General features: G+C 35.3%; 1 protein-coding gene across 1 annotated transcript; it reads right to left on the bottom strand.

The window, feature by feature from the left end:
• Positions 1-7365: 7365 nt before the first annotated feature.
• TMEM106B (transmembrane protein 106B) lies at positions 7366-34455 on the bottom strand. Its single transcript, XM_036098261.2, has 8 exons — positions 34175-34455; positions 30581-30802; positions 27304-27367; positions 19763-19922; positions 15520-15660; positions 15214-15263; positions 14194-14247; positions 7366-13255 (listed from the first exon to the last, which is right to left on the bottom strand). The coding sequence occupies exons 2-8, from the start codon at positions 30798-30800 to the stop codon at positions 13117-13119; spliced, it is 828 nt and encodes a 275-aa protein (XP_035954154.1). The 5' UTR covers positions 30801-30802; positions 34175-34455; the 3' UTR covers positions 7366-13116.
• Between the last annotated feature and the right edge of the window lie 26493 nt (positions 34456-60948).

The following is a 60948-nucleotide window of genomic DNA, read 5'->3' as shown; positions in this document are numbered from 1 at the left end:
GCTAAACATACTCCCCGATCTACCAATTAACGCACAGCAATGAAAAATAACTTATTATCGACACACACGGCATGCATGAGTCTGACAGACTTAATGTTGAGTGAAATAAGCCAGATGCAAAAGAATACTTGATGTATGACCCTACCGATGAGGTTAAAAACGTAACAAAACTAATGTAGTGATCAAGATCAGAGTATGCTGTGTGGGGTGGTGGGGTGGCGGGGGAGTCCTGGGGGTACGGGCACAATGGAATCTTCAGGGAGGTCTAGAATGTTCTATATCTTGATTAGGGTAGTGGTTAAATGGGTGACTCAATATGTAAAAACTTAAGCTGTGTATTTAAGATTTGAGCCCTTTATTTTGCGTAAGTTATACCTCAGTTTTTAAAAAGACACATTCTCCTTTCCCATGCAGATAAAATCAGTAAAATTGAAACCTTTCCCCCCCACACAATTTTTAGTGCTACTGCAGACAAAATGGAAACATTATCTTCAAAAGAGTACAAATTTTCCTTTAAAATTTAATCGCTAGTGTATTTTTTATAATATTAAGCTTCTTTTTAATTGTTCATGTTATAAAAAACCGAAGCAGCTCATTGCCAAGTATTTACAGAACCATCTACCCTAACGTTTTTGTCAAATACTGAGAACTGGGTGTGATACTAATCAGAGATTTAAAGCAAACATATTTTTAGGATTGAATAAAAGTTTCTGTTGGATATTGCCCCAAAAAAGAAAACACCTCTTTCAGCAGTCCCCTCATTGTCTAGTGAGGAGTTCTGAAATGAAGAACTAAGGACCATAAGTACCCAGTTAACTTTTTATATATAGTTTTCCTCAGGTTTGCACAATATTTGCTTAGTAACAGTCAGTCAATTCCAGTTAAACCAGTAAGCAATAATGTAACAAACCAAGAATCTAGAGATGTTGGGCAGGGGACTGTTTACCCTAATTTAACAGAAACATGACCCATGTATAACTTAAAATAGTGTAAACAGAAATATAGTCCACGTATGATATTAAGTAGCTTTTGGGGGCATTTTGTATTAATGATAGATCAGCCATTTGGGAGGATTATAACACAAATATACCGAGATTAGGAATCTGGCACCAACACTATTCAATTACAGGGCCTTGACTGAAGCTCTGGGTTTCAACTCCCTCATACATATAAAATGAAGGGTTATTTCTAAAGTTCTTCTATTGCCTAAGAGAAAGTTCCATAATAATTTTTAATACACTGTATCATGACTTTATATATTAATAGTTACTTACAAATGCAGACTTTATTAGGAATTTAATCATTTTTTTCCATTTTATATATAGATCAGTGCTTCACTAACTTTGAGAAAAAGAGAGTCATTTTGTTATGGGTGGCAGTGTAGTTGTAGGAAAACTTCAGAGCATGCACGAGATTCCTCCATTCTCTCTCCCTTTTCTTGCACTGTAGCATGAAAGTATTATAAAAATACTCCTCTGAATCAGCAATTTCCTCTCAGTCCTATACCAAAAGTAGTACCGAGTAAAGCCATGAACGCCCTGTTAGGTAATCAGGTCCAGCTGTCCAAACATAAAAGATACAATAAATAGGCCAACAAACTGTTAAATATTTTCTACCTTTGTAAAAACAAATACAGCTTTACAACAATTTTTTAAATGTGAGTAAAGGAACAGTAAGACGGATAGCATAATTTCAAAATTAATTTCATTTTTTGCCAAAAACACTGTGGGGCAAGGCAGCCTAGGCAGCGAAGGGGAAAATTTCTTGAAGGCTTAAAGGCTTCTCTTTATCCCGCCTAGTCCAGGCCTAGAATCCTCTGACCACTTGGTGATCCCAGGCTCTACCTCCTGGGCTCTTCCTTAAATCCTGCAAGAAGCCTAAGGCTGAAAGACCATGTTCTATTTGAGACTTTTCAGAGTTTTCTTTGTTTTGTTCTACAACTAAATGTAGCAATGGTAGGAATTGGTCGCGACCTGACTCCAGCTCCCTCCATTCTACCACCCACTCCTCCTCCCCATTCCTTCCCTCCCCAAGGGCACTTTGCACTTGGGCCTCCAGTGCCCAAAGGGCACCCTCACATTCAAGATTCATGGACATTCCTGCTAACAGCTGTCTCTTCACCCCTGGGGTGTAGGGATGTGTATAGTGGGCTGAAAAGTGGGCTCAGGGTTTGTGGAACAGACATATCCCGAGTCCTAAGTACCCATGGAATGGTCTAGAATGTGGGACATGGTCTCTGGATGCCCTTAGCCCTATAGGGAGTGACATGGTGAAGTACGGCTCCAGCAGCTCCTGGGGTAGAGACCTCTGTTATCCAAGTCTAAGAAATATACTGATCATAGTGCTACCAGAGGGACAGAATTTAGGACGTTCAACATGTAGAGCAGTTAACTATGTTCATTATTATTTTATTATTATTTTCCCTTTCCTTCTAGAAATTCCCTTTATCTTAAGGAAAGTGATGTCACCTAAGGGAAAGGCAAAAAGCAAGGATGGGAAGAGCAGTCTTCTCAACAGAATACTCTCAGGATTTTTTATTTTAAAAGATGATACTGAGAAAAATTAATCTTTCATTGGTGGAGAACACAGTATTACAGCAAAAGTTGTTGAAGAGATTGTTTGGGCCAATGTATTCTATCTTTAGCTACCTAAGTTTAAAGGAGGGAACTACTACAATCACAGTGGTGCATTTTGGAAAATATGATAAAGATATACAGGGATGTGAAACTTTTCTTAAAACCTAGGAACGTTAAAAGTACTATCATATTGTATAAGTAATGTTAGTGATGGAGGGGAGACTGGAAAGGAGGAATAGAAGATGTATAAAGTAAATGTATACAATTTCTATTACTTAATAAACAGAAAATTTCTTTATTTTAAAAAATATTAGCTGTCTCCTCCATTAAAAAATTAGTTCTTTCAACTTCTTTATAGTCATTTATATAGTGTCTATTCCAGATTTTCATTTTCCTACTTTACAGCCTAGGAATAGAGGTGCAATTAATGACTTGATTCTCTTTCACTAATATGAGTGTAATTATTTCATTGGAAATCACTACTGTGTATTATTTTGTACTTTATTTCTTCCATAACTTTGTTCATATATTAGCCTCATACAGTGCTTACCTTGTAAGATATTATAAGAAATTATCAGGAGAGATTTAATGCAGAAATAACTATGGTATATGATATCCCTACTTATTCATTTATGCTTATATAACTTCGGAGGTGCTCAAAGGGTTCCACAAATATTGAGTCATTAAAGCTTAGTACCCCTGTGAGGTGCACTTGGTTATTATCATTATAGCTTATTATTCCTACAGATCAAATTTCCCCCGGAATGCTGAATGGCTCTTGCAGAAAGTGTTGGCTTTTTAATATTCTGCATCTGAGAATCACATTTCTGGTTTATAAAATTAGCTCATTTTTCTTTGTCTCTTGTGAGTTACCAGCGGCCATCATCCACTTCAGGTAACATAGCAGAAATAGTGCTCACCCAGTTTCAGAAAGCCTTCTAGTTAAAAGAGCATTTTGTTTCCTATCAGGGCATTTTGTTTCCTATCAGAGATATGGATAAGAAGCAAAATACTTGAGGGATAAAAAGTGATCAGTGGGTGGTTTGCTTTCCCACACCACCAAGCAAGTCTCCAGTTTTCAGTGAACACGGACTGGGTATCCTACAAATTTAACTCAATTCTGACACTATCTACTTGAGGATAGCATCAGATCCCGCAGGTTAAAGCTTCAGTCCCACAACACTGCCCCCACTTCAGACACCAATTTCAAGTCCAGATTGTTGGCTGCACTTTGGACCCACTGGCTAAAACCTGGGGTTCCCGAGTGACCCCTTCCTTGAATTCAATAATTTGCTAAAATGGCTCAGAGAGCTCAGGGAAACCTTTACTTACGTTTACCGGTTTTTTATACAGGATACGGATGAGCGGCCTGATAAACTGGTACATTGGGTGAGATACAGAAGGTCCTCAGTACCGGTGCTTCCGTGCCCATGGAACTGAGATTTGCCACCCCCTCAGCATCTGGATGCCTTCACCAACCTGGAAGCTTTCCAAACCGTGTCATTTTGGGTATTTATGGAAGCTTCATTACACAAACATGACTGCTTACATCACTGGCCACTGGTAATTGAGCTCCATCTCTAGTCTCTGTCCGCTCCACAAAAATCTCCAACCTCTAACTCCCAGAGCCAGTTTCCTCGCAACCAGCCCCCATCCTAGGGGACTTTCCAAATACCACCTCATTAACATAAACTCAGGTGTGGTTGAAAGGGGCTTTGTTATAAATAACAGAAGGAACTTTCATCACTCTTACCACCTAAGAAATTCCAAGGGTTTTAGGACCTCAGTGCCGGGAATGCGATGAAGACCAAATCCATGACTTCTTGTTATAAATCACAATCACAGTAGGTGACATGAAAATTATTGGCAATTTAAATAGTATCAAAATACAGACTAAATGAATCACTGTGGTCTTTCGATCTTCTTCATACTGTAAAATTTTGTCAGTGCGACTTGAGGTAGATGTATACACAAAGGAGGAGCTGACTTTTTAATACAACAGCAATGTTTGGTCTCCTCTCTGCATCATGTCACAGGTGCCACCACTGAAGTCACCCACGGTCAAGTAATGACGAAACACCCACTCTGTATCTAAACAATGTTTTCCTGTTGACTATTACAAATAAAAGACCTTGAAAATATTAAAATGTTTAGATTCTGTAAAAATATAAATTGTGTTATTTGAAGATTTTCCTTCATTGACGAATATGTGAGCGGTATAGGTAAGTCACTGGATACTGCAGCAGTCAACAGAATAGACAAAAATCCCTGTTCTCATGTTTGCTACACTCTAGTATTGGTGAATCGTATCGTATTTTACATGGTGATTGGTGCTATGGAAAAAATAAAAGGCAAAGAAAGAAGAATGGGGGGATTCCACAGTTCCGGGGTGTTAAAAGCATCCCTGTGGTTTTGTATTGTTTTGTTTTTTTAACCAAGCATAGGCTTATAAAATAGCTAGTATTTTAGGAAGGAATGTGGTGTCTAAATGGGGTGTCTCTGGGTCAGATGGAGGGCCCCAAATGTGGGGCGACAATGAGGTGGAAGCCGGTGGGGTGGGGGCACAGCAAGTGAAAGAATTCACCCAAAGCTGAGCAAATAAGTTCACTGAACACACCGCCAAGGGGCAGTGGGCCCAAGCGAAGGAAAGGCTGTATGTAAGGAGGCAGTGGGTGGGGACTGTTTTTAAAGGGGGAGGGGGAGGCGGCATGGCAACAGATGGTATCTTCCCTTTTTTGGGAACTCTGTCTGGTTGTAAGCAGCCCACTGGTCAGTCAGGGCCTATGGATATTTCGAGGTTTTGAGGTGGGTCACCTGAGGGGCCAGTCTCTATTCAGCCAGGTAGTTGCTGTGGCCCTTTCTACATTCCATTGTTAGAGCCCATTTGCCCAAAAGCAGCCTCTACAAGGAAGATACTGGTTGAAGAAGGTGCTATTTTAAAGTGTGATAAATAATGTGAATATTCAAATAATGCAGCTTTAGAAAACTCCATATTGCTTAACCGAAAAAAACACAAAAAGTTATCATGGTAAGGACACAAAGTTAATACATAAACAAGTAGGGATGTAATTTTTAAAAAATTACAATTTATAATGTGAACAGATAACTTCTGGGATAAAAAGCTTTTACTCAAATTAGACCATTTCAGATATATGAAAGTTTACATTTGCGTAAACACTCTCTATAAAAAAAAAAATCTGACTTTAACCTTATTCTTAACTCTACCTAGAGGTTGTTATATATGCCTGGTATCTCCCATTTGTATTTGTTCTATACAGTAGACATAATTGCTCACAAATTATCAACAGGGCAGGAAACTCAGTTTTGTTTGGGAAGTGTACCTTTAAGAATTAAATTTATCTGAAGCAGATTATGGGATTAGGATTCTTTGTAGTTCTAGTCTCTTGTAATTTAAAAAAATGATATCAATATATTCTATTCATGAATCTGAAATTCATTAATTCATTATATAGTCACTTTAAGATGATACACACTGCCCAAAGTCTCAACCCTATTTTTTTTAATTCCTTTTGAAGACTAATCATTTGAAATGTATGTAATGGAAAATCTCTAATTAGAAAGTTAGGAATTCCATTTTCCCCCTTTATTGTCACTTTTAAAAAAGCTATTCATAAAATATAGTTAAGTATAAATTTAAGCTTGTATTTGCTCAGTTATTAAAAATGTTCTAGTCATACACAAAAGTTTTGTTAAGTTGCACTAAGTTATCACTAAAGAAGTGGCTGCACATTGGTTTCAGGGGCCACTGAGGAAGAAGAGTAGTCATGGACTGCACGTTTTCTGTTCCCAACTAAGTCGAAGTGATTATGTTCTGTCATATGGGGATTCTATGTCAAATGCTTAAAATTGCTTAAAAAATAAGTTTCACGACTAAAATAAAAAAATTCTGAAACCCACCGATCAAAGGAACAGAAATCTACCAGAAAAAAACTCATGAATTTGCTGGTGATTCTTCTTTCTCCTCTGAGAAACTGGCTAGGTAGAACACACCCAGCTAATAAATCATTATTTTTGGTTAAATCTCCTCTAATATCAGATCATGCTATTGTATAAGATTTTTTAAGTTGTTATTAAAACATTAACTGTAAGCTGGCAGAACATGTTTGAGTAAATATTAAAACAAAAGTTTAAAACAAGTTTTAAGTTCAGTTTGAAAACAAAACCAAAATCTTGTGATTGGACAATTCTTTTAACAATTTTAACACATTCAGAAAATAAGTCACCAAATGTTTGAGTGAATATGCAGGAAGAGAGGGAAAGTCGTGTGGGGCACTTGGGCTGAACACCGAAGAACAGATAAGATTGAGGATTAAGGAAATGGTCAAATAATTTTCACAGAAAAGGGGAACACAATGAGCAAAGCACGGAAAATGGAAGGAACTATTTCCAAGGAATGGCAAACATCTCAATTTGGCTGGGACACAGGTGAGGGGCAATGTCAGGAAAAAAGAAAATGAATTTAGGTGTGGACAAACAATGAAAGGTTCTCAACACCAACAGTAAGGAACTGGGCTGTTTTCAGTAAAATAATTAGGGAGTAAGAGCAATAGAGATTTCAAGTAGAGATTCCAGAGCTATTACAGAGGAAGAACAGAGAATATGACAACAGAATGAAAGCTAAGGGGATGAAAGAAAAATAAATCAAAGATGATGCAAAAGTGGAATTCAGGTAAGAACCGAAAGGACTTGAGAGCTTTCAGCTAAAGGACTTTCAATATCTACACTGATTTGTTTATGTCTAGGGAATTTTGAAAGTAAGACCAAGATATTTGACTGATACAAATTTTATTTTTCATGCTAAAATGTTTACAAATTTTATTTTGTCATACACAATTACAAGAGCAACAGTTACAAGTAATTAAAAAAATAGCATTTTGGGGCACTTCTATTCCTTTTACTAACATAAGCATGTTTTGTTACATGAACAGCAACAATAATTACAATTACAGAACTGCTCAACTTGGAAATTTAGTGTGTTATGATGGAGGCTAACACATGATTAGCAAAGAGTAAGTGCCCAAACATAGTCTTTCATTCTGTATTATTCTTTATTCCACAGTTAAAATCATGGATTGGACTCTACCCAGTAATGCCATCATTCAAATATGTGACCGATCAGATCAAGTAAGCAAGCATTTTAAATCCTTTTCCAAAATCTTACTTTAGTTCTACAAGGAAATATACAACAAAACACAAGGCATAGCTTGCTGATGTTTTACACCTAAAACAAACCATTACATAATGAAATTACGCATCTTTTGCAACTTCGCATTTGTTCCATCTCACACAATAATTAAAAGATGAACAGCACTGAGAATCACCTGACCACAGCTGACACAGTATCTCCCAGACTTCTAGTTCCTAAAATTCTGGGGGAAGTGGGAAGATTTGAACAGTAATAGTCTACATGGTAGTAATATTACCTCTTGGCCATTGGCCCAATACTAATCCTTTTTGTTTTTTAGTATACAAAATACGCTGAAAACATTTCTCTTAAACACATTTCAATTAATGTAATTAAACAGAAGGCAACAATTTCCTTCTAGAAGAGCTATTTAGCTATGAAAAACTTGCCAAATATTTGTTAAATTAATTCGTGGAGTATTTTTAGGGTCAATATAGATGTTTAATTTAGAGCCTGTGCTAAACATGTGTAAAAAGAACTACAAACATAATCACACTAGTTTTTTTAAAAAAATGGAAATTACCATTTTCATCCCTATAGTAATTTTATAAATATATCACTGGCTTTTATCCAAAGTAAGGATAAATTTCAAAAATCCACTGTGAAATTTACATTCTCATTAAGCACAAAAATACACAAATATTAGTTCTAATCAGAAATTTCAGCTAAGTGAAAATTTTTACTTTTAAATAGTAGATCTGGGATATAGAAGTAAAATTTTTGATCGAAGCACATCACAAATATATTGCTTTCATGTAAAAATAAATTTTTTTAAAGAAATAATGTTTAACAGTCTTTTAACCCCATCTTCTCAAACACATATATTTTCTTAAGTTTCAGATAAACATCTCATTTAAAATCTGATTTTACAAAAAAGAGAAATAAAACTTAATTATTCTTAGATGTATTTGAGCCAAGTAGTTACTGCTTCCAGATATTATGACCTAAAAAGCATGACACTATGGTAAGTAACCTGTGGTTTGCAACCTAATACCCTGAAATTCAATTCACACTGCTTACCAAAGAAGTCTGATGTGTATTTGTAAATTTAAAATTTTGTATCTTTTAAAAAGAAAAATACTGTATAACAGCTAAGTATGAATTTTAAAAACTTCAAATTCATTGGTAAACCATTTTTATCATACCAAAGATCTACAAAATAAAGTATCCTAATAGTATTTTTGAAAATACTATCAAAAACCTCAAAATCTTATATATTAAGTGCAACAACCAATAAAATTTTACAAACAAAACATTTTCAAAGGCTGGAAAGAAAATACGCTAATTGTAAGAGCAATGATGTTTGAGTCAATCAAGACATGTTTTGAATCTCAAATCTGCCCCTTCCAAGCTTATGCATATTTCTTCTCTAGAACTGGATCTCCTCAGATAAAAAATGGGGGGCATTGTCAGTATCTACTTTAGAGGGCTCTTCTGAGTAAGAATCAGATAACGCACATAAGAGATTACTACAGTATCTGACACATTAACAAATATTATTTGTTAATAATAACATTAACAGTGACTTTATACTAACAGTGACTTACTTTGGGGTCAAGCACCTAACAAACTATTTTCTTAAATAGAATCATTATAAAGAATTATTTAAGAATTTTTAAAAAATTGGTAATAGAAGACAGGTGGGGACATGCCCTGCAACAAAACACCCCCAGAATTATATTGCAATAATGATACTTTCATTGTGTTTTGGCAATCACTTTCCCTCCATGTTAACACTGTACTGGATATATCAATTCCAAACTACAATTCAGAAGATCTAAATTTTATTTTGTCATGAACTCTTAGAGCAAATAATGATCTCATTGGCCTAAACAAACAAAAAAGGCACAGAAAAACTGCTCACAAATAAAACCACAGTCATTTACATGTTATGTACTATAGTAAAGATGGTTATTTAGCAATTTCAAGCAATTTATCTGGTATCTAATATTTTCACACTGTTCTTATTTCAAATCTCAAATACATTAATCTCTACTAAATAGCCTACTCTGACAACCTATCAGCCATATCTTTATTGGAATGATCAAGGAGTATAAATTTTAACAGAAGAAATCAGCTATCGATTATGCTATACCAAAATATTGTACAAGTGCTCATTTTTCATTAGGAATATTTCAGGTACCAAGTTAAAGGTACCCAAATCTTAGTCCATCTGTATTATTTTGATTGTCACTATTAACTAAGTGAATGTTTTCTCTGAGTTTTAATCATACTAACCTGAGTCAACAGGGCTTCCTAATGGACTCTATTTTATTTACTTATTTTTTAAATGACAGAGCACATAGACAAGAAACTGAAAAACTAGATCTGGCCCCAATAAAACTATTTACTAAGTATGTGATCTTCCCCAAGTCCCTTCACTTCTCCATGCCTCTCCTTCCTCTTCTAAAAGACGAGGATCTTGCCACCCCTTTGTCTGACTCACAGGACCAGGGATATTATATAAGGAGAAATATATGAAAGAGCTCTAGAGAAGAGCATAGTGTTCCATACATAGAATATCAACACACAGAGACTTGTTATATAGTATTGGATTTGGTTAGAATGACCAGTCTATTAAAAGTGTAATTTAAGAGAAAATTATTCTTGAGAGTTTCAGAAAAAAAAATGTAACATCTTTACCGTATCCTTTGAATAAGATCTGAGAGCAGTTTTAAAAAATGTATCGATATCTACCCTATCCCTATATAAGAAAAAGTTCCCTGGGCAATGCTCATTCATTCTTCCCTGTGTCTGTGTTTAATGGCTATAATTCTGTTTCACCTGAATGTGTTTTGGTAATATTAATTTACAGCCTGCTCTGTCCCAGGCTTATTCTGGCGAGTTACTTAAACGTCTCTGAAAGCAGTCATAGGTGATCCTTTTTTCCTCTACTATTGGTTTTCATGTATTTTAAATTCTAGGTTTTTCTACCTTATACTTCATGGAAAGTAGGTAAAGAGTTTTTAGTTTAAAAAAAAGAAGAAAAAATATTCAAAACTAAGTCACTAAAAGCAAATGTTCCCTCACTTTGTCTCTTTAGCAGACTCTATGCATGCATTCTAAAAGGATACCAGAACCACAAATCAACAGAAAAATCCATTTAATTTACACTACATACTTTTCCAAGGTTAAAAGATTCAGAGCAGAAAAATAAATCAGGATTGATTTCTGAAGGAGGCATATCTGAAGGATGATTTTGAAAAAATGGTGATTTTGAAGTAAATGGGACATGAGGACAAGGAGAGAACAGAACAGAATATGATAAAGATTTTTCAAATATCTTATGATTTTACACAAAGAGTCACTGAAATACTCTTATCTCTAGGTAGACAGGTGACCGGTCAGGTGTACAGAAAGACCTGGAAGCCCTAAGATAAATGATTGTTAATTAAAGTCACAGGATTAGAAATTTTGAGGCAAAAGAGGATCCAGATAATACTCATTAAAAGATGTCAAAAGACAGAGAATGAAGGAAAATGAAATGAGAATGATTTGAAAAATAACAAATAGAATCAATATATGAGGGAAGTATGCAGTTTCATGGAAAATGGGAGTAGTCAAAAAACACAGCAGAAGAAAAACACATTAAGACTGGGTTTGACTAGTGAGTCTGTACAGATGTGATGGGGTGACTTTAATAGCAAAGATGGATGAGTTACCAATGGATTGAGGTAAGACAAGCAGTTAAAAAAAAAAAAGTTTGTGCATTCCACCCATTTAAAATGTTCACTCAGGAAAACGTGGAGAAAATGATATGAAAGCTAAGGGGGGACCTGAGTGTTTCAAGGCAGAAAAGAGGCTTCATTCGCTCCAAATAGTTAAACAAAGCTTGTGTGTTACAGCTGAGAGTCCGACTGATAAATAGTATGTTTCAGACCTAAGTTAGGCACTTTGGGGGAGGGGGAACCTGACTTCTGTCGCGAGGGAACAGAAAGAAATTAATCTTAAGCCACTTATTATTTATTTATTTTTTTTGGTATCACAGTCGGCCCCTACCCTCAGTGGAATTTATTAGAAGGTAATCAGCATTTGTCAAGTGAAAAGGCAAGAAGCCCGAACGGAAAATGGTATTGAAATATAAAACAAAAATAAAGCCAAGTGAAAAAGTCAATAATTTACACTTGAAAACAATTTTAAATAAAATCCAAACAAAAAAATTGAAAATTTTGAAATATAACTGCTAGAAGTATGGTATCCATGTGATGTGCAAAGTGATTAAATTTTTAAAAAGGATAATATAGGTTTTATTTTGATATAGCCACCATTATTTAATGACAAGATTTCTTGGATAACTTCTACCAAAGACATGATTTCCTCCTTAAAACAGGCATAAAATGGATGATGGGAGTGACTTGGGTACCTAGGAGTTGTGAAAAGTTGTCTCCACAACTTGTTAATAGGAAAAGCAACATTAAAAAAAAGTGGAGCATCAAAATACTTTATTTCAAAACTACTTTATGCCTAATCCCATATGTAACTGGAACCATATTCATATTCTGTAAGTTTCTGAATTTCATTTTTCCGGTTTTATTTTTATGAGCAACTTACTTCATTTTGAATCTGTACTTTGACATTTATTAAAGCTGTATAAAAGCCATGCACAGTTTATTTACAGTATTGTACATTAACTATGTTTGAAGACCACACACAAATTTCACAAAACTTACTTATATGGAAAGACATGTGAAACAGGGGGCTTTAAAAAATTTTAGGTACAGAATTTTGCAGATTATTTTGGTTTCTAGTGTTATGCAAGCATTAGCTTGAAATAAGACTGACAAAAACATGCAAATGAGTAGAATTTCAACAAATGAAAAACTACAAATGTTTTAGCTAAAAGCTAAAATATCTTGAAATACTACTATGTAGCAATGGGAATTTATAAAACAGAAAAAAAGGTTATTTTTTAAAAGTCATGAATAATAGGCTCTCAGTAATATTCTATAAAAACATTCAGAAATAAAGTTTCTCAAATTCTGTTCATCATCAAAATTGTTTCCAGTAGTGACTGAAGCTGTGAATTGTAAATAATTACTTATTGTCCAACATGGGAAGTCTCAATGTCCCCCTCTGGGGAGAGGGGGAGAAGGAAATCAATCGGCAAATTTAGATTCAAGTAAAAGATCCTGGTACAGATATCATGAACACAGAGGAGAGTGTTGCAATAATGTACAAGTCCACATACTTTTTAACTGTACCCCTAAAATGGAAGTGTAAACTTTAGGTTTGTTCAATTTAAGATTTCCTATCAGGAAGTAAGTACCTCATCCTTCAGAGTTCAGGAAAATTTTAATAGGGATTTCTTCTTCCCAGTGGCATCTGTTTTAGTTTTTACTGTTGTGGCTGAAGTACATTTAGATACTCAGACTGCCCCAACTGGTAAGTTGTGTTCCTTCCACAATCAACATATTGGTACCTCTCCTGGGATATCTGTTCAGAGTGCCCAAAGTATGTTGTTGTCACAGTAACTCTAAAAAAGAAAACAACAACAACATTAAAACTCAAATGGGGAGAAACATTCAACAGTTAAATATAAAGAAGTTTTCTAAAGTGAGAATACTTTTATATATCAAATTTTCTCCTGAGAGAGACTGATTAATGATAACTTAATATTGTGGACATGGGCCTCTTGGGGACTAGTTTAGCAAGCCCTACTCAAATAATTATATAAGACAAATATAATGTTTCCAGAACACTTATCATTAGACAAAAATATGTAAGTTCATTTCACTTTTAAAAGTAATTATATAGGGGCAGCTGGGTGGCTCAGTCGGTTGAGCGTCCAACTCTTGGTTTTGGCTCAGGTTATGATCTCAGGGTCGTGGGATTGAGCCCTCCATCCGGCTCCGTGCTCATCATGGAGTCTGCTTCAGATTCTTTCTACCTCCTGGCTCTCTCACTCTCTCACTCTCAAATAAATAAGTAAAATCTTAAAAAAAAAAAAAATCAATAGTTCTCTCATCATAGGGAAAGGGTTATTCAGATGTCAGCTAATGGCCCAAATACCAAACCTATCACCCAGGGGTCCCCCTACAATGTTTTAATGACTTTGAGTAACACCAAACTTTCAAACCAGTAACAGTACTTCTCATTACTTTTGAGGATTTTTTACCACAGGCAGCAGAAAACTGGATGCTGAGCTCTGTTCTCCTCTCTAGTCCAACCCCTTCCACTTTCCAGCATTCTTGTAAGATCCAGATTCACTGCTGAGTAGCCATCCTTCACTGCTTCTCTGAGCTCCCCATTTCCTCATTTGTAAAGTGGAATGGAATTTACTTATCTCATAGCACTTTTGTAGGGCTTAAAACCAATTGAACTGGTATCTGTAAAGGTGCTGTGTATGCTATAAGCCAATGTTATAAATCTAAAGTTTAACAAAGAAATATCTCAAAAAAGATTGATACTTACTGCATCATGAGTACTATGTTATGCACTTTGATGGATATCAGTGTACAGAAATCACTGTTAAAAAGAAAAAACAATGTGAATAAATGCAAGCTATGATATTATAAATTTAAAATCATTTAATTATGATTCCTCCCATGTTACAGCTAATAGAGATTCTATAAAGAAGATATAAAGTGGGGCACCTAGGTGGCTCAGTTGGTTAAGCATCTGATTTGATTTCAGCTCAGGTCATTATCTCAGGGTCCTGAGATGGAGCCCAGAGTCAGGCTCCCTGCTCAGGGGGGAGTCTGCTTGTCTCCCTCTCCCTCTTCCCCCACCCCAGCTTGTGCATGCGCTCTCTTCCTAAAATAAATAAATAAATCTAAAAAAGAAGATATAAGTAAGCATTTATTGACTGAACATTTTCTATAGCTCAAATAGTGATAAATATTTTCATGACTTTTTATTCTAGAAACAGACGTGCTCTACAGCAGTTGTAGAGTTGTTTAACACAGGCTACAAATTATTGTTACTTTTTATTCACCTTTTGAAATTTTAGTAAAGTCTGTTAGTTACTCAGAAAATCTACGTTAGCCTGATATCAAATGATAAAAATGTATCTTTTTTTTTTAACTTAACGAGTCAATAATCAGACCCAACTGAAAAGCTTCAGAACTTCAAACCAATAACAGTATTATAAATTACTAGCACTTTTAGTTTTCCTATACTAAAAAGTCAACACATAACTAAAATGTATGAGAATATGGTTCTCATAGTAAATAAAAGGTGACATGGTGTATCTGATCTTAATTCTGAAAAATAAATAAGTAAAAAGCAAATATTAAGTATATAGATACACATAATGTACATAAGTATGATGTATGTTGACAGGGGATAAGAGAAAAAGAAGATCAGAGAGAGGACACGAGTATTCCAAATGTGGTTTCTTGACTGCTAAGATTGCAGGTATTTCAAAAGATATCCATACGCTTTATTCTTCATACTTTATAATTTCATGAGAAAAAAAAAATCAAAACTTACTACATATAACTCATTTCCTCTGCTATGATAGTAGGTACTGTATAATCAATCTGAAAGGCAAAAAATGAAAATAAGCCAACTGGAAAAATGATCAAAGCATCAAGTATTTCAGACACCTTTCTCAATTTCAAAGAGTTTAGAAATCTTTCCCTTTGCAAGGTTGATTCTAAGACTTTCTCTTATACATGGAAGGGACACATGTCAAGGTCAAGTTTTTGAGGAAATCCTCCCCCTCCCTCAAGTTAATACAGTAGACAAAGTCAAGACTCATGAACTCCTCCGAAGTATTTCATGATGGAAGCTTACTTGTTTCATATCCAGGGGGCCAATATTGGTTATGTTGTTTAAGCGTGCCTTTCCGATAACTGTTTTTGAAAACTGAACTTGTGCAGTGATGTTTTCAACTTGAACAGAATAATAGTTATTGTTTGTTATATTTAGTGTGTTCTGCAAAAGAAAGAAGACAGAAAATGTGTAAGCATAACAAATATGTATTCAAAATTAATTTTAAAAAATGACTTCAAAAAAATAAAAAGACTTCAGCTGTGGCTATGATTCAGTTATTAGGAGGAAGAAAAGTATTGCCAAAAATAACACAGGACATTAAATGAACTGATTATTTGGCTTTATGAGGAGTACTATGTATGTAATATGCTGATAATAAACACACAATTAAAAAAATAGGCCCAGAAAATGTACATTATAGGAATATAGAAAAATCAATTTTAGAAAATGTATTTGTTATCTTAGCAAAAGTTCTATAAAAATAATTTTTAAATTTCATCTAAATTTTTGCTAAATGTTAATATATAGATGTCTGTGAAGTAAGCTACTTCCTATTCTATTAAATACAAAGATAACCAAAGAAATTGGTTATTTTAACTTATGTATAAGTATTTCCACTGGGTCACTTTGGAGAAGAAAGGGATAGATTCAAGTCTGTTGGAAAGAAATGGAGCTACATCGTTTCTATACTTAATAGCTGCGGCAACTTCTGCAATTCTAATTCACAACGATTATCTCAAATTATTTTAGAAAACGGCCAATGAAGAAAAAAATGTTAAATCAAGAAATAACAGATAATAAATAAAACATCTGAAGCAGTCATCATGAAAGAAAATCAATAGGAACTAAATGATAAACCTTAAAATATTCATAAGGCAGATTGCAATGGTTACCATCTATACAAAGAGTCCTTACAAATTGAAGAGAAAGATAGTCTTAAGAAAAAAAATAAAGCAAAACAAGAGCAAAGCAAATGAGTAAACAAATCAAAAGAGTACAAATATAAATAACCAAGAAACACTTAAAAATTCTCAAGTTCATGTGTAGTTGGGGAAAGTTGATTTTAGTACAAAAGGAATATTGCTTTATATTCATTAAACTAGTAAAACTTGTAGAAAGCAACAAATTCTATTCCTGGCAGGGATATAAGCAAAAGGGTCTATTTTTACATTCCTGGAAAACACGTGAAGCCTTCCGGCCATTCTGATAGGGTTCTAGCAATATCCATTAAAATAAAAATAATGTGTATCCTGTGACCTAGCAATCCTACTTGAGCATTTTATTCTAAAGAAATAACATTGGGATGCTAATGACAGTAGTGGCAAAAACAAAAAAAAGACTGAAAATAAAGCAAATGTCCATCTACAAAAATAATGACTGAACAGTATTAAATCATTACATGGGATATTATGCAGGCCATTAAAAAGAACAGATTAACTCTAAGCCGGAAAATTAGGAGATTTCTACAAGGTATTAACAAGTGAGAAAACCAAGATGCATAAAATATGTACAGAAGAGTATTCTTTTGAAAATAAATATTGAGAAAACTTAAACATGTGAACTTATAAATTAATACGAATATGGAGAAAGATGGAAAAATTCAACTATAGGGTAAGTGGAAAGAGAAGAGTCTCAGTAAAAAAGGATAAAAAAATATGCTAGCAATCAGTGATTTTATGATCACATTTATGCATTAATTTATAGTTATACAGAAAATTTTTAAAATTCCATAATGTAGTAAAAATAGCCTTTATCTAAATACATGAAAATTTTCATCTACTTAGCTCTTAATACCCATGTCAATTTAATTTCTAGATACTATAGGAAAGGGATTGTTAATTTGAGGTCAGTGGACCTTCCAATACAGGCCAAAGAACGGGATTCAGAAGAATCTGGGAATCTCTTGTACATGCAAAATAACATTGGTATGTGTCTTTCTCTGAAGTGCCCATAGCTTTCATTAGAATATTAAAGAGATCAATGATGCAAAACTGGTTGAAAACATACTTGTAAGAATTAGAAAAAGATGTACCAAGGATTAGAAAGATAACAAAGATTAACATTAAGACAGACAAAAAAAATAAGACAAATTTTAGTACTATCACAGACATTTTGTTGCTGAGAGCAGTGAGAATCCACTTAATTTGTAAGTCAAGAGCCCACAATCATAAGCTTTTAAGTAATGATGATTTTTTATCAAAGGCTTTAAATGATCTGTGATCTTTAGTTAGCAAGTTTCTGTTTAGGAATCTATCCTATAGAAATAACCTGAAATGGAAACAAAATTTAAGTATAAAGATGTTTTCTGAATACTTATAATAGCAAAATTAAACATCTATTAAGAAATGGTTGAGGGCGCCTGGGTGGCTCAGTTGGTTAAGCGACTGCCTTCGGCTCAGGTCATGATCCTGGAGTCCCGGGATCGAGTCCCACATCGGGCTCCCTGCTCAGCAGGGAGTCTGCTTCTCCCTCTGACCCTCCCCCCTCTCATGTGCTCTCTCTCTCCTCTCATCCTCTCTCAAATAAATAAATAAAATCTTTAAAAAAAAAAAAAAAGAAATGGTTGAGTAAATCGTAATACAGCCATATAAAAGACTACATGAGGGCACTTAATATGGGAAAATGTAATGAGATCTCACTTAAGGTAAAATGTACATGTGTATACACTTACACACGTGTGTATCCCTTACGTACATATGAAAATATTTGACTCTATTTGTGAATGTATGTGTGTATACAAATGTATATATGCATTATCAGCAAATATATGTATATGTTATAGGTCTAGGTAGAAGTAAAAATATACACAGTATTTTTCAAATGTATAATGATTAATTTAATATATTCATAAGCAGAAAGACAAATGTTACTAAAACAGAGTAAATAGTACGAATGCATATTACTCAATTTAAGAAACAAAAGAAATACTTTATAATTCCATTTTTCAAAATACTGATAGGAGAACCTAAGGAAAACTCAACCTCTTATCGCACGGTTATCCAGTCAAACTTAATATTTATCTTATATAATAATGCTGTTTCTTATTTATTGTTCAGTCTTTCTAAGTGTTAGTATCCCAAAAAATGGGAATTCCTGAGTAATTACTGAAAATAAAATATGATATTTACATCTAAACAAACTGATAATTAAAAGGGAACATCACATGACTTTTATTATACATTTATAATATTTGATACTAAAACAAGCTTTGGAGATTGGTCAAAAAAAATCTGGCCACTCTTTTAAACACTATTCAAAAGAAAAATATATTCCTCATTCCAGATGGCTGTTAAAGTAAGAAAATACTCAATAATTCTCCAGTCATATGAAATTGATTTACAATTAGCATTGTGTTGTTTTATGCACGTTTTTTCCATAGTTTAAGAAAAAAAAAAAAGCCCTTAGATTAACAACTTTTGGTGGTAAGCAATGAGAATAAATGGACCCATGGGAGTTCCTTTTTTCCTGTAATTAATGAGTAATTCCACTTTAACATACCATTCCCCTACACTCCTGTCCCTCCAAACCTCTCCCCTGAACTACAACTAGCTATCTCTACTTCCACCTCAAGCGTATGAACCACCTCCGCAAGGAAAACCAACTGAAGTCCAGTATCACTCTTCCACAAACCACTGCCACACAGATGCACCCTGAGGCCTGAAACCATACATAATTGCTAATGGCATGACCAATACATATTTTCCTTTTTAATAATTCAGTGGTTTGCAAACCATGCTTCTTTTCAAACAAAGGTTAACATGTAAACAGGCAGACCTTCTCTGAGGGTTTGTCTGTTATTTTCAGGAGTGGGAAGGCTGTAGAATACTTTTAAAAAGGACTGTCCAGGAAAACACTGCAGATATTTTCCCACATACTAATTTATAAGAGAAATCAAACAGTCACTTGTACTTTAAACACCATAAAGGAAGTCTGTTAAAATGGCAAAAAATTGTATTTCACCACATAAAAGGAAAAGAAAATGGTACATCTATCACATTTATAGAATCAACTATTTTAGCACTTTGCTACGAATTAGTTGGAGTCAAATGTTGAAAGTTAACAGACTGTAAATTTTTTTTTTTTTATGCCAGTACTTATTATTGGCCATTATCAGCAGAACCAGAAATGATAGAGAAGATCAATAGCAGACACACAGAAAGCAAACTGACCAGGGTCACATTTAATATTCTCTCAAAGGGACAAAGGTGTACTTAGTATCATAAAGGAATGGAGTCAAATATTTTTAATGTAAATTTGTACTTACCGTGATATTTAAATATACTGTACGCTTTTGAACATCATAACTGACGTATGCAGATTTTACGCCAATGTATTTCACGTCAATAGAGCGAGGGAAAAGGAAAAACACAGCCAATCCAGAAAGGAGCAGACAGACAAACACAGAAGCCATCACATACAGCTTTCTGAAAAGAAAAACGGGAGTATTGAAATACATGTGCATCAAAAATTACATAATGAAACATTCACAGAAGATATTTTCAACTTGAATTTTTCCCCAATATGCTAGCAGGAAAAGATGTATAATTTTACCAACCTTTTACATTATAAAAGTATTTAGTAGGGTTGGGTCTGGTCTATTACATGTTAAAATGTTCTCCTTAGAAGCTGTATGTACCTTTTTGGAGTCTGGGACTTCAGGGTTATTGCAGAACATTTACTACAGTGTTTCTTAAACCAGGCTGCGCACTAGAATTAACCAAGCTGGGGAACTTTATAAAAATGTGGATTTCAAGACTCCCTTCTGAATTCACTAAAGCAGTATTTTCACATGTGGGTTTTGCAATTTTATAATTCCCTAAAGTAACTGCTCATCAGAACCTGTGAAGCCCTTAAAAACATAATGACATAACCACATGCTTCATCAAGTCTCACCAAGACTTTAAGTCTCTCATCCCAAAGTACTTATGTACTCAGTTTTTAAAACAGTGTTTACATTAATCAACTCTGCTTTGATGATGTTGTTAAACTGTTTCTTTGAAATCAGGAAAGGGGACTTAGTATGCAGATATAAGACAAGAAAAAAATAAACTTTCCATGCCTTTGCTACTCTTCTAACTCCCCTTGAAATGTATCTCTTCTATCTCTTGCTCTTATTTCCAATCTCCAGAGATAAAAATTGCCTCTATCTACAAGTTTACCCTCAAAATTAGGGTTTCAAAATACAATTTTCCTGGTTTTTCCAACAAATAACTCTCAGCTCAAAGCCCACAGTACCTCTGTTTCTTTCTTTCTAGGTCTTGCATGTCACTTACTTTATCTTTTCCTTATGCTTTAGTCATTCAAAAAATTCTCATTTTATCCTTTCTTCCATTCTCTCTTCCCCACCAACTCCCAAATTCCTTAATAGATAATAAGCTTTGCATGCCCCACACCGCTATTTTCAAGTGACTCTTGAAAATGTTTCATAAATGTTTGAGTATTTTGTCTAAGAAATGAGAACAAAACAGTTTATTAAAAAACAAAATAAAACAAAGATTCACTACATCACTACTACTAGGCCCATACTGTTGTCTTGAGTGAACAAAGAAAGAAGTTCCACTCACTCACTAGATTTCTTCCCAACCTGAGTAGGGTGGTGATCACTACCGGATTACATGCCACATATTTAAGCACATGTTTATATACCTACCATATATCAAAACACCTAAAAAGGTATAAAAAAAAAAGAGTTCAAAATCATGATTAAAAAGAATCTGAATTTTGTTGATTTTATTATTTTAGTGTTGTTTTTATTTTTAATTACTTAACAGCTAGGTGAGCCCACCGTGATCTATTTAGGGCTTAGGGACTATAAATCAGCTCCAGTTGTTAATATATGATCAATGTTCCAAATTTACTCTGTACCCCAAGATTACGGCCGTAACAAATATATCTAATCTTACGATATATAAGATTCATTTTATGAATAATAAAGAAATATTTCACACAGTATTTCCTATCAATTGAAAAATTGGCTAGTTCACTGAAGAATACAGATCTCTATTACAAAATTTACCAGTAATAATTTTTCTTATGATTCTAGGGACAGTAACCGAATTCCAGGAGCTACAGTACTTTTAAAGGTTATGTGGCTTATTTGGAGTCAAGTTACATTTCTACTTCTGCCATTTCCTGCTTACAACACTTTTAGGCAATTTACTTTTTTCCTCGGGGCACCTGGGTGGCTCAGTCATTAAGCATCTGCCTTCGGCTCAGGTCGTGATCCCAGGGTCCTGGGATCGAGCCCCACATAGGGCTCCCGGCTCGGTGGGAGGCCTGCTTCTCCCTCTCCTACTCTCCCTGCTTGTGTTCCCTCTCTCGCTGTCTCTCTCTCTCTCTCTGTCAAAATAAATAAGTAAAATCTTAAAAAAAAAAAAATTTACTTTTTTCCTCCACTTTAAAATCTGCAGGTTTGTTTTGAGGATTGAATGATACAACTAAAGCATGTAGACAAAAACAATCAGTAAATATAATTTCCTAACTACCTTATCACAACTCCCCCAATTTACAAATAATCAGAGTTGTTTGTAAAATATTATAATTTTACTAAAACTTTGTTTTTTCATTGCATATCTGAAAGTCCCAAAAATTCTTAAAGGGCTTCCTATAGTTTTCAGATTTCTTCGCTTATTAACGATGTTAAGATCTGGACCTTATTATTTTTTCAAGCTTCATCTCTACCACCTTCCAACAGCATTGTTCACTTTAGGTATACATCTGACTGCCAGTCTGTTACTCTTGTCCTTGCACATGCTATTCCCTCCGTCTGAACTGCCCACCTCCACTTTCTGTTTTCTACTTTTCTAAGATTCAGCTAATGTTTCATCTTCTTTGGAACCTTCCTTAATTCCATAAAATAATTCCGATAGATACTACTCTGCTCTCATAGCACTCTGGAAATACCTCTAAAGGTGAGAGAGAGATATTGTAATCACTTGCTTACTTGTCTGTTTCCTCTACAAAATCGTAATTCCCTTTTACCAAAGATACCTTTGTTAAAGTTGTATCCCCAGGCCCTAACAGTGACTGAGCACCTAGGTGCCCTTCATAGTATTTCGTAAAATATGGAAAATATATTTTCTGTTCCCGCCCCGCACCTCTTTTTCAGGACCTTCAATTACGTATACAGAGGCCACCTGAATTTGTCCCATGTATCACTGATGGCCTGTTCATTTTTTTTCAATCTTTTTTCTCTTCGTATTTCATTTTGGATACTTACTATTGCTTTGTCTTCAAATTCATTCTTCTCTTCTTCTGAAGTGTCTAATCTGCTGTTAATCTCATCCCATGTAGTTTTCATCTGAGATGTTTAGTTTTCATTTTTAAATATGCTACTTGGATCTTTTTAAAACATCTTCCATGTCTAATCCTTAAATTCTACCTTCTTGAAAGTATGGGATATAGTTAAGATAACTATTTTAACTATCCTTGTCTAATGCTTTCATCTATGTCATTTATTGGTCTGTTTCTGTAAGTGATGTTTCTCCTCATTATAGGCTGTATTTTTTCATCCTCTTTCCGTGCTTGGTAATTTTTTTTTTTATTCAGAGAGAGAGACCGAGCACAAGCAGATGGAGAGGCAGAGGCAGAGCGAGAAGCAGACTTCCACTGAGCTGGGGGCCCGACGTGGGGCTCGATCCCAGGACGTGAAGATAGTGACCTGAGCCAAGGGCAGACACTTAACCATCTGAGCCACCCAGGTGCCCCTCCATGCTTGGTAATTTTTAACTGGATACCAGACATTATTTTACCATGTTGAGTGCTGGATATTTTAGTATTCCTACATATATTCTTTTTTTTTTTTTTTTTAAAGATTTTATTTATTTATTTGAGAGAGAGAGCGCACATGAGAGGGGGGAGGGTCAGAGGGAGAAGCAGACTCCCTGACGAGCAGGGAGCCCGATGCGGGACTCGATCCTGGGACTCCAGGATCATGACCTGAGCCGAAGGCAGTTGCTTAACCAACTGAGCCACCCAGGTGCCCCTAGTATTCCTACATATATTCTTGAGCTTTGTATTGGGATACAGTTGAGTTTCTTGAAAAAAATTTGAACCTTTCGAGGTTTGCTTTTAGGTTTTGTTAAGCATGCGCACTGCAGCTTTTAATCTACAGCTAATTTATTCTCTTACTTGGGAAGTAATCTGAGTACTCTCCACACAATTCCCTATGAATTATGAGATTTTCCACAGTGATTGGTAGAAACTATCCCTGGCCATAAATGGGCTGAGGACTGTTCCTTCTGTTCTGTTTTGCGAGGTTCTTCCTTCAGCCTCAGGTACTTTCCTCACACATATACACTGATCAGTACTCAGCTAAATAGGAGTACCCAGTGTAGCTCTCTACCCTCTGGTAGTCTGCCCTACTATCTCTGGAATTGGCCTCCTAGATTCCCAGTACCGTATATCTCCTCAGTTTAGGGGGACTGCTAAGCTCTGCCTGGGTTCTTTCCATTGTGCTGTGGTCTGCTATCTTTCCCTGGACAATACGGTGGTACAATCACAGGGCTTACCTCATTTGTTTTCCCTTTCTCAGATATCACTGTCCTGTACTGCCTGATGTCCACTACCTAAAAATATTGTTTATCTGTCCAGCTTTTTAGTTGTTTTAGAAGAATAAATCTAGTCCCTGTGGTGATTCCATCTTGGTTGGAAGTAAAGCATAAAATTCGATTTTGTACTTCTATCCCTTTGTTTTTATGCTAAGAATCTTATTCCCTAATGGCATGAGTATATACTTATCTGCTTTTCATGTAAGTTTCAAAATCATACTAATATGACTCCTAACAATGCAGCTATTGACTGCAGTTTAAACTTTTGTTGTAGCTGTCTTTGTCATTTAGAACACATCTTACTGGACACTGACAGTCAAAATGAAGTATTTTCAAGTCATGTAAAGTGACTCTTTCATCTGTGGTTATGCCACCAACTGGATATACAGCTGGAATCACTAGAATCATTTGTTTCAGTTTGTTTCAACTTTTAGGAATTGCTTTTTTTTCTTTTTACTTCTGATTTCATCTTTTAAGTTCTATTTTAAAAAAATGTACTTCTGAAGCCCAAACAATGTAAATATATATACACAGACATCTCAGTTACTTACCTATTCCCTCTTCAAAGTTCCCTCCCAAACTCTGAGCGTAATCATTTTATTAGTCTTTGGTTTATCAATCCACTGTTTCTCTCTCCTTCTCTGTATGCAAGTGTGTGTTTTCAGATAAAAACGTACTCTGGATATCAACTGTAGTAAAATACAGAGTTCTTCCTCATTCCGTTTTATCATCGTATAGATGTAGTGTAACGTAGTCTACCAGAACCTTATCACTGGCCATCTACATTATTTCTAGTCCTTTGCAATTACAGACACTGGCACAGTGGATAACTTACACAAAAGCCACTTACTGTATTTGACAATTATCCTTGGAAAAAATTTTCAAAGTAGAATTCCTGAGCCAAAGGGTAAATGTATATGTAATTTTTCTAGATAACGCCAAATACTTCTTCACTAACAAGGTATGAGTGTGCTCGTTTCACACAGTACTGCCAACAAATTCACTGTCAAAATTTGGAGTTCTGGCTAATCTGATAGATAAGAAATGGTATTTCAATGTTGTTTTAATCTGTTTTTCTCTTATGAGCAAGACTGAACATGTTCTCACATGTTTAAAGGGCATCTGTATTTCTTTCTTGTGGACTAGTCGTTCATAATATCTGTAATAATAATGTGCAGACATTACTTCCCAGTTTGCCATTTATATTCTGGCCTCAATTAAGGTCTTGTTTTCATCTTGTAAAAGTTAATCTAGGCTTTGTCAAATTAATTAATCTTTTCTGTCCTCACTGGATTCTGAATTATCTGTAGAAAAGTTTTTTCAGGGGCGCCTGGGTGGCTCAGTCGTTAAGTGTCTGCCTTCGGCTCAGGTCATGATCCCAGGGTCCTGGGATCGAGCCCCGCATCGGGCTCCCTGCCCAGTGGGAAGCCTGCTTCTCCCTCTTCCACTTTCCTTGTGTTCCCTCTCTCGCTGTCAAATAAATAAAATATTAAAAAAAAAAGTTTTTTCATCCTAGAATTTCATCCTAATTTCTTGAATATTCATAACCATCTACTACATATTTAATAATAAAGGGTCAGATCGACTTTTTCAAATCCTTTTCTTTCTACGAATATTTAAATATGCTGTTCTACTGGTTACTTGTATGGAGCACTGTGGTCAAGAAGCATGCCAATCTGATTTTCTGTCCCTTATAAATTAATTGATCCTTCTGCCTGGGGTTTTTCAAAAGATTTTCCTGTTTTCTTTTTTTTCTTCTTTACCTTCAAAGTCCAGTAACTTCACTAGGATGGGTAGAATGTTTTAAGATCATGGCATGTCTTTTCAATATGTAGGTTTCTATCCTGTTTTACCTCAGGGAAGTGTTCTTGAACTGAATGTTTAATATTTGTTCAGTTTGATTCCTGTAATTTTTCTTCAGTGGCTTCAAAATTACATGGGTGTTCAATTTTCTTTGCTTGTGTTTATCTTACTTTTCATTAATTTGTGTGTGTTTTCACTTCCTCCTTTGTAACTTCTATTTCCTTTGCCATACTTTCCATGGTATCTATTTGTACTTGTTCTTCCAGTCTTGTCTTCATTCCTGATACTAATTTTTTCTAATTCAGGAGTTCAGTCTCTTTTCATGTCCTCATGCTGTTTAGTCATCTCATTTCTGAGCTTTTCAATTTCTGACTCCTGCAGTTCTTTCATAGCTTCTAGTTTTAATTTCTTTAGAACATTTATAATATTGTTACAGTTTTCATGTTTTTCTGATATGCTTCTATGATCTATTAGCATTTTCAGTTCACTTTTTTTTCCACTGTCTTTGTATGATGCTTCATTGCAATACTTTTTTGTTGCTCATGTTTAAATGAAATGTTTTTGTACTTTTAATAGAAGCTTGCATTTTAGGTGATGAGGATAAGCCAGGGTGGCCTTCCTAGCTTCACTGCTCAAAACTCCACGTTCTATTGTAATACAAAATTGTCTTCTTTTTTTTTTAAGATGGCCTATATGTATATATACTTTTATAGTTCTCAGATTCTCTCTCTAGTTTTTGAACCTTTTCTTCCCTTTTCCCTATTCTTTCCCTGTACAAAATGGATTCAATCCCCAGCAGGCTTTTCCTTAGATGTCTGTCCTTTTACAACAAGAGTTTCTGGTGAGTATTCCTAAGGTCTTTGAAGGATCAAGGTGGTCTGGTTCCTTCTGATCTTAAGGCCCTGTAGTGGATCTCTGTGACCTTTTCTGCACTCTCTTCAAGGTACAGCACACCAAGAGGCCTCCCATTTTGACAGGTTATCCAGAAATATTTGCTGAAAGTGCTCTGAGTGGGATCCTCTTCTTTTGGGGTAGCAGAGCATTTGATTTGTGTATCAGGGCTGTCAGGACCTTAAGCAATTCTTTTTGTTTCCCTTCACAAATCCACACAGGTGCTACCATGTTTTGATCCTTGCTCCATTTTTATTCTGGGGTGAGTAGGAGAAGCTTAACACCCATTTTTGATGAACATGCTTCTCTGTTTCCTACTGCTATTCTAGGTTTGTCTGTTTTAGTAAATAGATTTGAGAAGATTCAGGTATTATGCTGCTTTGAAGACCTTACCCCAATCAGAAATCCTTTTTCTTTTTTTAAATGACACGAAGCATTGATGGCATAATTTAACAACCTGATAACTTTTATCATTTTAATAGAGTTTACTAGAGTGATTATATGTAATCTGAAAAGCAAAAAAATACCAAAAAAATTTGCTATTTTTCTTATCATCACTTACGTCCTTCTTGGCCTTAATCTCTGATCACTATATGGAATCAATGCCACCAGCTGGTTTTCTTGCCCTAAAAGTAAAAACAGGTTTAGAATTTTATTAACATAATCACTTAAAATATAGTGGCTTTCTATCAAAGTCTGGTTTAGAAGGACCAGAATACCATCTGGCTCTCATCTCATTCCTCTGGTAAACTGCTCAAAATCTTCAAAAATTATCTAGTAGACGCTGAGTTCCAAAACAAATAATGTATTTTTCATAGCTTGATGTCTAGGTATGAATACAAATAATACAAAGAATGAGAAAGAGTAATCTCTTTACTGAAAAAAATCTAAAAAGTCTCAGTTTTCAGAGGATCTGAATTTACCAAGACTTCTTTCAACTGCGTATTTTCTGTTTAGATTCTAACTTGGTTATCTGGGTAAGTGCAGAAGAAATATTGCTACCTTTGTGTCCTGAAATCCTCTACACTATACTCCTTGAAAACCAAAATCAACACATAACAAGTCTCACGCTTCAAGAGCCCATACAAAATGAGGCTTCCACAACTCACTCAGGCCACACACCATCTGTAGTAAGTCAATTTAAAATCCATCCTTTATTTCTTGGGTTGGGCTATATCCATAAGTTTAATGGATAAATAGATCTTTAATAAACCAATTTTTCAATCTTATCAGAACTTGGTTTTTTGTATTAACTCTTAAAGCACTATAGTCAAATTCTCTTTTAAAGCTTCCTATAATGCTTCCATTATTCCTCCCTGCCCCTTCTAAAACTCTCCCCTCATTTACACTACCTCCCCACACCCACAAGTAAATCTGTTATGTATATATGTCTCTCTCTGTATGTACATGTATCCTGTCTTGTTTGGTGGTATTCATTTGACTAAACTACAATCCTGCTTAAAAGCAACCTTTTAGCTACTACGCTGATATCCATACAGCTAAATGTGGATACAGAAAAACATGCAACTGTGCTCACTGGCCTCGTTTAGATCACTAAACTCAAGTGGCCTTTAATGATGTCAACCATCATACAATATTCCCTAGTTCACACACTCAATCTAAGTCTCCAAAATCACAATTTTATAACTTCACCTCTCACTTCAGATCTCCAATAGCTCCTTCCCTGTCCTCACTCTTAGCTCATGTGGCAAACAGAAAAGAATTTCCATAAGCTCCCACTACCACATCCACCCACCTATCTGTTTCTGTGTCCATATACTCTACTTCCCTATTACAAAGCATAAAACTGCAGATGCTCCTCTGTAAGAACAGCCTCCTGCACTTGTGCCCTACATCTAATAATTCCCCCATCTCCTACATTATCTGTTTTTTCTCTATGGATTATTCTCATCAGCATACATATTATTCACTCCATCTTAAAAAAAAAAAAAATCCCTTTCCTGACCTCACAGCCCCCTCCACCTACCATCTTTCTTCTTTATATATACAGTTAAAACTCCTCAAAAAACCTATTTTCTCACTATATAACTTCACTCATCCTATGCTCTCTTGATCCCACTCTGTACATGCTATACATGCTTATGCAACCTGCCAAGTTGTTCTTCTAAAGGTCTCCAGTGGTCTCCATGTACATCACCAAACCCAATGGTCAGTTCTCAGTCCTTACATTACCTGATCTGTCGGTAGCATCTAACAGGTCCTTACTCTCTCCTACTTGGTACACGTTCTACATTTATTTCCAGGACACCAGAGACTAGAATTTCCCCCTTCTACTCTAGCTGTTTTTTCACTGTCTTTGCTAAATCTTTCTCCTATCACTGACTTTGAAATGTCACAGTGCCCCAGGGTTCAACACTAGGGTGTGTTTTTTTTTTTATCCACACTGATAAGCTTGGTGCTCTCATCCAACTCAGTTTAAGTACCACCTATATTCTGATGACTCCAGCTGAGAGCTTGCACTTCAATTCCAGACACTTATTGTAACTACCTATTAAACATTTCCACTTAGATGCCAAATATGCATCCCAAGACTTACATCTCTAAAATAGAGGTCCTGATCTCTCCCTGGACATACACAGTCAAGCCTTCTTTTCTCCATCCTAATAAAGTGCTACTCCGTTCTTCCAGCTATTCAGACAAAAATACCTTCAGAGTCACTGTGATTTCCTACTAACCACAATCCACTTCTAGGCTCCCAAGAAAAGCCTATTGGCTATATCTCAAAAACATATCCAGATTGCTAAAATAGTCCTTTTTTTCCTCCTCTGAGCCTGAGGCACTAATCCCTTCACTTACAAAAATCCTTTCATTCTCTAACAGCTGCGTATCCCTGAAAAGATAAAACCATCACATTCAAAGGCCAACTCATAGATTAACTTCCCCAAACCAAGGCATTTCTTAGAAACTGGTATAAACTGGTATTATCTTCTATTGTCACTTTGTCCTTCCCTCAAGGTTTCCCCCGGGTTATCTACAACTTCAACTAAGCAGAAAATGAGAATAGCACAAAGTATTTTTATTATTTCTATTGTTCCCACTTCTACTGAAGTTTGTCCAGCCTACAAACAGCACATTAAGATTATCCCCTTCTAAATTTCCCTATGATATGCCACAAAGTGATTTTTCCCCCGATGGCCCATCTTCATTTACAATCCCTCTTCACGTAGTTCCTTTTAAGAATTAACTAATGAGGGCGGGCGCCTGGGTGGCTCAGTTGGTTGAGCGACTGCCTTCGGCTCAGGTCATGATCCCAGAGTCCTGGGATCGAGTCCCACATCGGGCTCCCCCTGCTCTGCGGGGAGCCTGCCTCTCCCTCTGCCTCTGCCTGACATTCCCCCTGCTTGTGCTCTCTCTCTCTGTCAAATTAATAAATAAAAATCTTAAAAAAAAAAAAAAAAAGAATTAACTAATGACTAGCTTCTTACTATTCTTTAGATAATGAATTAAAAATATTAGGTCACCAAATTACTTAAATTGTTCCCAATGACAAACATGTGATTATGACCTCTATTGATGCCAAATAGGTCTAAAAAATTTCAGTCAAGATACTGTGCATATCTGCTACTGCAGGTGGGAAAGAAAATACTAGAGGTAGACTGGTGGTTTTCATTACTGCTCTAGGAATATTAACATTTTTTTTTTAAAGTTTATATTTACTTCTTTGTGTCTCTTTAACTGAAGATAACTGATACATAGTTTTAACTTTAATTCTAAAAGACTTTTAAAACACAGAAGGTTGTGCTTAGATCTATGGGTTTTATATTATTTGTGTGAATGCCTGGAATTACTCTTTAAGGGAAAAACACAGTAACACATACCCCTAGGAATTCTTCCTGTTCCTTGACAAGTGGGACAAGTGACACTATCTCTTCCTGTAAATTCCACATATGGAAACTGAGAGACATCTCCACCTCTTCCATCTTCATTATGGACTTCATTATTAACCAGTCCATTCCTCATGTTTTCAGCTGATGTGACTCCATCATAAGCATCTTCTTTATTTGAATGCAAAGGCAAATGAGAAAAAGACTTTCCCATGTCTAAAGAAAAAGAAAAATCTTAGGTAAACTTAAGGAAAAAAGTATACTCAAGAACATTACGGGATTTTTTATACCAATCTAATATATAGAGCAAACTTCAAGGGAATATTCAAATTACTTTTTGATTAGAATGATATTTAATCAAAGTAATGTCTGAAACAAGGGAGCCAAGGGTCCAAAGTGTTTTTCTAACAAAATATTATAAAATGATGTATCAGACTTGTGATGAGAATGGACTTTCAAACATTAAAATATGACAGAAGTCTACACTTTCTTAGGGTTCTCTGAAAATAAAGTGGCCTTCACTTTTCTTAGAATATTCTTTTTTGTTTTATTCTATATTTAAACCAATTAGTGCTAAAGGCTAAAGTTGGTTTAGGCAGATTATGATCACCTATTACACCAGGTAAGTTTGAAAGAAGACTTCAACTACCTCCAGTTAGACATCAGTCTGTACTTTCTAACTGAATTCTTCTTTCCAGCTTATCTCTTAACTCAGGCAAAAGACCCTGAGGGCAAAGCATCCTGTGAAAGGAAGAGAACGAGGCAATAAGGGGTCAGCAGGACTGAAGCCAAGACAATGGTGGATCTGACCTTTACCGCACACTCGGATGTACCCATCCACCTTTGTGCCACATTTTCCTTATATAAACTCAGAAGTATTTTCCGCACTTTGGAGACAGTATTTTTGGGACCTCAGTTCCCTGTCTTCTCCATGTTGGCCTCACTGAAGTAAATTCCTTTCTTGTTTCACCACCACTCCTCTCTCTGCTTTTGGATTTTGTCAGTGGTAAGTGGCTGAACCTGGTCTGTTTCTGACTCCTGGAGCCAGGTTCCCTTGGACCCCTAAGCCCTGGTTACAAGTTCAAAGTAGTATGTTTCAGCCTGTTAAAATTCATGCCCCTTTGTGATAAATAAAATGCACAATCCTTCTCATTCTCCCCTACATTTCTAGCCTTAACATTTAAACATTTACAACAAAAACAACTCAAAAACCAAATCCTGCACATTTTTTTCATTCAACAGTTGGCAGAGTTAAAATTATGAAATTAATATTCCAAGATATTTAATATAATTCACCAATACAAAGCAGTAAAATTTATAACATTTAAAAATTCTAGTATGATAGGGCGCCTGGGTGGCTCAGTTGGTTAAGCGACTGCCTTCGGCTCAGGTCATGATCCTGGAGTCCCGGGATCGAGTCCCACATCGGACTCCCTGCTCGGCGGGGAGTCTGCTTCTCCCTCTGACCCTCCTCCCTCTCATGCTCTCTGTCTCTCGTTCTCTCTCTCTCAAATAAATAAATAAAATCTTTAAAAAAAAAAAAAAAAAAAGATTCTCTCTCTCTTAAAAAAAAAAAAAAAAAAAAATTCTAGTATGATAGTATCAAAAATAACATGGGTAAAATTTAAATTTATATTTAATATAAATTTAAAACCAAGTAAGAATAAGTAGTAGTAGTACCTACACATATACCATACCTATACCAAAATAACCTCTGCAGGTGGGGAATGAAATAGCACTGCAGCTGAGTCATAAATTTTAAGGATGAAAAGGAACTTAAAAGTCATATAATCCAATCTGCTGATAGTCTGTGGGAAAATTAATAAAGAGGGAAAGCAGAATTTAAAAATAACATTTCTTCTCTTCCTAAATTTGACCATATATCTTTATCAGTTCCTAAAAATGGATTATTATAGACATTCATACAAAGAGATAAGCACTTCTTTTAAAAATTCTCATTGAGGGGGGCGCCTGGGTGGCTCAGTTGGTTAAGCAACTGCCTTCGGCTCAGGTCATGATCCTGGAGTCCCAGGATCGAGTCCCACATCGGGCTCCCGGCTCGGCAGGAAGCCTGCTTCTCCCTTTCCCACTCCCCCTGCTTGTGTTCCCTCTCTCGCTGTCTCTCTCTCTGTCAAATAAATAAATAAAATCTTTAAAAAAAAAAAAAAAAAAATTCTCATTGAGGGACGCCTGGGTGGCTCAGTTGGGTAAGCGTCTGCCTTTGGCATAGGTCATGATCCCAGGGTCCCGGGATCAAGTCTGACATCAGGCTCCTTGCTCTGCGGGGAGCCTCCTGCTCCCCCTGCTTGTGCACTCATGCTATTTATTTTAATAAATGAAATCTTCAAAAAATTTAAAAAAAAAATTCTCAGTGATTTGTAAGGAAAACTGACAATAATTCAACTCACTATAGTATGAAGAAAAGTTCACTTTTTAATACTGGTATGCCATCCAAGTGTTGGGATCATTCAAACATAGTGTATACAGCAGGATAAAAAAAATTATACAACTAGTAGACAAATATAAAAGTGTAGAATGATGAAGATGCTTATTTTCACAATTTTACTATCAAAAAAATCTACATACACACTCTCCATAACTTCCACAAATGCATTATCTTCTCTTGGTTTGTCTAATGACATTAAATCCAAGCCAAACCAACATTTGCCAGTCACAGGTGGTTCGGGGTGAATTAACATCACTGTCCCTACACACTGACCTATGAGGAATATCAGTTGAACAGGGACTGGGGGCCTGAGTAGTGTGGCCACAGAAGCATCCTTTCTGGGATCTCAGTTAACACAGGAGTGTAGAGTGTAAAGTGCATCCCACTAGAATGCTTTGGTGGCGGGTGAGGGGAGGCACAGAAGGCAGGGTCAAGATCAAGTTGCTCTCAGTCTGGGCCTGTTTTCTATCCGTGTCTAACAGTTGTCTTGATGAGTCGGCCTCTGACAGGTGTTTGTTTCAGCGAGGCTAAATGACAAGCACCAGACTTTGTCAGGTACTTCGTATCCCACCCTCCCTACTGGATTTTCCTCACAGTGAAGAAATATTTAGCCACTTTTATTCCTGGAGACTCGCTGGTTTGTTTATGAAGAAGTGCTACGCCCCCTTCTCTTCCCTGTATTCAATGTTTTTATCACAATCTCTTACTGAAAACCCAACATGGATCTAAGACAGCAAGGAGAGATTTAAAAAAAAGTACAGCACTTCATCCAATTTAAATGGGTCATTATCTTCTGTGATAACGAAGGAAGCCGGCACCTTTCATAAGCTACATAAACAAAACTCAGCAGGCACACAGCCTACTCTGGAAAGTTTAAAGGTTAAGATCAAGGCAACCGTGTAAGAAAACTCAAGAACAGCAAAACCAGGGGCCAGCTGGCCACAGAAGGTGTGGGGCCTGGAATCAACCCTATGCTCCGGGCTTGGGCCAAAGCCTGGAGCCCCCTAGGCAGGAGGCTGGGCCCTGTATGAGGTGACAGAACACCGCCATCACCCAACCCTGAGCGTCTCCTCGGTCCCCGGGCTGGCCCGGCTCCCCTGCGGCCTCTGCTCCTCTACCTCCCCGTCCCTCTCGGCTCTTACCAGGGCGCCACCGTTCAGTTCCACTCCGAAAAAGGAACCGAGGGGCTGCGCGTCCGGGGTCGCTCACCGACACGCGGGGCGCTGCGCAGTCCCGAGCTGCTCCGGCGCGCACAGGCCGGAGGACAGGGTCACGGGGTCTGCAGTCCCGATCGCTGGGGCTGGAGCTACAGGCCTACAAGCGCCCGGGCTCCGCGCATTCAGAAGTGGGGGGGAAGGGCGGCAGAACGACGGCATCAGCTGAGGCCAGGCGCTGCTGCAACCTGCATCCGCACCTGCGCAGAACGTTTTCGTAGGAGGTGTAGGACCCAGGAGCGTGCACTACGCATGCGTCCTTTCTCTGCTTTGCTAAAGACCGGAAGCGCAGGAGCTGTGTTTATGCACTCTCTAGATTTTGTTACCTTGGTCTCCCAAGACTTAAAGGTAAAAGTCGGCCGCCCTAGCCTTGGAAAATTTAAAAATAATGGTACCACCTTTTTTTTTTCTCTCTCCTATCAGGCCTTTTCCTTTTGCAAAGGGGAAAAAAAAAACCTATCTGCCTCAACCCTCAGCTGAGCAGCCTTCTAGTTCACGCTTTAAAGAGTTGTCGCTCACACTCGCGACGCTGGGTAGTTGCGCGTTTGGCAGCCGAAAAGTCACATTATTTAAAATTTAGAAGCTCTTGCCTGGTAGAAAGAAACTAAGCGCGGTGGGAGCCCTGTTTGGGGGTTTTGTTTTGGTTTGGTTTTACTTGTTTTTGCACATGGGTCACCATCCTCCACCCAGGCCTGGCCCCTAATTCAGAGGTTACAGCAGTATGAAATTCCATCTCAAATTCCTGCAGAGAATTTAAAGTTTAATGAATGTTAGCTATTGTTACAATCACAGTCACAGTATACATATAACCAAGGAAGGAAGTAACAGTATTTTATTTCTCTTCTGGCAGGATCGGTGTGTTTGGCTGGTGGAATATGAAGATATGTAAAAGTAAGAAAAACAAGTCAACGTAATACACAAGTTAGTTATATCCACATGTGAGATAATAAGCCTTCTCACCCAATGTTGGCGAAAATGTAATCTCATGACTTTCTGACAATTAGGCAAAATTTTTGGCACACCTGGCTGGCTTAGTCGGAGCAGTGTGGGACTCTTGATCTCGGAGTCCTGAGTTCCAGTGCCACCTTGGGTGTAGAGATTACTAAAAATAAATAAACCTAAAAAAATGTATTAAATATTTTAATTTTCTCATCCTTTAGCCCAGCAATCTCGCCCTTCGGAATTTATCCTAAAGCTAATGAGAACGCTAAAAATATTTTTGTATGAAGTGTGTTCATTTAACCTAAATGTCCACATTGGGACGTTGATGAAATAATTTTCAGCCCCTCGTTTAGCCAAATCTTCCAAAGTGGGGGAAGAGGGGAGGGGATGGCATCTTCCACTAACATTGTTTGAATTTTCAAAATAAATAGCTTGGCTACAACAAATCAGAATCTTGGGGACCCCCCCCAGTGGAAAATAGAGATGCACAACAGTATTTTGTATACATTTTCAGAGGGTTCACAGATTTTTCTTTAAGTCTGTCCTTTAAGACCAGAGTAAAAATCCTGGCTGTAGAATAATTAAGGACTAATGTGGCAAGAAAATGGGTTATAAAACCCAATTAGATAAAGATGGCTATATTTAGACCTAAAGCAGTACAAAAATGGTGTTATATCTGCTAGCCATTATTTCTCCTTGTTTTCAAAAGTGGCTTTGGGAAGTGACAATTAGGAATCAGAGATACAGAGGCAGGATTCAATCCTATAGCAGTACTAGGTGACCCCACATTTCTTTTCAGAAAACTCTGAACAGATTCATCCTCTTTTTACAGTTTTAAAAATTTCCTCTGTCCAAAAAGTACTATCATTATTTTAACATTTAAAGGAATGGGTTTTAATTTTCATTTATGAAATGGGACACCCATGATTCTGGCTATAGGGGTTCTTCAGAGTTGCTTCAGTGGCCACCAAGGTGAGGAATGGTGGAAAGATGTCCAAGTAGATTTGGTGTTTATGGATTGTCATTGTAAACAATACAAATGCCCTAACCATGTAAGTAATCCTCTAATATAATACAGTGAATTTCATGTAAGAATGAATGAATAAAAATAAAATTACTTAAACATTTAAAGTTTTAGGTCTTAAAGGGAGCTCCTATATAGAACTCATCACTTCCACATCTAGTATTCCCTGACCTCAAAATGTTTTTAAAAATCTAGTTAGGGCCTGTAGTTAAATACAGTTGTTATTTTCTCATTGCATATTAAATCTGAAGTAGGAATTGGAAGAAGATGAGAAACTGAAAATACCTGAGCAGAGATTCCACATTGACTCCCTATGATGAAGGATAGTTGGAAGGCGGGTAGGCAAGGACAAGGGGCCCTCCTGCGCTAGGAGGAAACCACCCTTAAAAGGATTTTACACCACCCTGGTAGGAGCCCTCCACCCTTTCCCATGTGATTGACAGATGACAAAAACTTGATTGGATGACAGGCACAGGGAGGGTTAATCAGATTAAAAGGACCCACTAACAAGCCCATAAAAACCCCTAGACTTAGAAACTCTGGTTGCAACCCTCTCAGGTCTCCTCCCTCTTTGGGAGCTTTGTACTATCACTTTGCTATCGCTCAATAAACCTTGCTTTGCTATCCACCACTCTGATCTACCTCTTCATTCCTTGAAGTGGTGTGACCAAGAACCATGGGCACCGAAGAGAAAGTCCTGCAACACCTAATTCTCCAGTCTTCTAGAGTCACCCTTTACATTAATAGGTAAATGAAATAACCTGAACTTTCTGTAAGTAGAAAGAGGAGAAAGATGTAGGGGTCCTCGGAAAGAGAAGTCATTTTAGGCCCCCACCTATTTTATGTGATCTTACCGGCCTACTTGCCCTAATACACTTCTTACAGAACTTTCCAAAAGGTGTCAGAATTACAAATAAGAGCAAAAACCTCAGTAGTTAATGATTTTAAGGAAACAGTATGCAAAAACTAACATCTCTAACAAGCCAGGATATAGCCTAACCATATCAGAGATAATAAAATAGTGGTAAAACTCCCCAAAACTTCCTGTGCTCTTTCAAAAGTAAGTCAGGCCCTGCATTCCTTACCTGAGAAAAGGAACCCATGACACCATCCAGTTTATAACTGCTCTTGGAGAGGCCCATAGCCCCTTCTTATCCAACAGTTACCGCTGCTTCATTATATTAAAGTCTCCACCCTGGCAGGAGCGAAAGCTTTATTAACATAACATAGGTTTGTGTGTATAAGCCATTTTTCTAAGAATGCCTGTGCAATGTTACACCCACCTTACCTTCTGATGACAAAGCTCCTATTTCTGAATATTCATCCTCACCCTAAATAAAACAAACCCACTTACCCCACTCTGGGAATCACGGCTTTGGAAGTTATTCACAGTGATCTCCTTAGCTGCTGTAAAAAAAGTTTCCTTTGTGTGACAACTCCTCCTGGTGTAGTCTCTACTCACCAAGGAGAGAACTCATGTTAGTTCCATTATACCTCTTCTTCAAGGGAGTGCATTCCCCAATTTTTCTAAATATTTCTGAAAAGAAGGACTTACAACTCTGTTGATAATTGACTGTCATTATTTTATGTGCTTTGCTCCTGGCTCAATCTTGATCACTTAGTGCTATCTAATCACTGCTTCTGGATGCTGCTTTGTTCTCTCTCTATCCCTTTCCCAAATGTTTAAACATGGTTCCTTTCCAACATACTACAAATCAATGAACAGAAAGCTGTATGTGCAACAGATTACCAAAGACTTGTAGAAATTAAAAAGGGATTTAAGCACAAAGAAGGAAACAATTTAAAACAGTATCAGACACTGATTTTTATTAAAGTTCAAAGTTCGTTTTATACCGAGAGTCATGTTGTAGTGATTCCCCCCCCCCCTTCCTGAGACCAATCTTCCATCTCTTCCCCAGGGGCCCACTCTGACTCTCCACTGAGCTTTTTCTCAAATGCTTTTCTCTAAGTTCTGAGGCCCAGAATCCCTTTTTCTCAAGCTGCTGCAGATGAAAATGGAGAATTTCTCTTAATACAGACCAGTTTGGTGCTACCTTTATCTCTACCTCTCTCTTATGAGACTAGCCTAGAGACTTCTTTTTTATAAAAAACCTCCCCTTAATATTTGTTCACAAACACAGCAGTATCCTTCCAACTCTTTTAGAATGCAGTGATGTTATCGAAATTTTAGAATCCTTTCTTCTTTTGATTCTCTATTCAAAATAGAATGACTAGAACTTAAAAAGACTAATATATATATGGAAATTCTTCCTCTGAGATGCCAATTATCAGATCAAGCACTGGGTGAAATTGTTTATTCTCTATACTATGCTGTCCTACAAAAATATAATTGAGCAACAAATGCAAGCCATATAGGTAATTTTAAATTTTCTAGTAGCCATGTTAGAAAAAATAAAAAGAAATAGGCAAGATTAATTGCAATAACCCAATATGTCCAAGACATTATTATTTCAACATGTGTAATAAAGATAATGAGATATTTTATATTCTGTTTTTCATATGAAGTCGGAAATTTTCCTGATTTCAGTTTGGGGTAACCACATTTCAACTTCTTAATAGCCACATGTGGCTAGGACATATTCTTTTAGACAACACAGTTCCATACAATAACACAAAACACCAGTAGAGTTCCTAGGATTTTTTGATGACAAAGAGCTAAAAAGCTTTAGTTTTAGAGAGAAAATATCACTTACATTTTATCTTAATATCTTTTGAGATTTTTGTGCTAACCCCAAACTTTCCTTTAATTTTCATTGTGCTTGTTCTCTCTTTCTAAACACAGGTTTCTAAAGCTCCTCCACACCATGACTCCTAAATTATGACAGTTTGGTAGAACTTGGCCTATTAACTTTATTATTTGTTATATTTTCCAACTAGGGACCCCTAACAAAGATTTTTGGGAATTTTCATGAACCACAGAAATGCATAGGATGACCAAGTTAGTTTTAGATTTAATCAGAGGAGGCATGTAGAATCTGGCATAACTACAAGAGGTGTGTTTAAGATTCTAATTTCAACTTTTCAAAGTTCTTAAACATCAGTGTGAAATTTCATATGTTCAATTCTGTTGATCTCCAGATTAGTCTTCAGATTTCAAACACTAGTAATTAATAATGATGCCTTTAATAGAGTAACAAATATTAGTATATAGAAGAGGGCATTGGGCATCAGTACAGGACAATGTCCATTCAAGCCAGTGTTCTGCTTTGAACTGAAACAATGTGTGTTTTCCGAAAAGACCTGTTTTATCTCTAAGAAATCAATCCCCAAAATAATGCCTTTCCTTCTGTATTGCTTAAAATCTAGTGAGGTAAATCAATGAAACAATGAAATATGATAAATATATGAATGATAGAAAAATGCTGTCCCAAGTACCACCAAAAAGATTGATGAAGATTCCCTGGAGAAGGTGAGGAATGTGTAGGAGATTTTTAATTTATTTTTTATTTCTTTAAAGTTTTATTGGGGTTTAATTGGCATACTATTAACTGTACATGTTTATTTTTTTTTTAAAGATTTTATGTATTTATTTGACAGAGAGACACAGCGAGAAAGGGAACACAAGCAGGGGGAGTGGGAGAGAGAGAAGCAGTCTTCCCGCTGAGCAGGGAGCCTGATGCGGGGCTCGATCCCAGCACCCTGGGATCATGACCTGAGCTGAAGGCAGACGCTTAATGACTGAGCCACCCAGGCGCCCCATGTACATGTTTAAAGTGTACAACCTGAGAAGCTTGAACATATGCATGTACTTGTGAAACCATAACCATAATCAAAATAATGGATATATTCACACCCACAAAAATTTCCTTGTGTCCTTTGTAATTCCACCTTGCTATTCTTCCACTGATATACTTTCTGTCATTATAGATTAGCTTGCATCTTCTAGAATTTTACATTAATGGAATCAAATATTATATACTCTTCTTTTTCTAGATTTTTTCATTCAGTCTACTTATTTTGAGATTTATCCAACTTGTTGCAAGTACCATAGTCCCTCCCATTCTGTTACTAAGTATTCCCTTATAAGGATGTACCACAATTTGTTCACTTATTGATGGATATTTGGGTTACTTTCAACTTTCTCTCTAAGCAAAGCTGCTATGAACATTCATGTATGTCTTTCTAAGACATATTGCTTACATTTCTTTGGAGTGTATACCTAGGAGTAGAACGTCTATGACAGATTTATGTTTAAAATTTTAAGAAACTGCCAGTCTATTTTCCGAAGTGGCTATATCATTTTATATTCCCACCAGCAGTGTTTAAGAGTTTCCTTTGTCAAGTCTTAGAATGGTCATTTTTGTTAATTTTAGCCATTTTAATAGGCCAGTAGTGGTTTCTTACGGTTTTAATTTGCATTTTTTAAGGGTTACTGATGTTGAACATGTTTTCAGGTGCTCATTTGCCATTCTTATAGCATCTTTGGTGAAGTGTCTGTTCAAAATTTTGTCCATTTTTAATCATTATTTTATTTTTACTAAGTTATAAGAATTTTTAATTCTGAATACAAGCATGGATTCTGCATCAGACATGTGATGTGCAAAAATTTTCTCCCAGTTTGTGGTTGTTCTTTCATTCTGTGTCTTTGAAAGAGCAGAAGTTCTTAATTTCAATGGCGTATGACTTAGAGCCTAGTGGGGAAGAGAGTTAAGCAAATTAACAATTATAACATAATGTGATAAAGCGTTATGATAAGAATTTGCACAGGAGGCATAGAGAAATGGCATTTGGTTCAGACTTAGGGATTAATAAAGACTTATTAGAGGAGGAGATATTTGAGAGGGAATTAGCTGAGTAAAACTGGAAATGGAGTTACAGGCAAAAAAGAACTTGTACACAAGCCTTGAGCTATAAGAGTATGGTATATATAAGAGTATGGTACTATATTTATGTATGACTGTAGCATAATCTATTCTACAAAATAGAAAATAAAATTAGACTGAAAACTGAGAAAGAAAATGAGTCGTGAAGGATCCTGTGCATTAAGGAGTTATGACTTAATGCTAATCCTTAAAGTCATATATACATTTTAGAAAGATTATTCTGGAATTTTTGCTGAAAATGAGTGGGGAGTGGGTGGGTGGGATACTGGAGGCTGAGAGACCAGATAAGAAGTATGAGAAAGATACAGAGCAAGGGTAATGATGCCTGGTGAAGAGAGGATGAATAGGTAGGAATATTTGGGAAATAGAATCAACAGGATTTAATTATCACTGAGTATTTCCTGAGAGACTGTGAAAGGAGTTAAATACAGAATTTGGAAAAAGGAGTTTTGTAATTTATTTTTTTAAAGATTTATTTATTTATGGGGGGAGGGGTGGGGAGAGGGAGAGAGAATCTCAGACAGACTCCCTGCTGAGTGCAGAGCCCAAATTGGTTCTCAATCCCATGACCCCGAGACCATGACCTGATACCAAACCAAGAGTCAGACGCCCAACCAATGAAGCCACCCAGGTGCCCCAGAGAAATGAGTTTTTAAATTTAAACAAAATCAGTGATACAGCTGAAGAATAGAATTACATAATTCGAAATTTCATGATTTTTTTAATATATTTTATATCCTGACAAACTGGTGGAATGAGATCAATGAGATGGCTCGTAGACCAAGCTGGTCCATTAAATTAGTAATAGCTACTGGTAATTAAGGAGTAGATGAAGCCCACTATACTAAAAACATATATCCATATGTTTTCCAAATTGAAGATTATTTGAGATTCAAATAATATATTCTCATAGTATTGGTATTAGTATCTCCTATATTCGTATTTTGAGGTTATATATTAAATCAAATGATCAGAACAGCAATCCAGGTGAGACAACAAATCTAATAAGTTATTTGGAAGACACTGGGACTATTCAAGTTGGAGTTCTGGTAGATAGAAGGAAGGAGAAATGATATTTTTTTTTTTCTTCAGTGGCCAAAGCTAGAGAGAAAGTCAGAGAATGATAGCAAGTTTTATGTGCTCAGTTGGGCAACTAGTCAAGTCCAAAAGTTGAATGCAGCTGGGAAGTAGCATTTTCAGATTTTAGGGTTAGACAAAATGGTTAGTAATAAAGAAACAAAAAGTTTCAGGAAGAAGCAATCCTTAAAACAGAGTGAGAAAGCCAACATAATGCAAATTAAGAATCTAGGCAAAATGTGTGGGCAATACATCTGTGGTAGGTACTAATCCAATAATTGAGCTTAATGATAACTAAAAACCTTAAGGTAAGTTCTACTTATATATTTCCTACCAAAGGTAAGACTTGTTCTCAAACTACAGGAGACCCAAGTACGCATAGATAGAAAAGAAGGAAAACATGACTGGAGTGAGAGACTCGGGGAATAAGAAACAAGGCCAGATATGAGTCACAGGGGAGTAGCTTTTTATGACATAAATGCAAGGAAGAACAACCTGTAAAATTAAATGGTTAGGGGAGAAAAGAAGGAAGTATTTTCAGTTTTTTAGTAAGTGATCATCACCACTGTGGCAAAGTGGAGAACTGGGTCCAGAAACTCTTGAGGAGGTGTTCTGAAAGGGTTATACAATAAGAAAAATACAGAGCCCAATTAGGAGTTACGAAGTTACAGGAGACTTTTGCTCCACTTCACAAACACAAGCAAGAGAGGATTTTAAAAATCATTTAAAACAAAACAAAAAACAAAGAAGCTTGTCAGAGAACTAAGGACACAAACTTTCATAAATTTTAATCCAAAAGGCAACAACATCTTCCAAAGAGAGAAGAAAATGACAGCTGCTTCCATTTCTTACAGAACAGTTTATGGTACATAAAGTACCTTTATACTACATGAATGCACCATAAACAGAGGTAAAGGGAGGCCAGCCAAATATTTAATGATTATGTGTGGGTTGGAATAATAGATGACAATCTCATGGAGCTCCAGTCAGAGTAAGTCTGCACCCACCCTCTAACTCTGTTCAAAAGGTCACAGTGCTACAAAGTAGTATGTGAAAGGCAGGGAGTGAAGTAGGATTGCTAGAAGCAGTTCTTTGGGGATTCCAGGCCTTCATCAAGTGTACTGCAGCAGCCCTCTGAGGGCTGAGGGCAGGGCAACAGGATGGAGAAAGTTACACTCAGACACAAAGACAGGCAAGACTGAGGAATAAAGAGAACAACCCATACTAGAAGCTGAGATTTTGAGCTAAAAGAGTAGCAGATGGGTGAGCTATCAGGTACAAAGTAATCTCCAAAGTTTTGCCAGTGCTGAGAACCCAAGAACATTTTAAGGAAATGAACTGAATCTAATTAGAGCTTAAACAAAGTCCAGACTCAGCAAATCTAAAGAGTCAATAGACTCAAACTTCCAAACAAGAAGTCTGATAGAAAAAGTGGCAAGATATTTTTTAGGGCAAATATTACTTACTCTTTTATTTTTTTACAATATCTAGCATCCAGTAAAAATTATGAGATGTGTGAAGGCAAAAGAAAATGTGAGCCTGGGTCAAAAGAGAAAACTGTTAATAGAAGCAAATACAAAAATGGCCCATTTTTTGGAATTATCTGAAAGGGACTTTAAAATCACTATGATAAATATGGTGAAGGGCCTGTAGAGAAAGTGGACAACATGGGAACTGTTAAAAAAAAAAAAAAAAAAAAGAAGGAAAAGCAAGAAATAAACTAAGTAAAATATCAGACATAAAAAAAATCCACTTGATAGTATTTCCAGCAAACTGGATACAGCAGAGGAAAGAATGTATAAGCTAAAGACAAGTTAATAGAAATTATACAAACCAAATATAAAGAGCAAAAAAAAAAAAAAAAGGGGACAGATGGAATAAAGTGTCTGATATCTGGAGGACAATATCAAATGACCTAGCATGCATGTACTTGGAATCCAGGGAGAGGAAAAAAGAAGGGGGCAGAAGAAATATTTGGAGAGAGAAAAATTGAGAAATCTCCAAACTGACTGAAGATATCAATTTACATATTCAAGAAGCCCAGTGAATCTTAGAAGCGTAAATTGAAAGCAAACCAAGGGAATCATAGAAAAAATCTTAATACCAGTCACAGGAAAAAGATACACATTGCATACAGAGGAATGATAATAAAAAAAAAAAATCACTAGTGACTTTTATATCAGAAAAAATGGATGCCATAGAAAATGGAATGACATTTTTGAAGTGATCTAAGAATATATTTTTTTTAAATTATGTCAATTTAAATTCAACTTTTAGGAAAAAATACTTAAATATTTTAGGAAAAATAAACTATTTCAGAGAGAAAAAAGCTGAGCATATTTATCTCCAGAGCATCTGTAGCAGAAATTTTAGAAGTCTTTCAGGCTAATGTGAAATAATACCAGGTGGAAGTCATGCTATATGCATAAACATATAGAAGTATTTTTTAATTTTTATTATATATGTATTTCATTTGTTATATCTATAGCTATATATGGCTTTTAAAGATTATGACTAAAGTAAATACAGTAATGATATATTTTGGGTTTATAACATATGTAGAAATAAGATATATGTCAAAAAGGGCACAAAATGGGAGCGCCTGGGTGGCTCAGTCGTTAAGCGTCTGCTTTCGGCTCAGGTCATGATCCCAGAGTCCTGGGATCGAGCCCCACATCGGGCTCCCTGCTCCGCGGGAAGCCTGCTTCTCCCTCTCTCACTCCCTCTGCTTGTGTTCCCTCTCTCACTGTGTCTCTCTCTGTCAAATAAATAAATAAAATCTTAAAAAAAAAAAAGGGCACAAAATGTAGCAAGAAATATAAATAGAATTATAGTGTGGCAGTGTTCTTATATTTTTCTTTATTATTTGAAAGTAAAATTTGAAGATACCTAAAGTAAAAAGGTAAGGGAGAATATACTATGAAAACAGTAAGCATGAGAAAGAATATATCACCATATTAATATCAGAAAAATAAGACTTCAAGAAAAAAGTAGTATTACCAGAGATACAAAGACAAATTCATGGTGGTAAAAGTCATTGTTTAAGAAGATATAACAAGTCTCAATATGTATGCAGTTACTAACAGAGACTTAAAGCCACAAAACAATATTTGACACAATTAAATGGAGAAATAGACAAATCTAGAATAAATAGTAGAACAATAGACAGAAATCAAGAAAAGTATAGAAGATTTGAATAACATTGTGTACTAACTTGATCCAGTATAGTATTAGAATATGAAATCCATCAATTAAAAGTACAAATTCCTTTCAGCTGCACAAAGAACATTCAGCAAGATAGACCAATTATATGTTAGCACATAAAAAAGTCTCAATAAATTTCAAAATATCAGGAACATATAAGACATGTTCTATGACCATAGATTAAAAATAAGTAATAAAAATATCTGGAAAATGGCAAAATATTTAGAAATTAAGTAATTCTCTTCTAAATAACCCATGTATCATGGAAGAAATCAGGAAAATGAGAAATATTTTAAACTCTATGGTAATGAGAACATAATATATCAAAATTGTAGAATGCATCCAAAACTGCTGTGAAATGGAAATTTATAACATTAACTGCCTATATTAGGAAAGAAGGAGAAGGCATAGCTTTTACATTAGAAAACAAAAGAGAAGAGAAAATTAAACCCAACTTAAGAAGAAGAAAGGAAATAATACATATAAAATTAAAAATTAATGAAGTAAAAATCAACTGAGAAAACAAAAAGTCAGTTCTTTGAAGTGATTAATAAATTTGATAAGCCCCTAACAAAGAAAAATGGAGAAAATATAAATTACCAGTATCATTAAAAAATAGTGGACATCATTACATGTCTTACAAACATTAAAGATACAATTAAGAGATATTATGAATAACTTTATGCCAGTGGTTCTCAGCTGGGGACAGTTTTGCCAAGAGAGGAAATTTGGGAATATCTGAAAATAGTTTGGCTGTCACAACCTGGGGGAAGAGGTGCTACTGGAACCTTATGGATATAGGCCAGGGATGTTGCTAAACATCCTACAAAACACAGAGTATCCTCCCATAACAAAAATCTATATAGCACTAAATACCTCCCATAACAAAAATCTATATAGCCCTAAATGTTGAAGTTGAGAAGTCCTGCATTATGTTCGTAAATTCAGTAACTTAAATTGAGTGAATTTTTGAAAAATACAGCTTACCAAATTGACACATAAAGGAATAGAAAAATCCATGCAACCTTTTGTCTTTTAAGGAAATTGAAATTGTTATCAAAACCTCACAAAGCGCAAATTTCAGATGGCTTTACCACTGAATTATATCAAATATTAAATAAAGAAATAAAACCAATATCAAAACCAAGTATATACAGTACCTAAAAGGAAAATTACAGACCCATACCCCTTCTCATGATCATAGATTCAAAATTTAATATTAGCAGATTCAATACAGAAATACATAAAAGAATAATGCTAGTGGCTAACATTATTCACAAAATAATTCACAAAATAAAAAAAATCATGTGACATCTAAATAAATGCAGAAAGAGTAGTTGACTAGTTTTTCAATACTCATTCATTATAAAAATTTTACCAAATGAGGATAGAATCATATATGATGATAAATTAGTAAATGACTTTCCACTAAGATCAGGAATAAGGCAAGGATGTCTGCTCTCATTAACTTCCATCAGCATTTTTCTATAATTCCTAGCCAGTGCAATAAAACATGAAAAAGATTGAAATGCACAAAGTCATAAACAAAACTGTAAAGAAACAGGATTTTGTATGTAGAATATTTTATGGGTCCAAAAAAAGGTAACCAGAAGTAATAAATTATTTTAATAAATACATAGGAAACAACGTAAATATACAAAAATCAATTGTAATGATATAGGCTAGTAATGACAATTGGCAAATAAAAATCTAAAAATACCATTTATAATTGCATTAAAAAATTAAATACATAGAAATAAATCTAGTAAAACTCATGCAAGATACCTATACTAAAAACCACAAAATATTTGAGAGAAATTAATGAAGACTAAAACAGATACTATTATCACGAATTAGAAGGTTCAATATTAAGATATTATTTTCTCTTCAAATTGGCCTATAGGTTCAATTAAATCCAAATCAAAGTCCTAGAAGTCTTTTTTGATAAAGTCAACAGATTCTATAATTTATATGTAAATGGAGGTACTTAGAAGTACCAAAATAACCTTGCCAAAGAACAACAGAATTGAATGACTTGTAATTTCAGATTTCAAGCTATAAAGTTAATATAATTAAGATAATGTATCATTGCCATAAGGATAGACAAATAAGATCAACAGAACATAACAGAAAGTTCAGAACTAGACTCATGGATTAATTTCCCACAAAGTCAACTCAGTAGTGAAAGGAACAATCTTTTAATCTGGAACCACTGGATGTTTATATAGAAAAAAATAAACCAATCTGAAAAGTCTTACTATATGATTTCAATTACATGATATTCTGGAAAAGGCAAAACTACATGAGGCAGTAGTGAGGTAGGTTTTACATGACGTAAAAAGATTAGTGGTTGCCAGGCTTTCAGCAGGAGGGAAAGAGGGTTGAAGAGGGAAAGCACATGGTATTTTTTTGGGATGATGAAACTATTCTGTATAATACTGTAACGGGGGGCACATGACGCTATGGATTGTCAAAACCCATAGAAATTTACAATACAAAGAATGAGCCTAAAGGTAGGTAAATTGAAAAAAAATCATTTATCAAGTGTGAGAGCCCAGGATTGATGCAAACAAAATAATCTATTATAAATATATGAACTGACCTTGCTGAAGGTATTGGGAGGAAAAGATACTGACCTAAGTAACTTTGGAAATGAATGAAGTCTTTGGGTCTAAAGGCAAAATAAAATGTACATAGATACTGTACTGTATTCATAAAATTGTTTCGGGTGGAGCTACAGAAGACCATTCAGATACCATATATATGAGATACATATATATGGGAATTAAACAATTAAGTGATGGGATGGTAGACAAGTGGAGCCAGGGTTTTCAATATTGGATTGGAAGGTTACAAATAAGCAAGGGAAAAAGGTTACAATAATCAATGCAATATGGATTACAATTGGATATGTCAGTATAAACTCTTGTTTAGCTGAATACAGATGCAGATAGTTACATACAGAAATGTTTACAGATTCTTGTATATACACAGGTTAGTATACACACATAGATTTCCTTTCCTTATCAGTAGAGAGGGCATGGAAGCAATAACACCCCAGTAGCAACAAGCACACCTAGTAGCCAGATCTTGATTTCTAATACCATTCCTTAATAAAAGGAACTAGAGCTCCTGGGAGAAATGGATTATTCTAGAACTGGATCAAGAATTATACAGGATGAGCCTGGAGAAACTTATAGTACCAGAAAATAAGAAATTGCTTAAGGAAATAAACAAACAAAACACGCACCCAAGTCATAGAACCCCACAATGAGGTAGTGTATCAAAAGAACAGAAGAGCCAATGGAAAGAGTTCCCAAAGACCAAAGCTTGTACGCTTCGAGCAACAATATAAAATAAGGTGATGTTAGATGATAATCCAAATTATAAAATATACATCCTTGAGTTCATACAGATATAAATAAATGACTGAATAAATAAATGGGAGGGGGAGAGAATAGAAAAATGACCTATGTAGAAGAATTTGAAATAATTTTTGTAGATATTCTTCTCTCAAGGGGGTGGAACATAACTCCCTACTCCTTAACTGTGGGCTGCATATGATGGTTTCCTTCCAAAGAGCACAGTATGGAAAGAGGGGAAAATAGTAACTGTGCAGGTGAGAAATCTGACCCACACTACCTGAGCCAGGCGATCAAGGTTAACATGAATGGTAAGTCATGCTGATAGTATGTACTCTTGGTATAATGGGATGAGATTGGCACTTTACTTCTAAAGTCTTTGTCCCAAAAACCTATAAAGGCAGTGTATTGGTCAGGATTCTTCAGAAAAACAAAACCAACAGGATGTATCCCCTCTGTCTGTATCTATATTGATATTGAGAAAGAGAGAAAAAGAGTTGGGAACCCAGGAAGAGGCAATGTTACAGTTCAATCTGAAGGCTATCTACCGGCCAAATTCCCTCTTGCTCTGGGGGGATCAAACTTTTATTCTATTCAGGCCTTCAGCTGATTGAATGAGGCCTATCTACATTATAGAGGACAATCTGCTTTACTCAGACTCCACTGATTTAAGTATTAATTTCATTCACAAATGCCCTCACAGAAATATCCAGAATAATGTTTGACTGAATGTTGATACTGTGGCCTAGCCAAGTTGGCTCATAAAATTAACCATCACACCCAATCTACTCATGAGGCAAAAAAAGTCAATCTTAACTGAGGGACATTTTACAAAATACCTAACCTGTGAAGGTCTCTGATAACAATGGAAGTCTGAGAAACTGTCACAGCCAAGTGGAGCCTAAGGAAACGTGAAAACTAAATGCAATGTTGTGTCCTGGATGGGAGGTTGAAACAGAAAAAGTACCTTAGGTGAAGACTAAGGGAATGAGAATAAAGTTTGATAAATGTATCAATATTGGTTCATTAATTATAACAAATGTACCATTGGATATTAGGTATAAGGTACGCGAGAATTCTCCGGTACTATCTTCTTACCAAGTTAGGTCAGGAAAAGATTTATTAGAAGATTTATTTATTAAATTACATATTAAATATATTATTTATTAAAAGATTTATTAGGCAGGACTATAAAAGAAAAATAATGATGTATTGGTTGGTCTTTATTAAAATTAAGTATTTCTTCTTACCAAGTACACCATCAAATAGGCAAGTTATGGCCCGGGAAATACAATTATTTGACAAAAGACTGTGAATATATAGAAGCTCTTACAAATCAACAGTAAAAAGACAAAACATCCAATTAAAAAATGGGCAAAAGACATGGCAGACATCTTGCAAAAGTATACATAATAATGGACAATTGGAAAATGAAAAGGTAATGAATACCATTAGTCATCAGGAAATGCAAATTAAAACTACGATGATACGCTGCTGTCCATCCACTTAAAGGGCCAAAAACAAAAACAAAAAAACCTGAAAATACCAAATTCATCAATATTGGTTTATTAATTATAGCAAAGTTACCATACTAATGTAAACTATTAATATTGTTGGGGTACATAGGAACTCTTTATTGGAGCATGTGGAGTATCTAAAATGCTTATAAGATGTGGGTTGCCTGAGCGGCTCAGTTGGTTGACCGTCTGACTGTTGGTTTTGGCTCAGGCCATCATCTCATGGGTCGTGGGATTGAGCCCTGTGTCAGGCTCCACACTCAAAGGGGAGTCTGCTTGAAGATTCTCTCCCTCTGCCCCTCTCCCCATTTGCACACTTGCTGTCTTTCTAAAATAAATTTAAAAATCTTAAAAAATAAAATGCTCATAAGCTGTTAGTGGGAATGTAAAAATAAATTTTTTGGACAACTGTCAGTTTCTTATAAAGTTAAACATACATCTATCCTGTGACCCACCTATCTATAGAAACATCAAACATACACCCACAAAAAGACTTGTACATAAATATTCATAGCAGCCTATTCTTATTAGGCTAATATTTGAATTAAAAACAACAACAAATATCCATCAACAGCGTAAACCAAATGATGTACATTTGTACATTCATATAATGGAATATTATTCAGCAGAAAGGAACAAAGCACTGATACAAGCAACATGGATAAATCTCACAAACATTTTGTTGTATAAAAGAATCTACATGCAAAAAAGAAATGCATACAATGATTCATTTACATAAATTCCAAGAAAAGGCAAAACTAATATATGGTTATAGAAATCTGAAAGTTGTTGCCTCAGGTGGAGGTAGAAATGGACAGGAAAGTGGGCATAAAGGAACTTTCTGGGATTATATAAATGTTCTTTATATTGTTGTGGGGGATGGTTAAAGGGCTGCATGCATTGCCCAGCTAATTGAACAAAACACTTAGGATCTTCATTTTTAATATAAGTAAATTAGACTTTAATAAAAAATTAAAAATTCATGCTTAAAAAAAGTCAAAGTATTAGGCGCATTTTTCCTTCTCTTCATCTTCCAGCCTGGAGGTTGCTATTTGTTTTGTCTTTTTTTTTTTTTTTTAAGATTTTATTTATTTATTTATTTATTTAGAGAACACAAGTGGGGGGAGGGTTAGAGGGAGAGGGACAGAGAAAGAGAATCTCAAGCTGACTTTGAGCACAGCCCAGGCGGGGCTTGATCTCAGGACCCTGAGATCATGACCTGAGCTGAAATCAAGAATCAGATGCTTAATGGACTAAGCCACCCCAGTGCCCCTGTCTTGTCTTTTCATTTCTGAGGCTCAATACGTCATATTTTTTCCCTCAAACAATAAGTTCATAAACCTACTTCATTAGTTTAGGGCCCTATTTGATGTTGGTATCCCATAATTCCCGTTAATATTCAGAGTTTGGCTCTAAATTCCTATTGTATGAAGGTTTGCCTTTGTCTGGCCTGTGTTGCCCGGTCTTTTTGCTTCATTTTTTTTATCTCTGTTGCCCAAACTGTTTTCCTGGATTTTGGACTTATTGCCTCTTCTGACCTTTAGTACCTATGTGAGCTTTAAAGTTCCTTCTTGTGTCTATGTATTTTTATCATTCACTGTACTGTCTCCACAATGCTGCTCCATGAAATAGAGGAACCATATATTGGTTTTGAAATAAATGTTAGCGTTGCATACTGTAATTTTGAAACAATTTTATAAAAAGTAAAATAATGAGGGTGAATAATAAAAGAGATTTGATGCTTTGACTGTATTTGAATACATTTTCTCCTATGTCCCTGGCCTGATCTGATCATAAATAATTTGGATGAAACTTTTAAATTTAATACATATAGTAAATGTCATAAAAATTATTGTTTATTATATATCTTATATCCTCTTTCATATTTACTGTTAGTTGTTTTCTGATTTAGTTTTAAGATTTGGTTGGACAAAGAGACTACAGTGAGATATAAAATAGGCATGTGATAACTCAGAATTTTGAACAGACGGTAGATACGGATTGAATCTTATAAACTGAAAGGCAAAGTTGACTGGCTTAAAGGGGTTGATATCAGATGATAATAGCAACATGCCATTTGCACTTTAATCTAGAGGAGTTAGAGAACATTGTCAGATACTAGAAAAAAGGAATGAGAATTGGGTCCTGCTGAGCTGGCTGATTAATTCCACACAAGTGTGCCCTTTTGTTCATCTGGTGACATTTGTTGCAAAATTTAGCTCCTCAGTATCTGACCTTGGGCATATGAGCTTGACTGTTGGCTGGGATGGCTATTTAAGGGGATACTGATGGCTTCTGCAAAAAAAATCCAAGTACAAACACTGCCAGGACTCTGCAGTCCTTGCTCTCTTGCCTTTCCTGTCTTATTCTTCCTGCCACTGTGGTTTCATTTCTGCTCTGTTTTCTGCTTGGAATGTGCTCATCACCTTCCAATCACAGTTTTATGTTTTTACTGCTTAATCATTATTTCCCAGCTAATGTTAAATACATAGTATATCATCAGTGCCTTACTTTTATTATCCTCATTATTAAGAATTAATGATCTACATGGAAGTGCCCCCCCTCCCATTTGCTTGTGGATTTACTTGAACTTTTTCCTTAATATAATTGTCTTGATGACATTTCCAACCTATTTGCATTAAAATATTTTGGAGAGCTCATAGAATACTTGGCAGCAATACTTTGAGTCACAAAAAGAAAAGTAAATAACAGGCAGGGAACATTTGAATAGGCTTTGGCACCAGCCAAGTAAACCAATTGAAAGACACAATCTGCTGTTTAAATCTAGTACCTGATGACTAATGGAAAATTACAGAACCTCGCTTTTAACCTTGACATTCTTATAAGGTTTAGTTTTGCAAGAGATGAGGCATGTATATGTAATAAGTGGAACACCCCCCAAAAAATAAGCCTTGTTAAAAACAATCATCTGTGAGAATGTTCTTATTTGTTTTCTTGTACTCCTGGCCCCAGAACTTGGCTAATTACATAGAGGTCATTGTTGCAAATATGCCTGGGAGGATTCTTTTATTAGGATTCTATGAACACTTTATGTTTATGTTTAGAATCACTGAACTCACTATAGAATGAGAACTATATAAAATTTAGTATGCAATCAACTGGGAACATAATTATGTGCAATAGACAATGGATTTCCATATTCCTTTTTCACTGAGAAATTGCAATAAAATTCACCCTGGTGTTTGTCAGAATGTCACCCTTTTAATCAAGTCTGGATTCATGTCTTGTGATTTCCAAGTATGTTAGATATTCTGCTATGTTTCTCAATGCTTATGTTCCCTACTGGCTTATATATTTTTAAAATTCTTAGTCCAAGTCTTCAAAATCTGTTTTCAGCATTGTCTTTATTATAATTTTTATGAAGGTTGATATTTTTCTTTATTTTTATAAAGTGCTTAGTGCCAGTTTTATATTTCTAGATACAGCTTATTTTTCTTTTTAGGGAAAATGCATTGTACCTTTTTCTTTTATGGATGTTCTTTGTTCTCTGGGCAACTGCCTAAGTGTTTTACTCATAAGTAGGGTACAGAATTCTACTGATTTTGAATGAAAGAATGTAGCTGAAAATAGCAGAAATATATTAACCATGATACTTTTGTGTAATAAAAATAACCCTTAGATTATTAATTCTAAACTATTTCATGCTGATATCAGTTACATTACCTACAACTAATTCTGAACATAGTTATATAGATTTTTGAACCTCAAAATTTTTGTCCACAATTATCTGAAAACAGATGGTTTAAGTATAGTCTTAAATAAAGAAAAAATAACCTGAAGGATTTCTTTTTAAATATTAAGACCCAGGTGCCAATAGATGATATGGTTTATAATAATTGCCTGCATACTTAATTATATAATTGGTATTATATAAGATTACTTTTTCCCTCTTGGCACAAATCATTCCAAAGTTCCACTGACCTATTTTCCATATTGGAACCTAACATAGAACCTAGGTGAGAAATAATACTTTCAGCTATACCCCAAATTAGTATTTTCTCACATAATAGTAAAATTAATTTCATTTTGACAAAATACCTCAGGAAAGAATTTTTGATCACCATGTGGCCATAGGTCTATGAAATTGTTAACAAGATGTATAAGTAGCCTAGACATCTTTTAGGTGTGGCAAATGGGCATACCATGTATTGTTTCAAAGCAAAAATATAAGCTTTGTAAGTATAAAAGGCTGTTTTCCAAATTAGTGTTTGAATTCAAGATTTCTTCATGTGTTTTTAAGTTATGTGGATGTTTTCTTTTATTACAGTGTTTCGTTCACCTTTTGAAAATTTTTCACAGGTTGAAGTCAGAAGGTACCTATCTTGTGTAAGTGAAAAAGGCAAGGGAACTAAAATTCATGTTCACCAGGAAGTTTGGGTGAAAAGTAATTTTATCCGAGACCACATTTCCAGAAATATCATAGATGAACAATAAATAGTTGTTGTATGAATAAATGCATAGCAAAGAGAGGAATATTTCTTACTATAATTTGAGCCATATATATTTTACTCAGTTAAATGATGCTAAAGCCTAAGATATGGAAAACTAACCAACCAGCTCCACTCATCATTATTAGTCATTCATTATTACTTATGATCTTCATTTGTGTTGGCTCATTTACTGTCTACTCCCTCCCTACCAGTTATCAATACTTTGACCCCAACAAAAACATGTTACTGCTCTGAGCTCTTGTAAGCATTGGAACTTCTTCATAAGACTCATGAAGCATAGTCTGAAGAAAGAAGAAAGTAAGGAACCAACCATAAACTATGCAATGATGATGAGACTTATTATATAATAACATGCTAATTAATAGCCAATTACGAGGACACTAATTAAAGTGAGCCCCATGGCCTGACTTAATGCTATGTTGATAGATATGACCAGTGCTATAGAGGCAGCTAAAAGGAGATCCTCCTCTTCTTATTTGGAATACCCAACATCTGGTAAACATTTTTTCTCCTTTGTTTCCTCCACCTCCCAGTGGAAAAGTGTTTATTACAAAACCTAGATCTTAAGGCTAAGGATTCATGTAATGGTTATTTATTTATTTATTTATTCATGTAATTGTAATTTAAATTTCTTGGTTTTCTTTTTTTTTTTTTTAAAGATTTTATTTATTTATTTATTTGAGAGAGAGAGACTGAGAGAGAGAGCACATGAGAGGGGGGGAGGGTCGGGAGGGTCAGAGGGAGAAGCAGACTCCCTGCCGAGCAGGGAGCCCGATGCGGGACTCGATCCAGGGACTCGATCCAGGGACTCCAGGATCATGACCTGAGCTGAAGGCAGTCGCTTAACCAACTGAGCCACCCAGGCGCCCAGTTTCTTGGTTTTCTAGTGATCTCTCCATGTACTTCCACCCCACAAGCCTCTTCTCTCTAAATCCTCATCTTCTTGTTCTGTAGCTCACCAACTATAAATCAACATGTTTATATAGATTGAACTGAAATATTCTCTTGAAACATTCACATTTATATTCACATGTTAATTTACATCAAAAAATTTAAAAGTTACATTAACAAAACTCACATTTTGTTGCAGTAGAAATGCCTTGAAGGTGTCCTTTCTCTGATTTACCTTGGATATTTGCAAACATCATCAGCAGTAGTAATGATAGTACAGCTAAATAATATTTCCTTACTCATTAACATCAGTATGAAATAAAACTTGTATTAGTGGTAAGCCAAAAGTATAGAGAGTCAGTAATAAATAATTTTATTAGGAAAATGCAGAATAGTATAAACATGAAATGCTAATGGTAACATCATGACATATGTTTTAACTTTGAGGAGAGAAAAGGAACACTTAAATAATGGCAAAGTGTCAGAGTCTTTTAATATGACCATGCATACTTGAAACAGGTTTACTTTCCATTTGTCACACATTATAGGTATTCTAATGTGAACGAGTGTAGGAATCATTGAGGACAGTTCTAGAGAGAAATTTCCTTTAACAGGATCATAATTCTGCAGAGGAGCACTATCCATATTGTTTTACTGATCTATTAGAGCTTCCCCCGCGGATTTGACTCATCTCTCAGCTTTAGTTTTCTAATGGTCTCTGAAAGGGAAGAGAGTATTTTGTTTTGCCACAGCTGCTCTATCACTTAGATGTATATTGCTTTTGTTGTATAAAGTAATCAGATGTATTTCAGTTTAATGAGTGTTGTTTTTTGAGTTAGGAGAGCACAGGCCAATTATATGGAATTGAATCACATTCAGTTGAATAGGTTGATTTAATTCCTGGAATTGGTACTGGTAAATCTGCTGGGAAGCCCCACCGAAATTATTTTATCAGTTATAGAATTGCTTTTGATATAATGGAGACCATAATAGACTACAGATTTAGAGGATATTGTAACTTAATTAACAAGCAATATGATTAAGTGTGATTTTCAAATAAATAATAATATTGATCCAATGTGAGTAACACATGTTCTCATAGCAGTTCTTCCTGATATAGGGATCACTTATATTCAGTCTCTCTTTTTCTCTCTCATACACACGCGCACACACACACACACACATTATACATATACACACACAAACACAATTTTAAGATTTAAGAAGTATGAAAAAGACTGAAATTAACTGATGTATACAGGAACCAAAGTCTCATTAGCATACTGCTTTTATCAGCTAGTTAATTCATCATCTGTACTCTAAAAACTTTCCTACATTATTCAAAAGCCTAAATAATTAAATTCCAGAGTCAGAATTCTTTGTGTTCTAAGTATTACCCATACTTTGGTATGGATATTAAATGGTCTATTTAAAAATCTATTAAATGGTCAATATATTTTCATCATAACACTCAGATTATAGGTACCATCTTGCATTTAAAATGTCATGCAGAAAAAAAGTTGCTTTATTTGTTAGAGAACACATCAGCTTGTAAATGTTGTCTTCAAAGTAAGTTTACTTCAGGATATTCTGGGTTTTCTTATAAAGACATGTTTATACATGGGTACAGAACTATAATTTGGTTATTTTATTAAGAAGGGGATTTTTTTAGAATTATTACTTCTTAGATTCAGTATAGTTTGAAAACAAGAAAAAACAAAAAACAAAGTGGCCGCTTTCATGCTTATAACTTATCATATAGGGAGAAAACAATGGCTGGGAGGCACAGGACTGAAGATTCAGACAGTGTCTGAATTCAGATTCATGGGTATATGTATGGATGTATGCATGTAGCCCATCTTCCCTTTATAAGGTTGATGTTACACTTTAATGAGTGTGTGCCTATTAGGGTGATGGTAGGGTAAATATTTAGTCTCTAACATTAACAATGTAATATTTTACTTTAACTGTGTAATGTAGAAATATATGATGACATATGACTTTAGAGTTAGGTAAAATAAAATACCAAGGTGATATCTTATACAGTCAGTGAAAGGCATCATTGCCCAACCAATGGAAAGTGAATGGCCTTTGAAGCCCTCCTCATCAGCCTGCAGTAAATCTATGAGGCTGATTTGTTTTAAATTCTTTGAGAATGGCCTCAATTTAGCATATTTTACTTATATGAATATTTTAGCATATTGTACATAATATGAATATGCATAATGAATTAATTAGTATTTGTGATCCAATAATTTAATGCTTTTTCTTTTTTCCATTTATAATTTCCAGTTTAGACTTAATTTTTATCATGTTAATGAAAATTTGTTTTATCAAATAGTAACTCTATATGGTTTATTAATGACTCTAAGGATAGGATAAGCATCTAACCAGAGTCATAGATAGGGTCAAGAATATTATAGCATTCCCAGAGGAGTGGACAGTTTATGAAGTTTCCTTCTGAAAAGAGAAATTAGAACTTAGAGATATAGTTTATGAATTTGTTCTTTGTATGATGGCCAATGGAGGGATTTCTTAGCCTGTTTAAATAATCTTTTTCCAGACTTAGCTATACTCACAAACCCCAATTAATTTATTTGATGCCGGTCTCTGGATAGAGCTTTCCTATAGAACTTTCTGCAATGATGGAAATGATCCTTTATCTGCACTAATATGATAGCCATTAGTCACATATAGTTATAGAACACCTAAAATGTGACTAGTGTGATAGTGGAATTGAATTTTAAATTTTCTTTAGTTTTAATTTATTTAAATAGTCATATGCACCTAGTGGCTATGCTATAGAATAGCACATTGGCACTTATTTTTTTATGGTGTTCAGTAGAGGGGATATTCATAATAATTATATTTTGATTCTTACTCTGATAAATTGTGTTATTGAGATTTATTGGGTTGCAAGAGACACGTGTCAGCTTTGACTAACTTAAATTAAGAGGAGGATTTATTGGATAGGTATTGGAGTTAACTTGAATTAAAATGAATTGATCAACCAGACTTCAGAAAGGCAGCTGCAAGGACCTCAGTATCAGGAACCTGAGATTTTTTTTTTTTTTTTTTTGAGGTGCTTCCATTAAAGTGACTAAGCTTTAACAGTCATCCAGGAAGAATCTTATTGTCTTGATGGATCAAATGATTCTAACTGGATCAATATCCTTTGACAGGGGTGGAGGTGAATTGGAAATAATATTAGTACTAAAGCCACTGGAAGGATCCGTGTGAGTTGGATAGTCACTTCAGATTGTGTCTAGTACAAATACTAATTTAGATTAATATTTAGGAGGTTAGCATGGCTTGTAAAAGGGTAATACTTATAATAGTTAAAATATAGTGTGTAAGGAATTTCCTAAAATCTTCCCTTGCTTTCTCAGTGTGTTCCATGGTCTATAAGCATCAGCATTACTGGAACTTGTTAGAATCTCAGACTACATCTAGACCTACAGAGTCAGAATGTGCATTTTGAGACATTCTTTTAAATGATTTATATGTACGTTAAGCTGGAGGAGACCACATAAAATTTGTCTGTCAAGTCAGCATAATGATAGTTTTCACATGATTTTTAATCATGTATTATTATATAACTTGGATTTTTCTTTATAATTATTTGTGGAATGGAATTTGGTTTCCTAATCTAAAAATGTAAATTATGTTAGATAATAATGTACCCATCAGTATAAAATTTTAGTTAACTCATTCTCCCCTTAGATTAGTAGTTACCATTCAATATTAAAAATATAAAGCTGAAATTGAAGAATAATTAAATATGCAACTGGTATGCCATATTTTTTATCTGAAGGTAAAGTACACCTCCAAGAATTCTTTGTAACTGGAAAAAAGGAAACTGGTAAACTGAAGTTACATAAAATTGTATTTAAGAATACTACCTTAAATTTTTAGAAATTCAATGCATGCATTTATATGTATTATACAATTTTTTTTGATATAGGAAGCATATCATTGTCACTTGGAGAACTGCTAAAACTTCTTAAACTCATGTATTTCAAGCGAAATATATGTTAAAGAAATTTACTTTTCTACATTTTTTTGGGGTGTTTCCTCTGTTTTTAAAGTCCTTATTTATCTGGAATTGTCTGTTCAGATCAGTGTGGAAAAATTCTGTATATAGGAGCTGAATTCTTGGGTGTTTGTGGTATATGTAGGAGACATCTAGTGTAAAACTGAGAACCTGAGATATGTTTGTATCTAATATGTGAATACGTACATGTAACTGATATTTATGGGAACTGGCCTAATAAGTTCTCTGCTAACCTGAATACTTGAAGATTGTGGTAAATCTGCTAAAAACCCAGAATTAAAAAAAAAAAATTAAAATTCCAAATTACTAAAGAACTGGCTTGCTTAATAAGATAATGATGAATAGATTTGGTAGAAAATCATATACTTGGGTCATTAGCCACTTAAAATATTTATTTTAAGAGTTATTGACTCTTGGTGGCGCCTGGGTGGCTCAGTCGTTAAGCGTCTGCCTTCAGCTCGGGTCATGATCCCAGGGTCCTGGGATCGAGCCCCGCATCGGGCTCCCTGCTCCGCGGGAGGCCTGCTTCTCCCTCTCCCACTCCCCCTGCTTGTCTTCCTTCTCTCGCTGTGTCTCTCTCTGTCAAATAAATAAAATTAAAAAAAAAAAAAAAAAAGAGTTATTGACTCTTTATTTTTAATTTTTTATACACCAGAAAGTTGAGTGCATTCATGGTAAGGGAGACTATTTGTAATATGATTTATTTTAAATTCAGCCTTACTTGGACAACAGAATTATGTATGAAGTGATGACTTTATTTTGGAATTCAATAACTGTCAAGTAATAAACACAATTTTAAACACTCAAATGAAAAGTTGTTGCTGACAACTTTAGGAATTAATGATGAGAACAAAGGTGAAGAACTCATGTGACTTTTAGTACATTATCTTAGACATTGGCAAAAAAATAGAAATACTCTTTTTAGGTGGTCTTTGTTCTTTGGTGCCAACTGTCTTAAAAGAATTATCTTTATAGTTTCTGCTGTTATGCTAGGTTCTTTGTTTTGCTAAAGTCTTTTTGTTTGTTTGTTTTGCTAAAACCTTAAAAGGTATCACAACTTTTTTTGTAGCTTTGGAAACCAAGGCCTGCCCCCTGAATTCCATCTCTTTAATCTCAATTTGCTCTCTCACTCCTCTTCTTTTCTCTCCTACTCTTTAAGACTTCTCATGGTTCCTGCATTACTTTTATGTATTTATCTGCTGTGGGCAACTTGTAGCAGTTAATTATAGAAAGTCTATTCTAATTCTTTTTACGTAACAACATTGTTCATGTGAATTAAGAACTCATTAACACCACTTAGAAGGAAAGTACAAAA

This window comes from Halichoerus grypus, chromosome 12 (genome assembly GCF_964656455.1).
Source record: "Halichoerus grypus chromosome 12, mHalGry1.hap1.1, whole genome shotgun sequence".
Taxonomy (NCBI): domain Eukaryota; kingdom Metazoa; phylum Chordata; class Mammalia; order Carnivora; family Phocidae; genus Halichoerus; species Halichoerus grypus.
The sequence above is the reverse complement of the archived record's forward strand: the minus strand, read 5'-3'. Positions and strand labels throughout refer to the sequence as shown.

Coding starts and splice junctions, on each gene's coding strand:
- TMEM106B (XM_036098261.2), bottom strand. CDS start 30,800: ATGGGAAAGTCTTTTTCTCATTTGCCTTTGCATTCAAATAAAGAAGAT. Junction 19,923..27,303: donor AGATTAAGGCCAAGAAGGAC/GTAAGTGATGAT, acceptor TTTTCTTTTCAG/AAAGCTGTATGTGATGGCTT. Junction 14,248..15,213: donor GAGGAAATGAGTTATATGTA/GTAAGTTTTGAT, acceptor TCTTTTTAACAG/TGATTTCTGTACACTGATAT.